The sequence below is a fragment of the Dermacentor andersoni genome, chromosome 8 (genome assembly GCF_023375885.2).
Source record: "Dermacentor andersoni chromosome 8, qqDerAnde1_hic_scaffold, whole genome shotgun sequence".
In the NCBI taxonomy this organism is placed as follows: domain Eukaryota; kingdom Metazoa; phylum Arthropoda; class Arachnida; order Ixodida; family Ixodidae; genus Dermacentor; species Dermacentor andersoni.
Genome location: NC_092821.1, coordinates 26,081,751 through 26,153,839, shown reverse-complemented (window position 1 = coordinate 26,153,839; position 72,089 = coordinate 26,081,751). Strand labels below are relative to the sequence as shown.

Here is a 72,089-nt window from a genome sequence, read left to right as displayed (position 1 = left end):
AACAGTGCCGCGAACCCATGATTTCAGGAACGGAAGACCACTGTCAAGACCACTGACCACTGTCTTTACACTTAACAACGATATGGATTCGAGCTAGTTGGTACGGCATCATTTTCCTGAAGGCAGGTGAAGCGCACAAAGATATCTACAGCGAAAAGAAGAGAAATAGAGCTTTACTTCGAACTGGTTGGACAAGCGTCCAAAAACACGGATTGCGAGAAGACAGAACGCTAGCTGCTTCCAACTTGTTGGAAGTAGCGCTCATTGCCTTTGTGCGCTTGTCCTACGGTAAAAGGCCCCTCACCAGGTCCCATACAAAATTTTGCTTATACGTTGGAAGTGGTTATGTGTCCTTTAGGGGGCGTTCTGTCGCAAAAACTTTCATATCGGCTCAATAATAGCCGAGATATAAATATTTCAATGCCGCGAACCCGTGATTTCAGCAGGCGGGCTCCACTGCATAGCGAGAATCCCTCTCCACTCACCCCGTCTAGCCTTCGCAAGCGAAATTCCTTCCCTATGTTCTCCCATGCCGGACCTCGAGGATCGGGTGACACTTACGTCACCGGACCCACCTCCACTTTATTTTTTATCCTTGCTTTCTTTTTGCCGGCGCTACGCATCTCCGCTGACCACGTCGCGCGCGAGCTGTTCTCGTTGGCGCAGTGCGCGATTTTGCGCGATGTAATTCCTCGCGGCGACGGGCACCTTGTTCGCCGCGCTCGAAGAGAACAGATAGATCTCGTTCTCGATCTCACCGAGGCGAGCCTGTGCCCGCCCGCCGAGGTCCCCGGCGAGCGCGGGAGACGCCACCGCGGTCCCCTGGGAGACCGAGGACATCACGTCTTCGTCGTCGCCCGCCGCAGCCAGCTCGGTCCGGTCCGTGGCCTCCTCCTGAACGCAATTGCCGTGAGGATTAACAAGCGCCGTGTTCTGAGGCTGAACAAGCGCATCGCAGAGCGTTATCACCCGTTGGAGCCCGGTAGAAAATGGCACAGTTTCGGTACCTATGCACGTGACCGCACGAATATGCAGACGAAGCGGAAGTAAATCTCTCTTGCTTCGGCGCGAAGTAAAACGAAAAACACGCAGACATTCGTTTCTATGTTATATTATTTCTCTAAACTTCAATTCTAATTTTCAAGCAACAGATCGCGCAGATAACAGATGTTGTCTTGAATAATTCTTGAGGTCACGTGTTACCACGAGCGACGTCACTATGCGGACTCGAGTACGTTGGCGCAGGGACGCGGCCACGTCATCTTCCGTCTTGGAGCGCGGCGGCCGCTAGGAGAGACAAACGGCGTTCGGTTTCAAATGTCAGATCTTTACGCGGCGTGTAGCGATGTGATAGTTTGCAGACACGATGGCTATCGCTCAATGTATGCTCTGCGCTTGTCAGCTCAATATGGCGAGAACAGGTGAGGGGCTCTTAAAGAAAATTTCTCCACTTGCCCCGTCTAGACTACGCAAGCCAAATTCCTTCCCTGCGTTATCCCATACCGGAGCTCGAGGAACGCGTGTCACATACCTCTCGGGCCCTGCCTTCATTTTTTTTCTCCCCGCTTCATTTTTTGTTCGGCTCCGCCCACTTCCTCTGACGGCGTCGCGTGCGAGCTGTAGCGATTGTCTCGTTTCGCGCAGCGCACGATTTTGTGCGCTGTGTAAGAGGACACCTTACTAGCGGTATAAGCCAGTGCTACACGAATACTGAGGCACACACGAGCCGATCACAGAGCATGATCGCGCGCTGGAACATTGCAGGAAACGACAGTTTCCTTGTCTGCGCGCGCAACGGCATGACGTGGGAACAAGCAGACGAAACGGAAGTACACTTGTCTTGCCTCGATGCGAAGTAACACAGAACAAAAAAGCACTGCAGTCATTCGGTTTGTGTGTTTTTGTTTTATTTATCTAAACTTTACTTCGTCTGCTGTGGCAGCGGATGACACGGATAACAGATGCTTTCTGGAATAATTCTCCAAATAACGTGCCACTACAAGCGACGTCACAGCACTGTCGTGTACGTAGGCGCACTTGTGCTATATGCGCCGACTCTCTGGCTGGGAGCGCGGCGGCCGCACGGCGACGGAAAAATGGCGATGGGTTCGAAATTCCAGCGCTTTCCGCGGCGCCTGGTGATGTAATACTTAGCAGACACGATTATTGGCGTGCATTGTATGCGCGGCCTTTGCCAGCTCACGATGGCCAGACCTCGTGATCTTTAACAGAAACAAATGCAGCGAGTGAGGCCGTGTGATAACCGCTCGACATCGATTTACAGAATAGGTGCGAAGAGAAGCGAAGCGTACTCGAAGACGGGTGAATATTACTTCGGGTGATAAAAGTAGGAAAGTTGCAGGGTCAAGTCGGAATCGGGTAGCGCAAGACAGAGGTAATTTCGAATTCCTGGGAGAGGGCTTCGTCCTGCAGTGAAAATAAAGATAGGCTGATGATGATAATGACGATGATAATGACCTACGTTCAATTCGCTACTATATTCATTGACGATGATCTAGTTCTAAATGTTCTTTATGTTATCGGCAATCTGCTTGTTGGTCAGAAAGTTCTTTGTGTGACTATTGCTAGTGTCTTCAAGAGCCCCTTTTACAGCTTGGTTCGAGAGAATGGTTAACCATAGCACCGATAGCGGCTATGGTTATCCGTTATACCAAACACTGATTTTACAAGTGTTTAAAAGGCAAATAGATACCCGCCATTGCGCGTGTCTTCAAATGAGAACTGCTTGAGACACACATGCTTGTACTTCAGGTTTTACACTGGGTAATTTGAACCTTGTTTTCACTTAACTTCCAATATTTTGCGTCGCATCGCTATTTACCAACACGTCATCCAAGCTTTTTTTTCTGTTTGCAGAAGATAGGCATTTACGCACAAAAAAAGAATGCGGCCCTGACGGCGACCGCCAAGAATGCCTTCAAGTTTCTCACCAAATACTTCCAGCACCCCGCGAAGGAACTGGTCACAAAGATTGGTGCGTATTGAAACTATTTTGCCGGAGTTTACTAGGTTAACCTCTGCTAGAATTGTTGTTACGGTAAAGTGTTTACTTCTACAGTGTGCATTACTGGGCAATGTGTAGTGTACAGTGCTCACGGATTGAAATAGGACACGGAGCGTTCAGTACAACCCTACATATGTGCAAAGTACGCGAGAGCACAATGTCATGTCGCTAGAAATTTGGGCACCAAAGGTGACGAGGGCTCTTATGTAAGTGTACGCGCCAGAATTACGTCGATGTGACACGAACTGCAGCCGGTTGAAGCGAAAGTATGCGCTTTACTTAGCTCTAAATTGACGCATTTCATTCCGTGAGCACTGTACATTGTGTACAGAACAGTAATTGCTTAGAAACGAAAGGGATGAGGCACTGAGTATCTGCGTTGGCGTTACGAACATAACACGAATACCTGAGTTGTACGGTAAATATGTTGTGAGTAAACGGCACTAAAAGAGGGAGGAAAACGTAATAAAACAACACGCTGCGCATGTTAAGACATACAATTTTGATTACAGGTGACGTGATTTATAAACCTTCAATTATAATGAAAAATAAATATGCAGATATAAACCATGTACACATAAAGCTCTTAAAAGAAGCAACAGAATTCATATCACGATGACTGTCAACAGTAATGCCTTTAGCATCGGATCAATATAGCGACCGAACGTATGCCACCGTCGAAACGAGCTATGTATGAGGCATGTGCTTCATCGGGATTCTTCTTTCTCGACACCTAGCGCTGCCGCCGCGAATCCTGCCTTGGAAACGAATGGCGCGCCGGTACGTGCGAGTGGTAAGAATCGCGTCATGCGGCGACCAATCTCCTCTCTTGCACTTCTTTCTGGACACGCTGCGCCATCTGGTGGTGATGCCGTGAAGTCCGTAGCGCACGGGTGCCGACGAACGCTACGCTCGCTGGCCGCACAGCCAGTGGCACATACTCGGTGACCCAAGTTGGCGATACGTTCATTGAGAAGCGGCACATGTCCCGTGCATTCATGGTGCAAGTCACCTAAAGCGTTGGAGGGAAAGGCGCTCATTGAAGAATGGGCATTTATCCAGGCAGTGCATTTGTGACGCAGGCTGCTAAAGCGTCCGGTTGCTTTCCTCGAGGAACCCTCGCGACGTGAGTTTGAGAACAACCAGCATCTGAGAAACCTGGAGGATCTTTTTCGTCATCGCAGAGCGGCACATTCCCAGTGGCACAATTTAGCTAAGTTGGCGTCAAAGACGTTCACTGTAGAGCGGCCCACACTTACTGACCCATGTTGGCGTCAGGGCTTCGCTGAACAGCGGCACCTGCCAAGTTCCGCATCTACAGTAAGCCATGTCGGTGTGAAAAATGTTCGTTGAAGAGCGGCAAACATGTACACAATGCCACGTGCTCATTGATTGAAGTTGGTCCGGCGGTTGATTTCACAACCGGTGTCCTAAGCACAGAAGCCTTATTTGCTATACCTATACTTCCGAATGACCTAGGTAGACGCGAAAATCTTAAATACAGACACATATATTACACAGATAACACCCGAAATGTGCACAAACTACCGTAAGGATGCTGACGGAGGTTTTCCCTATAGATCGCATCCCTTTAGGATTACTGTAGTTTCACTCATGTCACGTTCCCTCTCGCACGTATCTTGAATTGTACCGTCTTTTACATCCATCTGCGTATCTTTTTTGCCTCTTTTTAGGGGGTCTAACCACCTGACGGGCACAATAAAAGCTTGAATGCCTGTGGAGTCCATACATTTTCCCTGTGCCGTGCTTGCAGTGGTAGTTCTGCTCAGAATACGTCCAGTAAATAAGCGTGATTTGTTATTTCGTTAGCAAATAAATGCTTTTTGATGGATTCTCTTTCTCTAGCTTTAACATTCATTACGTGCATGTTGCAACACTATATCTTGGTATTCTTAAACCACGCAGCAGTTTCATTTTCATCTTCAGGCTTAGACGGCCTTAGTACGAGACAAAAATTGTACAGGCGTCGTAGTCACGATACATTTGCAGATTTTTTTTTCCATGCTTGCACATCATGTTCCCTAAGAGTTGTATCACACAGGGTTCTGTATATGAGAAACGTATTACCGCCACCTAGGAAATGTTAGGCCAGCTAAAGTAAAATAGGTTACGGCCCGAAAATGCATTGAAAGCGTTTCCAGAGCATTTTTTTTATACTTGTGCAGTTATTCACTTTGAATCACACATTTAACGAGCCGTATTTACTTATTGGCTTTGGCGTTCCGCTGCTAAGCACGAGGTCCCACGATCAAGTGCTGGTCACGGCGTCCGCACTTCCAAGGGGGCGAAGTGCGAAAACGCCCGTGCATGAATCCAGTACAATCCCGAAGAATGAAGTCCTCTACTATGGCGAGCCCCATAATCAGATTGTGGTGTCTGGCACGATAAACGCCTGAAAGTATTTTAACCTACATTTAGCTATATTGCCCCGGAAACCATTTCATTTTGCGCTATCAAGTTGCAAGGCCTCAACTCGTTCTTCCCATGGAAAAAGACGAGCAAGGGCATACCAATAGGAACACGTGCGTGATTTACAAATGAACGTTAAATTCTGGATCTATTTACACTCGAGCCTAGCGCTATCAGCGTGCCCTAAGTTCAGAGGTCGTGGGTGTAGCATGCGCATTGCTTTTCGTTGCGGCTACTTGAAGGTTTATTATTTTCTGGCTTGCTTTTTTCGAAACAATTCTTCCAGACCTGGTATTCCCGAATGCATCCGAGACACAGGAAAGCCTTGGATTCATTGTGCTCGAGGAGACAACCACGCCCGAGGGAATGTGCGCGAAAATCGCCAACCAGGTAAGCAGGATTTGTTCAAAGGGGCTGGTTGGTTCACCCTAGAATAAAAAACAGGAACAGCGCAACACAGGACGAGTGAGTAAAGAGCACAGGACAGAACACTGACTAGCAACCATATGCTTTATTTGCAGGATCAGCATATAAAGGCATCATTGGATGTGAGATAACGAAAAGAAAAAGGATAAGCGTCAGCCACGGAGATAAGCCAGTTTTATTGACAGCGTGAGGGACGCTGAACTGACGCACGCGTCGCCACTTGCCAATAACCAAAATGCCTCTAAGATATACCGCTGCGCTTTTCACTATATCTGCCAATTATTTCGCACTTCTTAAAGGTCAGGGTGCACTCACACGTGTTACAGTGGGCAGCCAGATGACGGTACGGGTTCCCTTTTTGTGAAGCAGCATGCTGGCGCAAGCGATCATTATTGCACCTCCACGTTCGCCCGATATAGCAACGTTTGGAATCAAGTTGTATTTCATAGGCGGCCTGCGTTGTAGAGTCAATGAAGCTGCGAACGTGATTCTTATAGCAACTTTTGCATGCGACAGTATCCACCCTGCTGACTATTTTGCACAACCCGCTCAGTTTATTAGAGATATTGCACACAACCCTCGCTCCTGCCTTGGCCGCAATCTTCTTAATGTTATGGGAAACATGGTGTACATAAGTGATGACGGCAAGCCTATATCTCGGAGGCGGTGATCGCTTCGTTTGTTTTCGGGCGTTCTTTACTTGATTCACAAGGTCACCAGCAACACTGCACAACACGCTCGTCGGGTAGCCTGTTATAATGGTGTGTTAACTTGTGCTGAAAAGCTGTGTTCAACAGAGTGCTCGCACGAACGCTTGAGAGCAGCTCGCAAACATGCTTAGCGATGCCTCGTTTTATGAGTTTGTAGTGTGCAGACAAAAGCGGGAGAAGCGCTTTCTTTGAGCGAGTCGAGTAGCTACAGCACGCGTGCTGAGGTTTAAAAGAAATTTCAGTGTCTAGAAACCTTATACTGTCATTGTTGGGCTCTTCCGTTATTAATGATAAATCTTTCATTATCTCAGTGAAGGCGTCTATAATTGTCTTGGAGGTTAACTCCGTGTGACAAGGATCAACTGGATAAAATACTAAAAAGTCGTCAACAAAGCGGAATAATATTATGGTTGTCAGCTGTAGGTGAGCGAGCAAGCCCCTGTCATAGCATGCCAACAAAATGTCGCTACGTGTACGGGTGCCAAACGTGAACCTATACACACTCTCTGCTTTTGAAATAAAAGCTAATTGTCGTGACAAATGACTGTGGATTTTAGGTAGTAGGTGAGCATTTCCATGACACTCGTTCCACAGGCATTTTGAAACTTAACTACCCCGTGCTTATCGATGCAATCACTAACTTCCACTAACATCACGTTACCTGGTAACGAGTAGTACAAGTCATTGACATCAAGGGAAAAGGCGTGGGAGTGCGGTGGGCACTCACTTTGCAAGAAAGTAGACACTTATTGTGGCTTCGGGATGAGGAAAGGGTCGTCGACTTCGAGATTTCCCAGAGATTTTTGCAAGAAAGCACCTACGAGTGGCTGCCCCAGGATCCCCGCTCCAACACAATCACACGAAAAGGGGTTTCCACCTTATGTGTTCTTGCCGAGATGAACACAGGGTACGTTAAGCCCTTTGAGGTCCTCACAGAGGATGCCAGCTAAGTCAAACTCGACAATTCGCACATATTGGCTGCTTCGGCCTTAACCTTTGCTGGCTTGACTTCCCTTGCGATGTTGAAGTGGCTGCTCATGGCTTGCTCAGCCTTGGGATGGTAGGTCACTGCAGGGCCGACTACGAAGTCACCTTCCTTGTCCGAACGGAGCATCTTCAGGCCCTCCTCCTGGAGCGAGGAAAAACAAAGCCTGCCTTTTCACGTTTCTTGCAGTGATTGGGTCGCCCTCGAGGAAGACAATCGACGCATCCCTTGATACAACGATCCGCTTCCTCGTCCTTAGCCCTAGAAGCTTCGTTTCTGACCAAGCAGGGCGTTTTAAGCTTGTCTATTTTCTGGTGTGGGTAGCACATCGGCCCCAGTTGAAGTACTGTTCTTTATTGTAAAGGTAAGCAGAAGACGCCCACGAAAGTGCATCCGGCAAGAAGTATCGCTTCTTCGGTGTGGCGCTTACAGACGACACCGCATATAACGGGCCAATTTCGTGCCCTATGTGGTGTGAAAAGTTCCTGAAATCCATTACAAACGTCGCGTGTCACACTTCCACCCACGATAAGAATGCCTACGTTATCTGACATTTGTACGTATGTTTACGTATGCGGTTATAACAATATAAGGAATGTAATCAATGTATATATAAACAAATGTTGAGGTTTTTATCTTGAATCTTTTGGGAGAGGTGAACGTTTGCTGTTAAAATAACGGTCCTACTGCACGTAAGAACAGGTGCACGTTAACGAAATATCGATTTTTTTTAGATTCGTATGAGGCCAGGATGAATAAGCTTCAAGACCAGCTGTGCCGGTCTTAGTTCCACTTAGTTGAATTGCGCACGAGATGGCTTGCTTTCACTTGATACTCCTTGAGAGAATTACGGTTGGCGCGCAATCGTTGCTCAACCACCGTGAGCCTAAATCCCCACAATTTTATATTTGCTTACCGATCAGCCTTGACAAGCCCAATATGCTCCCCTAGTTGCGTTTCACCATAGTTTATTTCAAATAGGGATCGTTTTGGTGCGTTCATTTTCCACCGAATGTTGTGGCAGTAACAAATCTTGGTGCCAAAAAAATTATTTAATTTCTTGTGATAAGAGGCACCTTTGCAAGTAGTTTCTTCTCGCGCAAGTGAGTTTTTCCGCATGCCCTTGCTGTCCATGTGTTTAAGGCGTTCGAATCCACTCATCCGAAAAGAAAGAATACCGGTATGTGCGTAATGAGTCCCTGTATGAATTCAGGTTATTGAAAACGGCTTAATAGCGCTTGCTGCTCTCTCGCCGGCGATTCCACTTATACAGCCCATTTACATGGCCAATTTGGCAGCCCAATCGGTTTGACTAGACTTCTATACTCGGCTGACACGCAACCCGGCAAATGTTCTCTGCATAATTACGAATGAATGAATGAACGGTGCTTAAATGTCTTCACTGTAAGAAATATAGCCCTGTACATTACAATGAGTTAGTAAAGAGACGCCTTGTTCAATTCCTCTGCAGATTATGGCCCATCTGGGTGTCAGTTTCTCGCACTGTAAAATGCGTCGACCCCGGAGACAGTTGTTAGATACGGGGCCGTTTCCTGAGCCTACTTCGAGTTCCCCAGACCACATCAAATCGCACCACAGCAAATTGAGGAGCGCAGAAACACGGATGCCACATTCCAGAGGCGCGCACGTGCAAACAAGTTGAAGGCCCCCACTTCGTACGCCGTCGGTGGAGCTATTCAATGCTTGACTCTTCCAGAAAGCGGGGGGATAGCACGGCACTGTTGCAAGTAAAGTGGGTCCCGAAGCAAGACGGCTGTGATGTACCGGGAAGGCCTGGCAGCGTAGCCCCCATACGCCCATTGTGCCGACGCCTTGCAAGCCAGCGAGGCAAGACCGCAGGGGGAAGTAAGACACCGTGAAATTCTGCCCGCCTTGGTCCGCCGCCGCCCCACCTGGCTATTGTGACGGCGAGTTGTAAGTCAGCAGGGCCAGACCGCAGGGGGACCAAGCGGCGACTCTCTTCGCCGGGTATGACACCATCGCACGGGCGCGTACCATTGGCCGAAAATGGCGTCATCTGAGCGGGCTCGCCCATTGGCCGAACGTCATTTTAAGCCAAGGCACCGAAGGGCTTAAGAGACGCAGACCGGGAGCAGCAGAGCATTCCTAGGATTCCTAGTGCATTCCGGGAATCATCTCTCTCGAACTTCTTGCGACGGGCCGCAGCGTCCGAGTTGCTGCCGGCCCGTAATGACTTTTACTACTGTTAATTGACGCTCACTGTAAATAATGTAAATAAACCTCCCAAGTGTTTCATCTCGAAGTCCTCCTCAACTCCTACACAGTGTAGTAGGCATGGGGGCCTAATATGGGTTATATAAAACCACCTGGGTAACGTGGTACGCGTGCTGGCGGCCGCGGCGACTTGTTGCCGAGTCGCTATGTTACGAAACGCGCTGCAGAACACGGAACATTTACGTGTGCGCAACCTCGACGCCAAATAATACAGTTCCCACATCTGGAGGAGAGCGCCAGCGGCTTTTTGCGCGCATTTACCAATAACATTGCACATTTTATTTGTTGTTTCGAGTAGCATTTTCATGAAATGTTTCACGGAAAGTTCCAGTAACTCTGACTGCAACAAGTCCGTTGGATGTGCGATAATTTTCGGTTTTTGCCCTTTTATTTCTCTTCATGCCACGCCCGTTGCGCTATGCTAATTCAGAACACGGTGGAAGCTGCGACGATACTTCGTTGTCAAAAGGAAGAATTGACAGGTATTCCTTCCGAAGTGTTGATTTCCAATGGCAATCCGCATTCTCTCCGACAGCCGTCATATCGAGTGGCCTACACATGTTCTTTTGAAGAGTTATAGCTTGAGAACATTTTTTTTTTGTCATACGGGTCCGGATTAATCTGAAGCTGTCGTAGCTGACACTCGCATGCGTTACTCTGCGTTCAGGCAACAGGAGGCTGAAACCCGTGGCGGAGGGCTGGGGCATTTCAAGAAAGGTGTAGGAGCATGTGATAAAATAATTATTTGAGATATCCATGTACATGTTGATAACCTACGATGGTGAAAACTACTGCCTATGTCTCAGTGGTGCTTGTTACATGTTAGAGCGCAAAATAGAATGAGTTAAATGAAAAAAGTGAAATCATTAGTGGCTCGGCGAATCTTAGTTCTTTGAAGGATATTGTTCTAGATATATGCATTAAGAAAAGGTACTTAGCTGCTGCAGCACGTGTCTGCCGGAATTGCAGGACGCTTGCTGTAAAAGAGTGGAGCGGTTTGCAAAGAACTTTAATAGAATTGGCATACGGTGGAGAGTTGGAGACAACCTTTAAAAACACAAATACTTCTACGTAAGAGGGTTGTAAGCTATGCTCAAGGCGCCATTCATAAATCGATCTGTTATTATAGACTGTCACGTGAATTTTCGAGTCTTATTTCGCTTGTTCATTGTGAGTCGTATAAAGCGTCATCACAAACAATTTACCGTTTCAAGAACAGGTATTCAATATTAAGAGAAAAATTTCAAAAGTTGCCCTTCTAACCACAATCCTAAGCAAGTCGGTATAGAGCTTGCGATTTCGCGCATTACGGTGACATTGCATCAGATGACCTCATTGATAAATAATTCGTAAGCATACCACTTTTGTAAGGAATGAAATAAGTCCATTTGATAAGTCTTGTTTTTCAGCTGTAGCGCTGTAATGCCCATCCCCACTCGTTGCGTTTGTTTGGCTGCTGATGAGAACTACAAGGAGGCACGCGTCGTCGGTAACAGTTGCAAGAGTTCTTAAATTGAATGTCTAGTCATACGTCTAGTATTGAGCCAAATTCACTTGCGGGTTATCGTTCACAACGGCGCGCTCATTGTGAAACCGGAAGTGCTTCTATGACACTGAGGTCAGCGCCGCTAGGGAGGAATGAGCTCTTCACAGCAGAGCCAAAACAAGTTGCAGACAGATCTGTTTAGTTTAGAGGAAAGTGAATTTTCGCGACTACTTGTATATGCACATTTCGCGTCGCTTTCGAGAGGGGGAACGTAACATGTCAGCAATGCTGTGGAACCTCTCGTGAAGGCTCGTAACGGCCCAGCTGAATCATTCGCAAGCGGAGTAACAAGCCTTGGCGATAATTTATTCGGAGCAGTTCGAAGCGCAAAGTACAGTGATATCGTGCGAACAAACGCATCCATTTTGGAAGTTTCCAAATCGTAAGTTTTCACTGCGTACATTGGGCTGAAGCTAGAATTACTAACTCAGAACTTTGCTTACTATTGCAGTGGACGCGCATCCTCATGAGTCAGCCAACAGGTCCCACATGGCTTGGATCAGCTGGTGTCTCCTACCTGTGCCGCCTGGCGGTGACGGAGGAGCACAAGCTTGTGAGTGTTTATCCGCGCGCCGTTTAACTTGGTATCTTAGTGCTCTATGCCTAGGAATTCCAGGTATATATGGGGTGTCCGAGATAACATGGAGCGATCCTTAGAAAATATGCATCAATTTGCGCAAAGTATATATCGTTAAGAAAGAAATGTGAGAAAGCGCCAGTGTGTTTTTCAGACCACAGATAATTGGGCTTAGTTACATACGATATTTGCTAATTGCTTTCCTGATCGCAACTCGTCACTTCGGAAGTCGTAGACGACTATGCGAAACATCGAGCTGTGATCTTTCTAGGAAACCAATATTGGAGTGATAAACAGAAAAACTGGTAACCCATCGCCCTGCTTTGCTTTCTGGCGTGCCTTGTGTGGGTAGATGCCTAGCGACACGGTATTATTAACATTAGCTCTTTATTTCGTGGGTATGTATAAATACTTCAATGTACCTTGCTGAAAACGTCCCAGTAATTGTAAAAGCGATAGGCGCAGCACTTGTTATTTCCTAGGGACGCAGTGCTGCGTGCACATCGTGCAGGCTTAGCCCGACGACTTCGTAAGCGTGCGTCGCGGCGAGCGTCTTTTAGGAGCCTTGTGAGACACTAAAATGAGGCGTGAGCGGCGGTCGTGCAAGGCGTTGACACCACTGGAATGTGGCACGGCGTGCTACGTTGCTTGAAATACGTCAGGAAAAACGCCGTTAACAGTTTGACCGTTACAGAATTGTGGAGCTTGCTTTGCAAGCTCCAGCATTTCAGATTGATGGCCTCAGCAGGATGAAGACTGCTTGCTTTTTAGTGCCACAGGAAGCTCGACTAGCAGCGTTTTTCTCACAGACAGTAAAAGTCTACTAGTACCATATGGGGTGGGGCGGCCCAGGAATTATCCTAGGTTTCGGCAGGAATCTGAGTCGCCTTGAGAACTGTTATGCATTTGAAATACCTTTACGCAAATAGCATGTCTTTGAGATTGTCAAGCAAAATATGTCGAGGAACGCAACAACTGGCTATTATTACGGAAACCATTATTACTGTATGCAGATAGGGTAGCGGAGAGATTGTCCATCACTAGTACTGGTCGCCACTTTTTACCTCTCACATGTCTGAATACTGGTACAACTGTCACTAGGAATTTAACCCATTAGCGCCTACTGTACTAGAACTTGTACACGTGGTTTCGGATCCCTACCTCTTAAACAGCAGAATATTTCCTTTGTATATTTCCATTTCTTGTACCCAAGGGGCACGCACATACACATTAACGTACTAGAACTTGTACACGTGGTTTCGGATCCCTACCTCTTAAACAGCAGAATATTTCCTTTGTATATTTCCATTTCTTGTACCCAAGGGGCACGCACATACACATTAACGAAGGGTAGAATGTACTGTTTCATCCATATGTGAAAATTTAGCGCCAATTTCAGCAGAACGGCGAACTCGTGACTAACTGAAATGTGTACTGGCTGTTCAAGTGTAATCTGCGGCTTCTCTTCAGAAAATGGAACACGCATTGAAAGTTTGGTGTATGTGATATAGCGCAATGGGCGTTTGGAGTTGAGAATCGGAGATATTTTTTACAAGAGTTTCGGTATGAATGCATAGTTTTTCTCCTGAAGGAAGCCGTTTTGTTGCTTGCGCGATGCTGTGGATACAGTTGAGAATTCACAAAACATAGCAGAGGGCATTGATATCTTCATTGAGTCGCCAGAACCAGCTGAAGATACGGATCAGGAGGAAAGTGACGGCGACTGCACCGATACTTTCGGCGTGAGCCACGTCTCCGCTTAATGTAGGTGCGCAAAGCCTGCAACGACTTTCCGCCAAAATGGTTTCATTGCCATAAAATTATTGAGGACACCTTAGTCGCACTTGTGATGCCGGCCTGGCTCTTGCTGTGCTTGCTGGGTGCCATTGAATATGAGTTCAGAAGCTGATGGCGGATGGTCAAGGTCACTACGCCAAAAAGTAGGAAAGCTGATGCGATGGCCATTTTGTCACAGCCAAGCATGCATCATCAAGAGATAGTGCGCGGCCACTTTCGGTCTCGAAAACTGCTGCTTCAATATATATCATAAAAAGACGTAGGAGCGCACTGACATTGCCTTAGCAAATAAAACTCCGTACACCCAGTGCACTAGATGTAGTACACTATTGTAAGTTGAGGGCCCATATATATTTCTTGATAATTCTTCGAAGATGTCATAGGTATGTTATTCTTTCACTATTTATAAAATTTTATGAAAATAGCATGGGCAATATTAAGATGGGTTATAATGGATTAACTGTGGAACATACTTTTTACACATTAGAAAGAGCAAGAGGTGCAAGACCTCAAACGTGAAGCCCGTGACTTATTGATTACCAATAAAAGATTGTTTTAGGGGGCTTTAGTTTTGAACAAATTACATCAAACTACGTGCTGATCGCTGTCTTGTGTAATTTGTTCTTGATATGCGCTGCGGTTAAGCAACGGCATGTGAGGCCATTGAGCAGGCCGCATGCTGAATGTTGTGCAGCCATAGCTGTGGCGGCCTGCGGAAGCTACCAGAACATAAGACATTTATTTTTATATTTTTCAGGGAATTGTTTCGTGGCTATAATGAGAAAAGCGGGTTTATTTACACAACGTACAATGGGCGAGCAACAATAAAGATGGCAGACGACAGACTTCACTTCGTCCTCCTCTTGTCCGCTCTACACTTTAGCATCGTTTCATATATCCGCAAAACAACTGTTTCATAATACTACCCTTCGGTGGCGAAAGCACCGACTCGGTGCACTTGAACAAATACTACATGAACAAGGTAACACACATTAAGGGGCATCCCGGGTACGATACGGCCCGAGACGGACAACGCGTGCAGTGCCAGTGCGGGGATCCACAGATGATTACGAAATCAGCAGAGGAGTGATTTAATAAGTGGCATCAGCCACTGGACGGCACACGCGATATGGACCGATGTACTGAAAGAATAGCTTTTCACACAGTCCGGCACATTGTGCTTGGGGAGCCGCGAACAGACTGGTCGCCTAGTTGGTACTGCATAACTTGGAGGCAAAGCACAAAAAGCATGTAGGACTACAGAAGGGAAAGAAGTAAGTAGTGATGTGTCTTCGTTCCCTTCTGTTGTCCTGCGTGCTATGTTGTGCTTTGGTTCAAGTTATGCAAGACCACAGGAGGATAAGCGATCCACGGAGAAAGTGGGTGGTCCTGCGGTGGCTGTTGTAGCGAGACTGGTGGTGGACATGGGACTCAGAGAAACGAGTGCGCTCAACTATACGGGCATGGCCGGCACGCGCAATAGTTTCTAGAGTATATTCCGTGGATGGGCCCTAAGAAGGCACCAGGATGTCCATGAGTAATTTCTGGTAGCGACTGTATAAGAGAAAGAACGGCGAATAACCAGCGTTATCATGCCTGGATCTGTTGTACGCAAATGTGAGAACGGGCAATGCAGCGGTCCAATGCTGGTAGTCGTGAGACACATACATGACAAACGTATCGTATGTGTTCGGTTCAAGCGTCCTGTCAAGTCATCGTCTGTAGATGGTAGGCCGTACTCAATTCATGTTGCATCGCGCACGATTTCAGAAGGTCATCTATCACCCTCGACAGGAACTGTTTGCCCGGTGAGTTAGCAGTTACCGACGAGCCCCGTGCTGGGGTATGACGTCATGCAGCAAGAAGTCTGCACCGTCAGTGGCACAGCTAGTGGGAAGTACATGCGTAATGGCAAACCGCGTCAAGTAATTTGTGGCAACGGCGACCCACTCGTTTTCAGAGGTGTATAGGAGAAACGGACCCAGTAAATCGAGGCCCAGAAGCTGAAGATGACCTGCAGGCGGCAGCGTCGACTTTTTGTGGCGCTGACAAAGGTGGCTCAAGACCACGTAAAGGTGCACTCAGCGGGATGTGCCATGCCAATACAAATACTGGCGCGCGCGGTCGTATGTGTATGACACGCCGTAACGTCCTGCCGTTGGTGTGTGGTGAAGATGGTCCAGGACACTCACTGTAACGGAGGTGAGCCAGGATCACGAGCAACAGGTCAGGACTGTCGGGGAGTAAACTGCGACAATATAACGCGTAGTTTTTGAGCACAAATGACAGAGGGAGGTATCATCAGCCTGGGAGTGCCAATTTTCTGTGATGCTCCATAGAGACACGACAATCAAGTAGTTATACGACAGTGGTCATGAAAAGTTGAGAGATGGAAAGAAACAAAGGCTTGAGTGCAAGCGGTCAGACTTTTAAATGAAGCTATAGAGTATTGAAGTCAAAATGTCCTACCACCAAGACGACCAGCGGACACTTTGAGGGAAGACAGGCAGCAGGGAGAATGGTGGTCAGTAATGGTGGTGAAAGGCTGACCGTAGAGGGAGAGAGACAACTCTATCTGGGATCGAGTAGTTTCTTTGAGCAGGTAAAACAAAGCGGCTAGCATAGGCATTAACACCTTTCTGACCATGCGGTCCTTGGGCTAGAAGAGTGCCGATTCGGTGGCTACTGGCGTCGGTACAAATTTCCGTGGCGGCAGACATGTCGAAGTGAGCCAACACTGGTGGCGATGTCAACAATACAATCTGCTGTAAGAAGGCGAACGACTCTTCAGGACCCCAGAAAAAGTCAGTCTTTATTAGGAAGGCAGGTTAGGGGCCATGCAACTTCTGCAAAATCTTTCACAAACTGTCGAAAATTAGAACAAAGGCGAAAAAAAGAACGGGCGTCCTGAGTACGAGGTGTCAGATAGTTGGTAACGGCGCCATATTTGGCCGGGTCACACTGCATACCTGCAGCCTTGATAAGATGGCCAAGTATAGTAACCTGTTGGCAACCGAAGCGGCATTTCAGAGAGTTTGGTTGGAGACGCATTGCGGAACACCAGCAGAATAGCCGAGTTTATGTAGATGTCTAGAGAACGTAGGCAAGAAAACGACGTCATCGAGGTAGCATAGGCAGGTCGACCACTTCAGACCGCGAAGAATTGATTACGTCATTCGTTCGAAAGTAGCTGGAGCATTCCACAACCCACATAACATAAATATGAACTTTTAGAGCTCATCGGGTGTTAAAAACTGTCTTCCTGCATTTTTTTCAATGGCGATTAGCTGACAGTGTGGCCAAAGGTTTATAGAAGAAAAGTACTGTGCGCCATGCAGAGAATCGAGGGCGTCGTCAAGTTACGGCTAAGCGTACGCGTCCTTCTTAGTAACCTTGCTTGCATGCCAATAGCCGACGCACAATCACGAGGTGTCGTCTTCAGCGAAGTTGCATACCTCTACTCTCCAAGAAAATATTCGTGTCGTTGGCGTGGTAAGCAAGAAACTACCCATACGTGTGCCGATACCAGAGATTGTGCAATGCTGGGCCCAGCAGCGGCGGAAGTAAAGAATGTGGGGGCCGATTCCGAAGATACTGCATTACCGGCTCAACCCGCCGCGGAGGTGAAGCAGGCGTTAAGCACTCCCCATACGTCGGCCGATACGAAGATTGTACTATGCCGCGCCTACCTGCGGTGGAGGTGAACTAGTCGTTAAGGACTCCGCATACGTGGGCCGATATCGACCGATCCCAAAGATAGGGGAATACCGGCCCAATCCGAGGCGGAGGTGAAGCAGGCGTTAAGCATTCCACATATGTCGGCCGATGCTGAAAATAGTGCAATGCCGGGCCCACCCGCGTCTGAGGTGAAGCAAGCGCTAAGCACTTGCCATACGTGCACCGATCCCGAAGATAATGCAATACCGGCCCGACCCGTGGCAGAGGTGAAGCAGGCGTTTAGCACTCCCCATACGTGGGCCGAGCCGAAGATAGTGCAATGCCGGGCCGACCTGCGGTGGAAGTGAATCCGGCGTTAAATACTCCGCATTCCTGGGCCGATCCCGACCGATACCAAAGATAGGGGAATACCGGCCCAACCCGAGGCTGAGGTGAAGCCGGCGTTAAGCATTCCACATATGTCATCATCATCATCAGCCTGGTTACGCCCACTGCATGGCGAAGGCATCTCCCATACTTCTCCAACAACCCCGGTTATGTACTAATTCTGGCCATGTCGTCCCTGCAAACTTCTTAATCTCTTCCGCCCACCTAACTTTCTGCCGCCCCCTGCTACGCTTCCCTTCCCTTGGAATCCAGTCCGTAACCCCTAATGACCATCGGTTATCTTCCCTCCTCATTACATGTCCTGTTCATGCCCATTTATTTTTCTTCATTTCAACTAAGATGTCATTAACTCGCGTTTGTACCCTCACCCAATCTGCTCTTTTCTTATCCCTTAACGTTACACCCATCATTCTTCTTTCCATAGCTCGTTGCGTCGTCCTCAAATTAAGTAGAACCCTTTTCGTAAGCCTCCAGGTTTCTGCCTCGTAGGTGAGTACTGGTAAGACACAGCTATTATACACTTTTCTCTTGACGGATAATGGCAACCTGCTGTTCATGATCTGAGAATGCCTGCCAAACGCACCCGAGTCCATTCTTATTCTTCTGATTATTTCCGTCTCACGATCCGCATCCGCCGTCACTACCTGCCCTAAGTAGATGTACTCCCTTACCACTTCCAGTGCCTCGCTGCCTATTGTAAATTCTCTTCCGAGACTGTTAAACATTACTTTAGTTTTCTGCAGATTAATATTTAGGCCCACTCTTCTGCTTTGCCCCTCCAAGTCAGTCAGCATGCATTGCATTTGTTCCCCTCATCATCAGCGAATCGCAAGTTACTAAGGTATTCTCCATTAACTTTTATCCCCAATTCTTCCCAACCCAGGTCTCTTAATATCTCCTGTAAACACGCTGTGAATAGCATTGGAGAGATCGTACCTCCCGGCCTGACGCCTTTCTTTATTGGGATTTTGTTGCTTTCTTTATGGTGGAATATGGTGGCTGTGGAGCCGCTATAGATATGTCTCAGTATTTTAACATATGGCTCGTCTACACCCTAATTCCGTAATGCCTTCATGACTGCTGAGGGTTGGACAGAATCAAACGCTTTCTCGTAATCAATGAAAGCTATATATAAGGGTTGGTTATATTCCACACATTTCTCTATCACCTGATTGATAGTGTGAATATGGTCTATTGTTGACTAGCCTTTACATGATCCTGCCTGGTCCTTTGCTTGACAGAAGTCTAAGGTGTTCCTGATTCTATTTGCGATTACCTTAGTAAATAGTTTGTAAATAACTGGCAGTAAGCGGATCGGTCTATAATTTTTCAAGTCTTTGGCGACCCCTTTCTTATGGATTAGGATTATGTTAGCGTTCTTCCAAGATTGCGGTACGCTCGAGGTCATGAGGCATTGCGTATACAGGGTGGCCAGTTTCTCTAGAACAATCTGCCCACCAGATTGTTCTAGAGAAACTGTCCACCCTGTCCACATATATGTACACAATCCGAGGCGGAGGTGAAGCAGGCGTTAAGCATTCCACATATGTCGGCCGATGCTGAAAATAGTGCAATGCCGGGTCGACCGGCGGCGGAGGTAAAGCAAGCGATAAGCACTTCCGATAGGTGGGCTGATACCGAAGATAATGCAATACCGGCCCCACCCGTGGCAGAGGTGAAGCAGGCGTTAAGCACTCCCCATACGTGGGCCGAGCCGAAGATAGTGCAATGCCGGGCCGACCCACGGCGGAGGAGTAGTTCGCCATAAGAGACCCACATACACAGCTTGGACGGTCGTCCTTCACAGAGTGGAACGGCACTGAGTTTTTTCAAACAGGTAGGACAGGGAATGCCCAGGGTCTGGTATATGGTATGATGATGTGCTTAGTGAGCATTTCATTCAGCTGCTTTTGGATTACGCGACCTTCAGTCGCAGATACTCGGCCACGACGCCTATAGATGGGGCTGGCATTCCCGGTGTCAATGCCATGCGTCACAAGTTTTATCTAGGTGAGGTGGGGGTGAAGCAAAATCGAAAGCTCTGTAAGCCGCTAGCAAGCATCGAAGGTCGCTAGACTGAGCAGCAGAAAGGTGTGGGGCAATCACTGCGTCAAAATGGGCATCAGATGAAGTGCTGGTATCAGGGATTCCACAAGAGAGCGGATCATCGATAGTAAGGGCTTGATGATTGTGTGCGTCTAAAGGTGCTATGCTGCTCAGTGTGATACCGTTGGTAAGCAATTGAGGTGTACATTCCTAGTTCAGAATAGCGATACATGGCCGGTTCCAGGAAAAATCAGAAGAGTGAGGGAGGGCTACGTGCCTTGTCCACAGTGGCGCTAGAGCAGGGGAGATCACGTAGTCGCGGCGACAAACCGCAGGATCTTAGTCAATGTGACATACGTCCATGTGGCTGGTCGAGGGCAAATTAACTCGGCGACATATAATAGCGGTGGTGTATCGGTGGTGAGATCGGGGAGAGAAGGGAGTTATAATAGAAGCACAGAAGAGCAGTCTGTGTGGGCAAAGTGTATACTCGGGAAGTCTTGGCCGATGATGGCTTTATGTAGGCACTAGTGCCGAACGGTGAATAGAACTGCCTTTTGGTGGAGGGCGACGCTCACGCGCGCAGTATACATGCGAACGACGCAAAATGTACTGCCGTCGCAAGCCGAATGAAAGGCGATGGGGTGGGCATCAGGACCTTGCGGAGACGACGAGAAGGGCGAGCGCACGTAAGCGATAATTGCGGCCCCGTGTTTATAAGCGCCTAATGAGGCACACCGTTACTTCTATGTCCAAAACATCGAGTGTCCGCGGTCCGTGTATGCGAGTTAATTAAAGGCGTCTTTGGCAATGTTTTTAAGGGCACGCCTCGATTTATCAGCTTCACGCATCTTGTCGACCTAACGAGAAACTGCTAATATATCGTGAATGTACACAACCTCCCATTCATAAGATATTTGGGCCCGCCACGAAATTTTCTTCTTGGCGGCTCGCTGGTGCTGACCTGACTTTCCAGAGAGTTCCCACAGTTTTAGCTTGCAAAAGTCCCAACTCCTCAATTCCTCCTGTTGTGTTTAGAACCAAACACGCGCCGTTCCCTTGAGGTATTAGATGATGTTAGCCAGCATTATGTCGGGTCCTACCGGTTGTTCTTGCAGGTTTGTTCATATCCGATTAGCCAGTCTTTTACGTTGTGGGAATCCCTTTGGTCTGCTGGGTGCAGTCGTTGCTGAGCCGCCTGCTCAGGACTCATTCGCAAGTGCGAAGAAACGTCCGAATGCGTGTCCTTTGACACCATGCTGTTTGCCCTGGGCGCCGCGGCCGCGTCCCCAGGCGTCATGTTACGCGGCTCTCCGATTTGGTCGTGGGGCGTGACGTGGGGAAGAATCCTTGACCGGGGAGCGTTGTCGCAGTGCGCGGGGCATCGATCAGCCGGAGGGACGAGGGCCTGTCACGGGAGGCAGGCGGCAAAGAACGTGAACGACCATCTAATTGTGTCTCCAATGCGCCCCGACCTATATAGGGACGTTCACATGGTTTGCCAGCTTGCGTAAGTTTGCCTTACTGAGTGGCTCTGCACTAAGCAGGTGCTCAGTGCATCACATTCTGCGTGTCCGAAGCATCGCTGTCAGATTCGGGGGCGGGAAGCGCTAGGTAGTGCCTGCGAACACGTCTTCGCCCGAGGACTCTTGCAAACCGAGGACTCTTGGGATCGGCTCGCCGTGCCGTGTTTTCCAGCTTCAAGGAGTCGTCCCTGCTGACGACCCTCGAGGATGTAGCTTTGTTCCATTACTGAGCTGATGATGGTGTTGGGCGAGGAACAGCTCCACTCCCTGAGCACGAAACAGGGAGTGCATACTTAGCTGGCGCAGACATTCTAGATACGCGTGATCTGTCTGCGCCATTCCGCGACGGGGGTATACCTCCCACTGCAGCGGTGAACAACGATGGCCTTGCCGCTATGGAAGAGGGAGGGGTGCCGCGAACCGGGCCCGCATTAAGGAGCTACGCGGCTGTAGATTGCACCGCCGACGGTGAGCGCGGAGAGAGTATGGAGTGGCCAGCTTCCACAAGTACCGTTGTGCGAGGTGGGGAGGTAGCCTCGAGTTGCGTTCTGTAGAGCGAAGTACTGGTAACCGAACTCAGTTCGGTTAGCGATAATTAGCTTTACTATTGGTGCTACGAGAAGGGTTGCGGATTCCCCAGCACGCTCGTGTGCGACCGGCAAGCGTCCCTAGTCGGTCGCGCACACTAGACGCGGAGGCGCTGCTAAGCGAAGCCATGTGATTAATTCAGTCGCTTTCTAGTGTCCTTCAGACTTCCTTGGAGGCACCAAGGTACTCGTGGGTGGTGATTAAACTGGCAGTGCCCACGTATCGCGGTTAGGCGGAAGCGGTTAGTGTCGCACACTTCCTCAAAAGTTTGGCGTACTATTTCACAGCTGTAGAGCTTGATGACCGCGAATAGCTCGTTCGTGTTGTGCCCATTGCTCTTATAGAGCAAGCCGCACATTGGTAACGGCTTTCCGGGAACCGTGCAAGGACGCCCGAATATTCAAGGCGTCTTTCTGCCATGAAGTTTACCTCTCTTCCAGGATGCGGCACAAGCTCGAGTTAAGAACAGAAGTCCCAGACGAATCGCTTCTCGAGTATGTGCGAGCGATGGAGGAGCTGTTTCGGATGGCTGAGCCGACCGCCTCAAACGACGAGAGCTGAGAGGGCCATCAGGCAGGCTCACCCCATGTTGGCGGCCGACCTGCGCGGCCTTCGTTCCGTGAAGTGGAGGAACTGTCCGCCGATGCCAAGCGCATATAAAGTTACATGCAGGCCCTGCGTGCCGAGCGCCCTCTACCCCTGCGAGCGAAGCATTGGAGACGTGCAGTGCGTGGACAGGAACTTTCATTCGCGCCAACACCAATCGACTGCGCAATCCATCTTTGCTACGGGCGTAGAAAATCGGCAAGTTTATGGAATCGGTGAACGCGCCTTGGATCCACATGCGTACGTGCCGTCCTTTAGCCAGTGCCGTGCACAGGCCCAATTCGCCCCCTAAAACACGCGTAATAATTTGCAGCAGCGCGCGCCATGCCGAAGACGCATTTTCTGAGTGGCCCGAGGGCAGCGCCGCGGGCGGAGGAAGGCGACAAGAACAAAGCGCTTTCATCCGCAGGAATGCACGTTGCAGAGTCGGCTGTTTCTAGCGCAGTGAGCTGAGCCATACTGCTCGTTACTGCACCAGAAGTCCCCACCGGCAGGGAAGCTGAGATGGGCGTCTTTCTTTTTCTTTCTTTCTTTTTTCTTTCTTTCTTTCTTTCTTTATTGCACAAACCTACATTTCATTATACAAAATACACACAATCTGTATGGTCCCATAGGCAATGACTAGTACGGGGCCCATTTCAACATGTACTCATACGAAACGGTTGCAAAATAATGCTAGTAAAGAGTTTCAAATATATTAACAACGAATATAAAAATACAACACCTTGCAATAAATACAGGAATATCGAGCAATAGTAGTACATGGATTCGCAATATGAAAACTCATTGTATAGGTATATTATTAGTCTTTTCGAAAAGTTAGCAAAGAGAGCAGGAAAATTGCAACACTTCGCAATAAACACACGAAATACTTTATGAAATAATAGTTGTACATGATTTAACAAAAAGAGAACACGAGAATCAGTTTAAGAAGCAGAGAGAATAATTTCGAAATAATACTTTTTCATTGCTCTCGGCAAGTTCTTGACTTTATGTAATGCAGAATACCATTCCATATCCTCGCTCCACTACACTGTAGCAGTCGTTGACCATAGGTGTTTTTTATTGGCGGGATATTTGAGTTGCCAGAAGTTTGGTTCCTAGTATGGCGTTGTGGGGTGCAGAGTAAAAAAATAGGGAATGGCTCGTTGTATCTTATAACGTTGTTAAAGGGAAGCTGAAAGGTTTTCCAGAAAAAAATGAGTGAACATCTGTACATAATGGTTTTCAACCCTCCGAATTCGAATATCGTATCGAAATTGAGCGAAAGAAAGCGCCAATATATTTTATTTCGACGAAAAGTGCAGCAGCGGACACGCCCAGCTCGCGCGTCTCGTTTCCGCCTGTGATTGGTCGGGTGCCTCGTGACGTCAACACTAGTAACCGACCGCTGTCGCTACACATGAAGCGTGGTGCCAGGTAGTTTGGCGCTGTTTTTCTGAGATGGTAATGGAAAATCTAGAGACGCTGCGTTTTTCTGAGCAGTTCGGCGTTACTCCCTACATGTGCGAGTCGATTGCGGAGAGCCGGCCTCTCGAAGAAGCAAACGATGCTGGTGCGAGCAGTGCTTTCGACGCGAACGAAAGCGAAGTCTTGGGATCTCCTCGTGTTGGAAATGCTCTTTGTTGAGTATGGGAGCTATAACGTAGAACTATTCCAAACTTTTCTATTCCAATTGTGCTATCAGCCCTCCACGATTGGTCAAAAACTTTTTTCGACCACCCCCACTTCACCTGTCTGTCACGTGACGTCACGAAAACCGCGACAGCTGCCCATCTGATATGTGTACATACTGATTATGCATGACTTGAAAGAAAAAAGAAAAACAGTTACTTCTGATTCGACCCCTCTTCGCCATTAGCCCTCAGCTATTGGTAAAAAGCTTTGGGGCTGCACCCACTTCACCTGCCTGTCACGCGACGTCACAAAACCGCACAAACTCACCGCGTCAAAGTGACGTGTACGCGATAAAGACGCATTAATATGCCGAACAAAACTGAATTTTCTTCGGAATAGCCACAGGCTGCCCCGTTCCGAAAGGAATAAAAGATAGCTGCCGCCGATCGCTGAGACGCTGGCCAGTCGCACCTGCCGGAGAGCATAGGTGTATTTGAGTATAATAAAACTTGTTTCGTGGCCGTGTAACGTTTTCGAGCACTTTCGGCACGTTTACCACCTCATTCTGCCAACTCTTCTTTGCTGAGGGTCCGTTTTAGCGTCATTCTTGAGCTTCCGTTGCATGCCGCCGCGATTTTCGACCAGCCACCGCAGGCTAAGTAAGGGAAAGCCGACCAATCGCAGACGCCGGCACCACCCTCTTCATCCGGTTATCGATTTTCAGTGCACTGGCTCTGCCCTAGCGGATCCCTCTCCACTTGAGCGTTCTCCTCGCCTCTTCTCAGCCAATTAGATACGACAAGCCGCTCAGTGTGGGCGATGTTATTCGTTTTTCAAACAAACAAAAGTGACCTCCTATGAACGAGGAGAGTGTTTGATTGGTCTGTACAGACAACCCTGTGGGTGACCGCCCGGTGCTTGCGTCGGTGGTTACGTAAATTTGACGTCAGGAGATTGGAATAGAAACATATTGGAATAGTTTTACGTTATAGGGCCCTATGTCATTTGCAAAGCGATCTAGTGATCTCGCCGATCTTTCGCCGATCTAGTGAGCTCGTTTCCGGTCAAACAACTGTAGTGTTGTGTTCCTGCATGCCCCCTCGTGGAACGTAAGCGGGGATGCGATCGTCGCCATTTGTGCGCTGTCCAAAGCTGTCGGCAATTTATAAAGACGGTTTAAACGCGTGAAAAGGGGTGCTATAAAGTAAAACTATTCCAAACTTTTCTATTCCAATTCTGCTATCAGCCCTCCACGATTGGTCAAAAACATTTTTCGACCACCCCCACTTCACCTGTCTGTCACGCGACGTCACGAAAACCGCGATACCTCCCCATCTGATATGATGTGTACACACTGATTATGCATGATTTGACAGAAGAAAGAAAAATAGTTATTTCTGATTCGACCCCTCTTCGCCATTAGCCCTGAGCTATTGGTAAAAAGTTTTCGGCCTGAACCCACTTCACCTGCCTGTCACGCGACGTCACAAAACCGCAAGAACTCACCGCGTCAAAGTGACGTGTACGCGACAAAGATGCATTAATATGCCGAACAAAACTGAATTTTCTTCGGAATAGCCGCAGGCTGCCCCATTCCGAAAGGAATAGAAGATGGCTGCCGCCGATCGCTCAGACGCTGGCTACTCGCACCTGCCGCGGAGCATGGGTGTATTTGCGTATAATAAAGCTTCTTGAGTGGCCGTGTAACGCTTTCGAGCACTTTCGGCACGTTTACCCCCTCATTCTGCCAACTCTTATTTGCTGAGGGTCCGTTTTAGCGTCATTCTTGAGCTTCCGTTGCATGCCGCCGCTACTTTCGACCAGCCACCGCAAGCTAAGTAAGGGAAAGCCGACCAATCGTAGACGCCGGCACCACCCTCTTCATTCGGTTATTCACTTTCAGTGCAGTGGCTCGGCCCCATCGAAACCCTCTCCACTTGAGCGTTCTCCTCGCCTCTTGTCAGCCAATTAGATACGACAAGCCGCTCAGTGTAGGCAATTTTATTCGTTTTTCAAGCAAACAAAAGTGACCTCCTATGAATGAGGAGAGCGTTTGATTGGTCTGTTCAGACAACCATGCGGGTGACCGCCCGGTGCTTGCGTTGGTGGTTACGCAAATTTGACGTCAGGAGATTGGAATAGAAACATACTGGAATAGTTTTACGTTATAGGGCCCAAGCTTCCCGGTTCATGCAGTACGTGTAGTGACCTTCATCTCTGCGCCATCCGCACACTACTCGTAACCGAAGTCGTAAAGGCGGCGAATTCCGTCGGGTACGTGAGACGGGCGGTTTCTCGCTGTGCGCGAGAGAAGGGGGGAGCGAAGCGTCCTGGCGTGCGCCGGCTTTCCAGCACATGCAAAGTCTACATTTGCACTGCGTTATGGTAGCTGCATGCAGGCTGTTTTACAACACACGTGCAAATAGAAAATTCGCGGCGCTTTGCGACGAAACCTGCGTCAAGGGCGGGAGATAAACATGCACCTTCCGTTCAGCGTGCTAACACGAAGGATCTCGCAGTAAATCAAAATCCAGGTTTGGGCGAGTTCGTGTATTCGTAAGGCCTTCCAACACCAGTTATCCGTCAGTCCGCACTCGTGCCGTCTTTGTTTTCGTTGCTCCGATCTTAGACGAGCCGACTTGACTCGCAAACCCAACGCACGTTTTAATGATAAATTCTGGTGATAATCGTCGTCACGGAAGTGGTTGTAGCACAGCACTGTTGTTCTTGAGGGCTTGAAATTCTTTCGCTTCACAGTAGCCTCCCACTTCGTTAAAAGCTTCTTGTCATGTGGGAAGTAATGGAAGACATCGTCGCGGCCGCTGGTGTTCGTGCAACCGTAGGCTGCACAGAAAGCCGGCATGATCGGCCCACCACTTCAGTTGATGCTGCGCACGTTGACTACCACTCTACATACACGAAGACGCACCAACAAAGGAATGCAGGGTCGATCGAAGCAGATTATGATGGCACGCACGCAGAAACAAGCACGGTCAGGCACGGTCGCGGAGGCTGCGAAGGAACGAAACACTAGTGTTGACGTCACAACACCGCGGTTTCCGGTCACAACACTAGTGTTGACGTCACACTAGTGTTGACGTCACAACACCGCGGTTTCCAGCGTCAGCAGCAGCGTGCGGCATTCGACGGGGGGCGGAGCTACAGCGCAATTTTAACCGACAATTACGTCGCTCCTAATTGAAAAAAAAAACCAAATTTTACCTACATGGTTTATAAGGTTCCCGCATCCGTATATGAGCCTCTTATTGAATTCGACAGACTCTTCAGCTTCCCTTGAATACATGTGGGTCCCGTCATTACTGTACGAAATCAAAAGGCAAAATTTTTAGCAAACGAAACAGGGCTTTGCTTGCTTCATAGTATCGCGAGAAGGTTATCGTACGTATAGCTCGTTCTTGCAACCGTCGTACTTGTTCAAGGTAGGAGTTACATGTCGAACCCCTAATTTATACACAGTACGAAAGGTGGCAGTCCACTAGAGTAAAGTAATAAATACGGAGTATTGAAACGTTAGTGTTCGCGACCTTGAACGAGGGCAAAACAACTAGAAGCTAATTTAGAGCAGACAGCATCTAGCTGAAGCTGCCAATTTAAGCAGCTGTATTGAAGGACACCAAGGTGGAGCAACGAGTCAGTAAGATAGAGGAAAAATTTATTAATACGCATTATTATTTCAATAATTGGAGCAGTATTATTTCGGGAGTGGAATACAATGCATTCAGTTTTACTAGGAATAATGGTAAGCTTGTTAGCAGTAAACTAACAAGCAATTTTGCCTAGTTCAGTATTAATTTTTTCTTCTATAGCTGAAATATTTTCACCAGTAATAATAAGGGCGGTGTCGTAAGCATGGTCTGGCGCGAAAACACGTCCGACCGAAGTAATTTGCGCCCCCTCTGTGTCGTGCGGGCTTACCCGCATATGTATTCGTACCGTTCATCTCTGCCACTATTGCCGGTCGTGAATCTGTCGCGCTCCTCGTCACGGGCCAGTGTCTCTTTGTTTGGCGACGACGTTTTGATCCTATTGTCGGAGCGCTTTGTTCGCTTGAGAGAATGCCGACGACTTTTAACCGAGCCAGCGGCTCCGTCTCTGCGGGCGGGGCAGCAAGGCTGACTGTTCGTTAGGATAAGGAAACGAGGCGCTATCGCTTGAATAATTAGCCCGGTTAGAGTGTGCCCATTATTTTGGATAGCGACTTCCTTCGTAAGACCCACCGCGGCCGACATTAAGAGTCCTCTCTCAGGCTTTTCGTTGACCCTCCTGCATGTGTTGGCATGGGGTGAGTGCCTGGCCCGCACGGCGCGCTAGATAAAGGCGCCGAGCCCTTTCTGCCGCAGACTGTAGCGTGGACTGTTGCGTCGTGCAGAGCTCAGGTAAGCGTGCCCGCGCGAGGTGGCATGTTCCATGTTAATCGGTCGTGCGGTAGGATTGCACCTCAAACGGAAATCTGACATGTTCGAAGTGCCGTTCAGCTATCGCGACCTGTTCATGGAAGACGCACGTTGCACTCCCCTTGTGCGCCACAAGATCGAGACTGCAGATACGCGTCCTTTGAAGTGTAACCCCAACTCTGTTAGCCTGTCCAAGAGACAGGCTATAGATGGTGTGCTTGACGAGGTGCTGGCCGCCGGTGTCGTAAGGCGTTGTTCATAGCCCCTGGGCATCCCCTTTCTGGCTCCGAAAAAAAGTGGTAGTTTCCGCCTTTGTGATCATTACCATTGACTGAACGCAATCACCCATAAAGATGCCTAACCATTAGCAATAATCGAGACAATTGTGGTCAGCCTAGGTTCAACGAAGTCTTTCACGACTCTGGTCGCTGCTAAGGGCTACTTACAAGTAGAGATGGAACCTGAGGGCCCAGGCAAAGGCCGCTTTCATGTGCCATCGTGTGCATTTTCAATTTGAGCGGAGGCTCGTTGCTCTGTGCAATGCTACAGCCACATTTCAGAGGCTAATATGTTCTGAGCGATGCCAAATGGCCCCATGCCATGTGCTACTTCGACGACATCGCGACCTACTCACGAACGTTTGAGGAGAGCATTCGTCACGCAGGAAACATACCTATGCGGGTCAGGTCAGCGGGCATGACGCTGAATCAGTCAAAGACGCATGTGGAGCCAACTCGAGTGCAGTAGTTTGGTTTCAATCTGGGGGGAGGCTCCATTGAGCCCATTTTAGAGGAGTTCCAGGCTCTTCTGAATTTTCTCGTTCCCAAAGACATACGCGGCCTCCGCCGCTTCATTGATATAGCGCATTTCTATTGGCCATTTATTCCATCTTGTGTGAGGCTAATAAAGCTGCTGGGGAAGTCTGCTGAGTGGGGAGGTACGGGAGCGACACAGGCGTGCCTTGATTTGTCCCGATCCATTGCCGAGACAGCGCGCCTCAGATTGCCTGATCTGACCGGGAAATTCGTCGTTCAGACTAACGCGAGTAACTTTGAATTGGGGGTTGACCTCCTTCAGGAATTCGATGGTGTCCCGCACCCTCGGACCTTTTGCAGTCGGGTGCTGCTTCCTGCAGAGAATTACTCCGTGGCGGAAAATGAGTGCTTAGCGACTGTGTTTGCACTGAGGAATCTTGACGTCTATATAGACGGCAAGAAATTTGTTATGCAGACGGATCACAACGCACTCAGCCGGCCCATGAGGCTTCGCATACATGCGGTTCACCTGGTGCACTGGACACTTCTAATACGCCACTTCGAGTTTTCAGTCCAGTACCGAAACGGCAGCATGAACGTCGTCGCAGACCCACTTTCGGGCGCGCCGGTTCCCTACCCGCTAGTGCCGGAAGCGAAAGACGGAAGCCGCCGCCTGTGCCAGCGGTAGGATACCCGAGGGAGAGAGGTAGGCCGTTTGACGACCGTCCTTGAAAGAGGAGACTACGGCGAAAGAGGTTTTCCGCTTTGTACTGCCAGGCGGTAACCAGAGTTTTCCCTCATTGGGGGCAATAGTTGTATACGAGACAAAAGTAGGCGTTGTGAAAAGATCGCCTGGCGCTAGCGGCAAGAACCGTTCACGGCTGTGCCGTTAGTGAATTCGTTGTCACCGCGCACGATGTTCTCGCTCGTGTGCAGACAGGGTTAGGCATCGAAGCGCAGCCAAGCACCGCGACACAGGAGAACGTCGTCGCAGACGCGCTTTCGCGTGCGCCGCTTTCCCACCTGGCTAGTGTCGGAGGCGAGCCTGGTGGAAGTAATGGAACCGGCTCGCCCTCCGATGAGACCGCGATTATAATACGCCGTGAAGAGCTTCTAGGAGCGCCGCATGAGGATTCATTTTGCAAGGAAATTACTGGTAGAGTAACAGAAACGGAGCACCATAACGTTGCTGGTCCAATGAGCGTAAAAGGGCCCGGGCTCATTTGTATTGTTGGCAGTTGCGAAGATTCCTACCTTCTGGAGCACGATGAGCTCGTACTAAGATATATGGCTACCAAGGATGAATCTATTCACCCGTTTAGGGTGGTGATAATAAAAAATCTGAGAAACCCACTTTTACGTTACGCTCACGATGGCTGGCTGGACCCGGCATGGACACTGTCTGGACACTTGGCTAGACACCTGAGTAGCTCAAAACTCTTTGCAGGACTCAGCCACACGCTCACCTCGCCCGGTATGAAATGGAACGTTTTGTGGTGTTGTCGGACTTGCCACCTTTGTCAGACGGTGAAATGTCGTGGTGGCCGTCCGCCGGGTTTAATGAAGCTGATTGACACTAAGCGGCGTTGGCAGTTTGCTGCCTGCAACTTAATGGGACATTTTCCAAAGTATATGCAAAGCTTTCAGTACCTCTTGGTAGTGGTCGAGCACTTTCAATTTCAATTCAGTTTAATTTTCATTGATAATAATTTGTACAAAGGAACTGTTGGGCCAGTAGCCGAAGGCTAGTGTAGTGTATATGTAGCAGCAGCCACGAAGTCAAGCGCATATCTAGGTATTAGTGATACAATCTAATACAGTTAAGTGGAAACATACAATTAAATACAATGCAAAAAGAAAACAGTGCGTATCAATCACTAGTAATAAAATAGAACTGTTAGGAGAACACATACAGAAGAAAAAAAAACAAAAAAAGAAATACCATAATATACTTAGAAGTAACCCATTTGTAATGGTCTGTGCTCAAGTGTGTAGGCTTTCTGAATAAATTCAAGAAGGATAATCTGGCACTGTATGAAAGAAGTGGAGAACCAGACTGACGGAAAATCGCGTACTTTTTGATAGGTATAACTTTTTTACAGCAGACACGACATGGTTGGCGATTGTTACCTCAGCAGGTACTGCATTCGAAATTTTGGCACCATGAAACTCAAGTAGTTGTCGACCATAAGTGTTACGAGTGATTGGTAGGTTTAAATTTATATTTGTGGCCCCCCTTCTATTACGGTTAGGTGAAATAAACAGGCTAAGTGATAATGAATGACTCCCACGTAAAATAGTGTTAATCAAAATGGGAACTTTCATTTCGCATTGCAGAGATAATGGGAATATACCGAGACGACCGAACAGCATGTCCCTATTATCATGTGGGCTTGTGTATGTTTTAATGCTCAAGGCCCTTCTCTGTAACCGAAAGACGGGATCTATGTTTGTTTTATATGCATCAGACCACGATTCGGAACAGTATATGATGTGACAGTGAAATATAGAAAAGTACACAACTTTGATTACGCTAAGGTCAAGATATTCTCTGCATTTTATTATTAAGTAGCAAGCCGAAGCTAATTTAGTGCATATACTAGATATACGTGGTCTCCAGTTCAAGTTGCAGTCCAATAATACCCCTAAATATTTTATGTGGTCGAGCTGTTCCACAGTTCCACGTAGAAGGTGAATTTGCATGCCTATTGTGTCACACTTGGAATAACGGCAGTTAAATACGTATTTTGTCTTATCTCTGTTTAGGGGTAATTTATTACATGCAAACCAAGTTGATATGTTTGATAACTCGCTGTTTATATTGTTCTGCAATACGCCAAGGGATTTACCTGAAAATAATAGCGTAGTATCGTCAGCGTACATAGCAACGTTTGATGACTTTAGTATTGATGGGAGGTCATTGACATATAGCGAGAACAATATGGGCCCCAAAACTGATCCTTGCGGAACTCCTGTAACCATACTAGTATACTGGGAAGCAAGGGAGCCAAATTTTACATATTGTTTTCGACCGTTTAGGTAGCTTGAAAAGAGGTCCATTGTAATTTCGTTCAAACCAGATGTTCGTGATTTTTTTAGAAGTATGGAATGACAGACCATGTCGAATGCTTTCTTTAAATCGAAAAATAGTCCTACGGCAAACTTGCTTTTATGTAGAGCTGTGTATATACTCTGGGTTAGTTCCAACACTGCTGATGACTTTGATCGATTGGCTCTGAAGCCATGTTGTAAATTTGTTAGAAGCTTCTTTTTGTTTAGGTAGTGCTTCAGTTGAGCCGCGATGACGTTTTCAAAAAAAGTATTTATTATGCTAAGCACAGAGATAGGCCGATAGCTTCCACGGTCATTGACGTCGCCGCTTAAGATATATACTTATATAATATAGTATATTCAGGTTATATGCCTCGGCTTATAGAGTTGTTCAGTATTTTAATGAGTACTGGCACAGTTAAATCCATATTGTCTTTCAATGCTTTTACGGTAGTGCTATCGTGGCCAGTAGCTTCGTAGCAAGGCATGCCTGATATAACTGAGGTTATGGTATGGTCGTCTACTTGGTCCAAGGAGAAACATTCATGGATGTTGGGGCAACCGTCATAGACCTCAGACACTGGCCAGGCGGCGCTGCGGAAAAACCCGTCACCATCGCAGCCTTGGCGCAAACTGAGTAGTGCAAGGAGAGCTGTCCGCAAGGGAAGGCGCATAGGCCACAATGGACCCTTCTCTTTCGCTTGTCTTGAGGCACGGTTTCCTAAAAATCAAGGACCTGGAAAGCTTCTTCCGCCCATCCACGCGTCGGAAAGGAAGCTCAGCAGGGCGAAGTACGTGTACAATATAAAATAAAGTCTCAAGTGTTGTTTGAGCGCACGTGCTACAACTCGCAAGTACAGAGAGCATCAGATTTGTCTATAGGCATATCACAATATAAGCATTTCAAATTGGTTCATATTGAATATGTCCTGAACATAATAAGTATCTCCTATATGTTTATGTATTTTATCGTAATGTTTTGTCTCGAAATTATTTACAGAGAGTAAATCCTTTCATAGCCTTTTCCAGGGCAGCAAACAGAAAACGTTTTCCAAGGCAGCAAACAGCGTGCGATCATCACGAAAGTAAGCTTCCTACAGTGCCTGCGCGCTCCATCTTTCTTTCTCGCAGGAGCTACAGCATCGCTCAGTACCTTTATTTGAACTTTTCGCAGACGCTTCGAGCAACAAGCGCGCACAAATAAATGTAAATAAACGCGACATTTTTTTCTTTACACACGTGTGTTACTTCGCAATTACTCATCCAGTGCTTCTACAGCAACTTTATTGCTCACATTTGAAAAACGCAGTCGAGCAGGCTCAGCACATTGCAAAGCGTGCTTGTTGTATCGGCCCAGGACATACAAAATACCGAAAGTAGAAATGAGCTCGCGATACAACGATGCTATAGAAAAGGATTTTGAATTCATAAATGAACCAAAATGTTTGGTTAAGCTGACCTGCCAAATCTCTCCGTTCCACTTGTTGAGTCAAGCGGAGGCGGACGTCTGTTAAAAGCTGTAGATATCGATGGCACATAAGCAGCATGGTTCGCAACGTAGTTTTTTTCTGTTACCAACGAAGTGGCGGCTGCAGATTCTTGAGTTTTCGCTTGGTTACCACGGTCCTCTATCATAGCTACACAACAAAATTACAGAAGAACAAAATTGTCGCACTTTCTCATGCGAGCCGCTGTGTTGTGGGGAATGCAAGTAACCCGATTACCCAACAGGTTGAACGGCCCGTATCCAGCGCTCTCGCCTTTCCCCTTCATACGATCGCGATGGAAGTCGGTAAAACTCAACGTTGTTATTCCGTCCTTAACGTTCATGGCAATTTACAACGCAACAGTAGCGTCGATTGCGGCGTTTCTTCGTAGCCCGCGGAGCTATCGCGGTTGCCGTCGTTTCCACCATCAGTCTGAAGAGTGCAAGCGCTTTATGGCAGTTCGGCGGCGCGTCCGACTAGCGTAGAAAATCATAACTCTCTGTCTGGGTGTTAAATGCGCAAAACACTCACAATATAGACCAAATTCTAGTTAAATCGTCCTTTCACAGTCGCTATCTGCATAGGCAACTTAGCAAGGGAGTCGGGCTTCGCACTACTCAATTACTGCCTCTTCGCACCGGCAGGTGTCGCTACGCGTCTTGCAAAACTCCAGAGTCTGAGATCCATTGCTTTCAGTAACTGGAATACGCTCAGCTAGCTTTGGACCAATGCTGGTAAAGTACGCATTAAAGGTGTCGGTGCACTTGGCATCGACATGTTCAGGGGTGATCGGTTTTGTATTTGGGTTATCAATTACTCCTTTTATCATTTCCCACATTTTTTTATTGCCTTGCGCTTGTTGTGTTCAGAAGGCGTTTTATTGTTTTTTCCGCCTTCGGATAGGAGCTACTCCGTGGTTAGGAGACATTCCAAAATTTTTCATATAATACGTGTTACCTCGCTGTTCTTTTTTCGATTTTTGGTACCACCACTCCTTTTCTTTTATTGCTGCAAGTATCGTGTTATTCATCCACGGGCACAAAGGTTCCTCGTATTTGTTTTGTTTACATGTGGCACACTGAGATATCATGTGTGCTAACGCATTTGCATAGTTTGCGCATTCGATATGAGTGTCACTGCTAAATTAATCTTGAAATTGCTTTTCCCAAATTTTTTGCCTAAGTATTTTGTAAATAATGCTGCGATTTGCCAAGATGGTCGTTTTTACAATGATATATTTTGCGCTGTGCAAAAGCGTCAAAATAGGGCACTGGTAGTGAGGCTTGTATCGTATACGCCAGAATGTGTGTTATTACTGTTGCACAATATATGGTCTATAGTTGTAGACGCACTTGGTGGCAACCTAGTAGGTTCATGGATTGTATTCTTAAAACTGTAGGACTCCAGTAGGTGCGAGTATTCACAATTCATGTATTTGCTAATATCAATGTTAAAGTCACCGACAACAATGATGGTACCATAGCTCTTAGTAATTAGGGTGGAAAGGATAGATTCCAACGATTGATAAAAAAGGGGTAGACTAGAGCTTGGTGGCCAGTATATTGTACCAACTATACGTGAATCTAAAAGAACAAAGACAGATTGAACCGTACTGCTACTAATTTCAGTATCGGCGATTATCCTAAATGGTACCGCCTGCTTGATTAGTAGAGATACTCCGCCACTACGCGATACTGCATTCCTGGGAAGTGGGTGGACGTTTTCCCGCTCCGCAAGGAGAGGGCCCAGGCAGTGTCGGAAGTCTTCAGGCGCTGATGGAAGTTTTCAGGCGCGTTGGATTTCCGAAGCGTTTGAATAATCACAGTGCGTGTTACTTCAGTTTCCAGCTGTTTCGCGTAACTCGTACAGTCCTTCAGATCGAGCAGCGCCAAAAATCGCCCTACCACCCCCAATCCTACCTCACGGAACGCTTTAATCGCACTGTGAAGTCAATCCTCACAGATTTTGCCAAGAGCCAGAAGGATTGAGCAGATCACGCGAACGTAAGATAAAGGACACGCAATATGAATTAAAGAACCTCAGAGAGGACCTTTCGCAAATATTAAAACGAAACGAGGAACTGAAAGTTGAAAATGCCAGAATATTGCGCAAGATCGCGGTGGTCGAGCAGTACCAGCGTTAACACAATTTGGAAATTAAAGGTGTTTCTCATAATAAAGAACCGCTTGAGGCTGTTAGGAAGATTGGTGTAATTGTGCACGAAGAGGTTTCTGAAGAAGGCACCGATATATGCCATAGAGCTGCCGCTAATCTACATGACGTAAGCAACATAATTTCTCGATTTGTACGAAGAATGAAGAGGAATGCCTTGTTGGAGCAAAGCAAAGAAACTCAGAATTCACAGTATGGCACTAGGTAGTCGGGGGTCCTCTCCAGCGTACGTGAATAAACACTTAAGATAGGGTAAACAATTGAAAGGGAAGCGAACTGGAAGTTTGCTTGGACAACAGGTGGAAGGTATTCGTTCGCCTAAATTAATGTTCGGTGGTGCTGAAAATAACCGCTGATTTTGATCGAGATAACATGACCATAGAGATGGAGTACATAAACCCAGCAATGCTGCCAGTAATGACACTGTAGTGTTGCTGTGTAAATGGATAACGGCTGTTACTGTGTGCTGTTTTTACCTGGCGCTGCGTTGCGTTCTATGGCGTCATGCTAAACTGCCCAGCGATTGGGTTGTGAGCCGTGACGTTGGGAAGAAGCCTTGACTGGAGAGCGTCGTCACGGTGCGCGGGGCGTCGAGCAGGGGGAGGGATGGACGCCGGTCACGAGAGGCAGGCGGCAAGTTACGTGAGCGACCATCTCTTTGAGTCCCCGCCCCCCTTTCCCAGCCTTGGAACACCCACGTGTTATGCCAGCTTGCGTAAGTGTGGTTTGCCGAGTGGCTCTGCGTTCCGCGAACACCCACGTGTTATGCCAGCTTGCGTAAGTGTGGTTTGCCGAGTGGCTCTGCGTTCCGCCGTTGCGGTAGTCGCAGGTTCTCGGAGCGCCACATTCTACGTGTCCGAACGATCGCTGAGCAGAGTTCGTGGCGGGAAGCGCTATAAGCATTGTCTGCGAACACATCTCGCCCCGCATGTGCGAACCATTGTTCGATGCGGCGTGGAACCTGCTGTCCACCGACATCGGGGGCGCCGAGTGTGCGCTGTGCGTTTAGGTGCAGTTTGTTATGTACTGGCGTAATGTTCTAACCAATAAATGCATGAACTGTCCTGGACGTCTCACGATCCTAGGAGAGAACTCTGTACGTACCGCCTAGCCGATCAGGCCTTTCTGCTTGGTGCTCGAACTTGCGGTGGGCTTATCGCAGTACGGCGTCGTGTCACGTCGTGAGGTCCCCCTTCCGAGGCCAATTACCCACGCCGTGGGGGAGGCGTAGAGTAAGCCCACAATGTCCACGGTGTCAGTGCCGGAGCAGGTGCCAGGGTCTCTGAGTTGGGTCCAGACAATTGGCATTGTGGTAGCTGAAGCCGAATGAGCGGACCTCTAAGTCAAATGGCCATAACATGTCCTCTGCGAAGCTTCGTTATAGGATAGTGATGTACGCCGCAACTACACCATGATGTTGCGGGGAGATCTACAGAAAAGGGGGTTTGTTTGTGGTATGTACAAAAAAGGCTAAACAACAAAGATGACGGATGATAGACCTCACTTGTCCTCATGTCCGCTCAGCTGTTTAGCATCCTCTTATATATCTGCAGAACTGGTTCATAATAATATAGAGAAATTAATAATTGTGCTTGTTTGCTTATAAGGTTCCTCTAATGCCCCTACTACGGACATTAGTGCCATCCGAACGTGCTGAGTGCAAAGTACTTCAATCCGTATATGCATGGTTGAATTTAAAACAGGTAAATTAGAAATGGGTTTTTCACAGCGCCACTGATTAAGGCATAAGGCACAAGATTACCTAGAGCAAATCACTATGCTTACATAGAATTTTGGAAAGAGCGAAACAGAAAAATAGACAGAACGCATTACTCACGATGCCAACAAATGGTACAGGACAAACTTTAGAAAAGTATCGCAGGTTTTCTGAAGAGCAATCTGAGGCACCATATACAATAGTTGCACCGTCGTTACTCGCTCGGCAGAAATCTCGGCCCCGAATATTCGTGGCTACACATTCAAGCATCGAACACGAGGCATGTTATCGTAAACACTGAAAATAGTTCCATAATTGCGGTTGCCTCGCGACGGACCTTTCCAGACGCAAGGCCTTTTGGGACAGGTCGCCCCCGTGGTCCAATGTGGACGCTTGCATTGCGTGGCAGGCATCTTTCACCATTCCTACGCTGTTAATATTTGGGGTGCGAAAAGAAAAAAAAGAAAACAGTGCATGTGGGAGCAAGCAAGCGAGCAAGCCGAAGGAAAAGTGTCGCAGCGCCCCATATGCTATACTGCTACAATAATGAAAGGCTAAGAGGGGGCCACAAAAAGAGGCTTACCAGAGTACGAAACAACTCGCGCTGCTGAAAGAGTCCAAGCGAACGTATAACTCAGGCCATTATTTTCGATTGATGTGCAAGAATTATTGCCGCATGTGGCAAAACGGGGGTCCAATGTCGAAATTATCGGCAGGCCACGGTAGTACAAGCGATGGAGAGCGGCAAAGCACAACTGCGGCATGCCTCATAATCGTATTGTCACGGCTGAGCGATGACGGCAACTGATGAACTGCGTATGAATGAACGCTCGAACTAGCTTGGGCCGGATAACCACAGAATTTAATTTCGGTTTAGCTTTAGCATTACCTTGAAGTGATTTGCATCATATGCGTGCAGACTGTGCACATTGCTGAAATTGTGTGGGGTGTCTGAGTTCTCCCAATTCAGTCTGACTGCTTTCCATCTCCTTCTTCTATCTCAAATACAGCCAGCCGCGTTCCTGGGTGACCTAAAGGAATGCAAGAAGGCTAAGCCGGCGCCGGGCACGAGGGTGAGTTTGCTGTTTTGCTCTATGCTTACATTATTGTCACGGTGGCCCGGCAAAGCTAATAATATTCTAGTTTTAAGTGGTCCACATAGAGGCGACAACGTCAATTCTCGTGCTTACCGAGCTTCTCGCGCAGTCGATGTCTTGCGGAGTTGCACGCTTTGTTCGGCGAAGTAACCATGCACCGAAGCGAGAGCTTTCTCAAAAGCAGGAATGGTTGGGCAAATTTTTACGGCTGATTCGTTGGCTATCTAAAGAGCGGAATAATAATGCTAATAATAATCACAACATTCACGAGGTAAGTGGTAGTACACAGAATGAGCGCTGAGCTGGTACGTAGCTTGTGATATCATCTCAGCGTCGGCCTTCGTGCGAAGTTGCGGGACTTGAAGCTGGCTGTTCACAAGTCATAAGCACTGACCTCTACTAAAATTGCTGGTGGCGCATCGCCGCTACCCAACACTCTAAGAAAAAAGAGAGTAAAAAGTGAGTCACGGCTACTTGACTCTCTTTTTTCTTATAAAGACCCATTTTCGCGTGGGTAGAGTCACAAAACAAGAGTCAACATTTGTGTATGGGTCGTTTGACTCTTAATAGCACGCGAAGAGTCATCGTGGAAGATCGCGGCTCCTCTGATATTCGAGAGGAGTCTGGCGAGAGAAAGATTAAAATGCTGGAGAACAAATACCAGATAACGTCTTCTGTTTTAGGCAGGCCCTCGGGTTCCTGTCCTGGTTGTAATGCGGTGTATCATTCTTTCGTCCTTGTCATGTTCAGCAATTACATCGAACTCTAAATATCGGTTTTGCTTGAACATGTTTGTTAATATCTCACACGCTTAAGCGATAGCTGGCTTCCTATGCTAAGGAAGATCCGGATTTGGCACACTGGATTCTGCCCATAAGTAAATCAGAAAAAAAAAGAATTGGCTACTAAAGAGATCACAGCAACGAGATAAGTTCATTAGGCGCACTCAACAGTGTCGATTGTAAATGTAATTGCGCTATGTAAAATTAAATGTTGAGGATTTAGGTTCCAAAATCAAGATCTTGTTATGAGGCGCACGGTAATGGAAAACTGCAGATTTATTTTCAGCAGCTCGAGTTATTTAACGTGATGCACACTATACGCGCGTTTTCGCATTCTGCCCCCATTGGAATGCGAGTGCTGCGGTTGTGAGATTGGACCCATGACCTCGAGCTCAGCAGCGCAACACCAAAGCCGCTGGGCTACCGCAGTGCGTTGCGTTCCGCGACCAGAAACAAATATTAGCGTACGCAGCACTGCTTTTGAACCCCCTAGAAATGTAAAAACAAAAATGTAGCAGTTTCCTCCCAATGCTGCATGAACCACTGCACGAACAACTGCACGAACCTAGGTTCGTAGTTTCATCGCCTGAATGAACTGTAGTAAACAATGGCTTACTCCGTAAATTAGCAAGCACGGGGTCGCGCGCGCACATGACAGCGCCGAACACTGTGACAGCGGTGAACACTCGCTGTCACAGCGTCGGCGTGATGAAGGGCGCGAACAGAGCGGACAGAACGCTTCTGCTGCCTCGGCCTTCAAAGCGTTTCCGAAACTTGAAATGGCGCTATAGAAGCGCCCTCCCTCTCTCCCCCACCCCCCCTTGCTTTGCACCCATCGGAAATTATCTCCTAGACAGAGCGAGAGTGACGCCAGACCGGGCTAGAGCAACGGCCAGAGGAGGAGCGTGCTAAACCAGCGCCTCCTTTCCCCGGCTAGCGCGCGTTTTATCACGTGACCACCTATAGCTAACACCCATCCAGGCACTATACGTCCCGGCTCACCCTCGCACACTTCCTTTAACGCGCACAGCTAACGGCGCAGGATAGGATCTTATCGCACTTGACTATATAAGTAAGCTCACGGCAACACCGACAGATATATTTCGGCGGTTGTGTCCATATAGTTGCTATCGCAAAATTCGCAATAAATAGAAAACTTTACTAAGCACCAACCACGCTGCTTCTCCATACGTCGTGATAGAGCGGTGAACTGTAGTTCTAGAAAATGTGTTGGTAAATCTCCGTCAAATGATTAGGCTCGCATTTGGTGACAGCGGCACACAGTCGCAAGAACTTGTGGAGGAAATACCGGATTCTGGCAGCTTCAGGTGCACTAGATCGTTCAGTAACATGGGCGGCTTTGTAGTTCTACCTTACATCAGAGCAAACTGCACTCGACAGAAATCAAGGGCAGCCGCACCGTTATATCTAAGCAAATTAAGGACAATTACGACGCGTCTTCACACTTCGAGCACGCTCCGACAGCCCAACGATAGATACTTCAAACGCAACCACACTCGGACGAGCAAATCTTGCTTCTGCCAAGTGAACGTAGCGGGTATTTCAAGACGCTTGTTAAATTCATGGCTGTTTCATTCGTGAGCATTACTTAAGTGACGTAAAATTATCAGTGCGCAAACAGTTTTTATCTCAACGCGAGGAAACAAAACCGAAACTAGCGAACTGTTTTGCGCAGTTGTGCAGATACAAAATGATCCAAAGCCGAAGCCGTCAATAGCATGACGCCATTTTACAGTTGCGCTGCATCACGCGAGTACGTTGTCGTTGAGCGTGCGTCTATTTGTCGTACAAAAATCCCTCACGTGACCTGATCCTAGGTGCCTAGGGACAGCATGGTTTAGGGATTTTTGAGAAGGCGCGATGCTGGCGCCGAGCGACGCCTTGGCGTGTTCGACCTCGGCGTGATCGTTCTCTCGACCACGCATTGTTCAAAATTGCTCATGAGATTGTACGTGCGTTGCTTGTGTGTTGGTTGTAGGTTCTGTGTTACTTGGCGGAAAGCCGTGAGTAGTGGCGGTGCGACAGTGCGTCTTTGGCCTCGGTGAGCTCTGGCAGTACAGAATCTGCGTTGTGTGTGCCGTGCTTTCTTGAGAATCCAGCGGTGGTGACAATTGAAATATTGAAGTGGCATAGCGCCTCGGCAGCAAAGTTCTGCGAACCGCGATGTGGCGTCGCCGTGTCCGACTTTGCTTAACGGTCATCGATGGATGTGCTGCTCGCTGCAAGTCATGTAAATGCAACTGCGTCGACCGCCCACTGTTCAGCGCTGAATATGTGTTTGGTGTGCTGTGCTTGAAACGAGTGGTGCAGCCGTGCAGCGGAGGAGCAGAGTGGGTTAGGGGCTCCGTTTGCGCGTTCACAGACATTTGTTCCCGTCTTGGTCTCATTAGCGGCTGTCGCGGGATTGTGGTGTGCTAGCTCCTTGCCTGGTATGAAGTTTACGACGCTAACACACAGCATGTTCACGTTGTTTCGCGCTATATGTCATTTGCATGACGGCCGAGTTGAAAACGAGACTTGTCTGTGTTCTTTGCGTTTTGTGTGTTGTAAATTACTTTCTATTGTGGAAGTTCTGGGAGTCTTATTACGCAAGGAGTGCGAACGTAAACATAAACACATGTGTGTCTGAAATTTTGAATTACCCATAATACCTTTTACAACTGATAAGTGGGCTACACGGCCTGTGTGAATCAGCTACCATATGTTGCGACGCTCTTGCGTGTGGTAGACTGGTGCATGGTGCGCGTTTATTTCTGTACTGTTGTGAAAACCATTTGTTTATTCACTCAATACAAATGTACGGCTTCTTTGCCGCAGTACATTTTAGTTAGGCGGTGAAGTATACTAAAAGTGGGAGGGGGCCGCTATCAGCCAGCATAGTATGTCCACTTAGGCGACCTGAGAGACGGCGGGTGCGCGAGTGTATATTTAAATAACTCTTATTGTGTCCAGTGACAGTGGCCCCTTTTCACTTTTAGTACGCTTTACCGCGAAATATTAGTGTTTTGCGAGAAAAATAATCGTAAAAAGCCTGATTTTGCAACGTTTCTTTTGTAGCTTGCTACACCGCAATACAGGGGTCTAAATAAGCATCGTGCAGTAAAGCATATTAAGAGTGTAAAGGACACATAGGTTTACACTGTGCTCATTATTTTCAATTGCGACATAATTTGCAAGTGCATCTGTGCTTGTGGTAAGCTTCATTGACAATCCTTTGTACATTACAAATTCATATTGCAGGGAAGCTTACTAAAGCACATTCACCATTTTGTAACATTATTCACCTTCAATGGAGGAGCACAATGTGGTTTCATGCCCATGATTTGGCTCGACTGCACATTCTCTTTGAGAATTGATTAGTTGTTCATAAGTGCACTAGTACTTTACTGTAAACTGGAGGGCTCAAGTTGATATGGAAGCACAATTTTTATTAAGGGGACAAGATGTTGCCGAGATGGTTGCAGCACATCTTTTTTTTTCTTCCAGGCACCTTTGCTGCTTGAAGCTTCCATTGCAGTGTTTCGAGCCTCTTTGAACCAGCACATAGTGTATATATAAAAATTGGACACTGATTGGGGACATCACCTAAGTTCATGCCTATCTATAGTAAAAGGATGTAGCACGACCAGACAAAATAAAAGAAGGGGGTGGGCTGCAGCAATACTAAGTGTTAAATGGTGCTTTATCCTTTCCCTTGAGTTTTGTTTTTGTGCTTTTTATGGATCCTCCGCGCTAACTACGCGAGTGCCGAACTTGAGCTTGTTGGTTCAAGTCTCATGGTTGTTACTAACAGAGCTGTGCGATAAAGAAACAAGGGCTTGGACGCATCCGTTCACCTTGCTTGCCTCGTGGTGCTGCTTCATAAGCACCGTGAGCATCCAGGCCGACTAGGAAGGGCAGTTTGTTGCAATTGCTTCTGAACTTTATTGCCACCAAACCAACAGTGCTCTCAATGACAGCTTTTGGACAGTAGAATGCTTGCACCCAGCAAAGTCTTAAGAAGGAAGCATTCAGGATGTGCAAAATAGGCTTTTGAAGCTGGCAGCATTACTGAAGGGGCTTTGCCCATCTGCCCTCTTTACGGATACACAAAGATGATTTCCTCTTTAAGAGGGATTGTTTCAGAGGTCATTACATGGCAAGAGTGTTGGGTGTTTAGTAGCTTGTCTTTGCCCACTGTTAATAATCTGTTCCTTCTCCAGTGCCAATGTGAAGTGCCTACTTTTTGGGCAAAATGTGCTCTCCATGCATGCATTCTTAGCTTGTAAAGACGTCTATTACCCCTTGCCTCAAGCTGGTCCTTGCTGATGTCACCCAAGAAGGCATTGGGGAGTATGGTAATGTACACTTACAAAACACTGTTGATACCAGTGAAACCAAATTAATGGAGCTGCTGTTCTTTTTTGTCCACTCCATCCTGGTTAGTTACAATAAGCAATGCAATAAGCAATGTCCGAACAGAAGGCATATGTAGTTGGTCGTGCACAGCCTGCGCACTAAGACTTGTTGGCATGTTATGTCCTTAGCACAGTGTTTATATGTAAAAACCTTCTGATGTGTTGATGACTTCCTTCTCTTTATCATACTTTGCCTGATGGAGCCAGCAAGTGGGTCAACCATATTTTCAACAGGCTTCCCACTAGTTTTCCCAGAGTCTCCTTTACCAGGGTGCTGCTCATAGATATTTGTTTTCATGACTTTGCACTGCACTTCAACCATGGCCACACCTGCTAAACCTATAGCATGCGATCAAAAAAGTGCTATACATCATGTTGCTCCAAACTCGTGACATATGCTACAAGGCCTTGAGGAACACCCTCATTTATTTACGCCCTCATCATACTGTACGAAGCTTCGCATGATAAGTGCAATGATTAACATCTGCTGGTTTTTCAGTGTTATTCCTGTCCAATTTGCTGAAAGCTATGCCGAGTGTTTCAAATGCAAAAGACTGCTGGCGGACAAGAAGTGCATAAAACAAGGGTCGCTATAACCACATATGTCTCACAAAATGAAAGAAGGGCACTGAGTGTACAGGCGGTTTACATCATATCCAACAAGCTTGGTTCTCCCTCTGCAGGTAGGTCAACTCAACTTGCCCCGAAGACATGGCCTGTGACAAACTATGTGCCAGATGTTGTGTCCCCTGCAAAGCTCAAGATGTGTACAAGATCCTGACACCCTGCAGCAGCTTCTATACTGGGCAAACAGGTCACTATAAAAACGACTGCCTTTACTAACATGCAAATAACATGAAAACAGGCAGAAATTTGGCTATTCATTGGCCCCAACTGCAGGTGCAAGCTACTCTTCCACCAGGTGTGTGTTGTTCACAAGAACTGGAGCTATACAAATGCAGATAACAATGATGTTTGAAAGTAGTAGAGTTGCACTATATTCTGCACAAGCAGTGCTACCTGCACCGCAGGTACCTTATAGCCACAATTTATGGCTGCACCACCATGCAAAGGCACTATTCTTGAATTAACTTCTATTTATTATATTTATGGTGGCCATATATTGCAAATGTCACATATGTCATGCCACCAGCAGTGGGTAGCAATCTTTCAAGCTTGGGTGACAGAGGCAAAACAGCAAAATGCTACAATCACACTCAAATGTAAAACAGCCTTGGACACAAAAAACCGACATCATATTGTACAGAATGAAAGGGCAAGACTCCATCTAAGAACAATCTATGGCACCACATACTTGACATGGTGTAAAAAATGTTGACATGCCCTACCCATAAAGAAAAAGCAACAAACACAGAAAACACGCCTTAAAATGCAATGTGCAGAATCTGAAAACAAGAAAAAACAACCCGAAAAAGGTTTCGCTAAGTCTTTCAACGATTAAAATTGTCAAACTGTCTCATCACTTCTTAATGAACCTGCAGAGCTGAAAAGGAAGGAAGGAAAGCCCAATAGCAGGGCTGCAGAAAATGTCACCGAATAAATATACTTTGCTTACCAACGACACCTGTGGTTTAGTTGTGGTCTGTGTATAAAATAATTGTGTATAAGCTTTTCTTGTTTAGAATGGTTTAGCGGATAGGGCAAAAATGACCATCAGAGCACCAGGTGTATGCATAGTGTACGCACAAAAAGCCACTACTATCTTACTTTTATTTTTTTTCTCTCTACTACTATTCATGAGTATATAAGTGCCTTAATAGCACTGCTAACATCCTACTGCAAAACGCAATATTGGGCAAGTTGTGGCATAAGGAAAAATGCAGTTTCACTCATAATGTGAAACAATGATGCAGTAGCTGGTGAAATATGCGCGGGAAGCTTGCTTAATGCAGTGTTTGTTGAAGTAAACACTTGCCAATGCAAGTCGGTAATCTCCTTAAAAAAGTCAAATAAGTAAGAGTCGTAATTATTTGTACGAGTTGTGCTTCCCAGTGTTGAAGTGGAAAGACTCGGATTTTCTTCCTCCTCTTTCATATCCGGACTTGGCCACTGGTCTACACCAAAACAGCCTTTTAGCTTCTTACTGCTGAATTCATTTTGGTTTTCTCAAATCTCTATTTGGGCTACCCATTGCAAGGTCTCGCGCTTAATCAAAGAATGAATCAATAAAATGAATCAATTCTCAAAGAGCATGTGCAGTCCAGCCAAAAGCAGGGGCAAGAATCCGCATTGTGCTCCTGCATTGAAGGTGAATAACATGTACCATAATGGCGAATGAGCTTTAGTAAGCTTCCCTGCAATATGAATTTGTAATGTACAAAGAATTGTCAATGAAGCTTACCGCGAGCACAGATGCACTTGCAAATTATGTCACAATTGAAAACAATGAGCACAGTGTAAACCTATGTGCCGTATGCTTTACTGCACGATGCTTATTCACACCCCTGTATTGCGGCGTAGCAAGCTACAAAAGAGACGTTGCATAATCAGGCTTTTTACGATTATCTTTCTCGCAAAACACTAATATTTCGCGGTGAAGCCTAAGCAATGTACTGCGGTGAAGCATACTAAAAGTGAAAAGGGGCCACTGTCACTGGACATAATAAGAGTTCTTTAATTATACACTCGCGCACCCGCCGCCTCTCAGGTCGCCTAAGTGGACATACTATGCTGGCTGATAGCGGCCCCCTCCCACTTTTAGTATACTTCACCGCCTAACTAAAGTGTACTGCGGTGAAGAAGCCGTACATTTGTATTGAGTGAATAAACAAATGGTTTTTACAACAGTACAGAAATAAAAGCGCACCGTGCATCAGTCTACCGCACGGAAGACCGTCGCAACATACGGTAGCTGATTCACACAGGCCGTGTAGCCCATTTATCAGTCGTAAAAGGTATTATGGGTAATTCAACATTTCAGACAGGCACATGTGTTTATGTTTACGTTCGCACTCCTTGCGTAATAAGACTCCCAGAACTTCCACAATAGAAAGTAATTTACAACACACAAAACGCAAATAACACAGACATACGTCTCGTTTTCAACTCGGCCGTAATGCAACTGACATATAGCGCGGAAAAACGTGAACATGCTGTGTGTTAGCGTCGTAAACTTCATACCAGGCAAGGAGCTAGCACACCACAATCCCGCGACAGCCGCTAATGAGACCAAGACGGGAGCACATGTCTGTGAACGCGCAAACGGAGCCCCTAAACCACTCTGCTCCTCCGCTGCACGGCTGCACCACTCGTTTCAAGCACAGCACACCAAACACACATTCAGCGCTGAGCAGTGGGCGGTCGACGCAGTTTGCATTTACATGACTTGCAGCGAGCAGCACATCCATCGATGTCCGTTAAGCAAAGTCGGACACGGCGACGCCACATCGAGGTTCGCAGAACTTTGCTGCCGAGGCGCTATGCCACTTCGATATTTCAATTGTCACCACCGCCGGATTCTCAAGAAAGCACGGGTCACACAACGCAGATTCTGTATTGTCAGAGCTCACCGAGGCCAAATCCGCATTGCCGCACCGCCGCTACTCACGGCTTTCCGCCAAGTAACACAGAACCTACAACCAACACACAAGCAACGCACGCACAATCACATGAGCAATGTTGGACAACGCGCCATGAATGCGCGGTCCAGAGAACGATCACGCCGAGTACGAACACGCCACGGCTCCGCTTGGCGGCTCGGCGCCAGTTTCGCGCCTTCTCAAAAATCCCTAAACGATGCTGTCCCTAAGCACCTAGGATCAGGTCACGTGAGGGATTTTTGTACGACAAATAGACGCACGCTGTCGTTGAGTGGTTCTGAAATCGCTGCGTTAGGGGCGACTGCAACCAGGCGTTGCGGCAAGTTACGGTGGGAGCTTCTGTCCGTGCTGTGTGAGTGCGACGAGGGGGACAGCCGCCAGCAGCAGCGTGTCGCCGATTTCGTCTTTGCCGACATCGAGCAAGTGCAGCTCGCCGGACCGTCACAAGCGCCCGAAGTGCTGCGGTTTGCACTGCATCTTTCATTGTGATATGGGAGATCGCAACGGACAGAGACGACCAGATGCATACGAACGACTACCAGCGGGTCGTGACCTGTGCCATATTTCTCTTAACGTCTCAGGTAAGCTTATCAGCTTTTCTTCCGAGTTTACAAACGGCGCGTACTCGGCCCTTCCGGTATGGCGACATTTTGCGCCACGTTTCTCTTGGCAGTTCACAGACGTTTCTTAGGCATGCGTGCGCTTATGTATGCGAAAATGCTACTGGCAGACGGAAGCCTCAGGAGAGCATCTGAAATTATTGCAAAGCTGTACTGCCAGGAGAAACACCGTTCTTAACGACTCTAGTGACGAGTGGCCTGTCGCATCGAAAAATCCGTAGAATATCAAGTACTGCGTAACTTGAAGTGTAGATACAATACTCGCACCAATGTGACTTTCGCTGGCGAACACAGGTAGTGGACAAGACAGCTTGTGTATTCTGAAGATTTACTAGCGCTTTAGGTATATTACGGCGAATAATAAAAGCACTACAACGCTGTATGGCAGTGTCAGGCGATGTGGGAGCAGATATTTTTAAGAGCGGTAAAGCGGCTTCCTGCTCAAGCGAACAGACAGCGTTTTAAAAGCGCTGAAACAGAACAAATTTTATGTGCATTTGGCTGTAAGTAGAAAACACATTAGCTCACAATCTAAGCCTATATATAATGTATTATTTTTACGTAATCCTTATTTTCCCGGTTGTAAATATTTAAAAGCATGAACTTGCTGCAACACTTATATAGCAAATCCTACTAGGCTTACAAAACCTGGCTGTGTTATGTGATTAAATTGTAATATTGCTACTGGATTCTTTATATTGTGTCCGGTGTTTTATGAAAAAAAAGGATCCTTTTATTTGTAGTTTTATGTTAGTGCGCATATTTGCCAAGCAGAAATGAGTTGACTGCAAAGTTGTACCTTCCAGTCAGCTGCATATGAACCCAAGTTTATCCTGTCTTGGCTATTCTAATGTGCATACAACAATTTTAAGTATATACAGCTGTAGTTGGCTTAGTCGCTGCAACATATTTTGTAAAAGTAGAAGGCCATTTATTATTTTGCTGCTTCCATGCAGAAATACCTTTTTTTCTTGTGCCAACAAATGCTGACAGTATTGAATGAAATGAAGTGTGGTGTATTTTTCTGCTAACTTAATAAAGGAAATTTCGTCTGCCGTGTATCAGAGATTAGTTTACCTTCTTGTACTAAACAATGCATTATGTCCTCGGCTACTGCTGTTGTCCTGTGTATTTTTATAATTTTGATATGTATTTTATTTTAGGTATTCAAGAATGGCAACAGCCAGAAGTCACCATCTTATCCAGCACGTTATGGGTGAGACAAATTGTAGCAGGCACTTTTGCATATCTCATTAGCATATGATGCTATCTGTTGTAATTTTTGTGTCCACTTTCCTGTCTTTATGCATTTTAGTATTGTGCAAAGGGTAATAGTTTTACATTGAGACAGAGTAATCGCCCAAAGGGGAGACATGGTTGGAGAAGACAACACACACAAGCCTCCTTTGTCCGTATCTCTATCTTGCGCAGTTACTCTGTCGTTATCTACCAACGAGCCCAAATTCCTCATCAGCTACATTTACTAATGATCTGTTATTACAATTTCATTGACATAACATTGAAAGTACAGAGGTACACAGGAAGACAGAGACTTGACATGATGAAGAACAAGGAGCATCGCTGGAGCCATTGTTTCGACAAAGAGGAGATTTTTCTCAAAACGTTGGCTCCAGTGAATTTTCTTGTTCTATCACTATTTGCGGTTAAAAGAAAGCAGTATTGCTCTTGCTCAAGTATTATGCATTATAGAATAGAAATTAGCAGGGTGAAATATCAGGAATGTCAAAATTCTTGTATATTCCAACGCTAGAGCAAAAGCCAGAAAAACAAGATGTAGAGAACCACATTGTTATTTTTCACTGCCCAGTTTGGCCAGCTTCATTCCGAGCTTGCACTTTGTTGCATTAACTTCCACTGGAATTCGTTAATTGAATTAGCTTGGTGATTTACTTATGTTAAGAGATTTTGAACTTGTATTAATGCAGCTTACATAATGCATGTAAAGAAATTTACAATGACATTTTAAGGTGGCAGGCTTGCAGTTGACTAGCAGATCACTTGATGGTATGAGCTCAGGTTTCAACCGAGCTTCCATGCACAAATCGGTTGAACATTTGTTTCTTCATTGTTTGGACTTTCATAAACTTAAAGGGACACTAAAGTGAAAGATGATTTCTTCTGCATCAGTAAATTGCCATTCTACAACACCAAAAACACCACTCTTACAACGATAAGACGTTTGGCAAGCGACGAAAAGCGCAGGAACGAAATACGGATGGCGACGCCTACTTAAGTACCGCACCTGGGGGCTGTGATGTCTTGGATTTTGATGGCATCTTCTAGGGCCTACTAATTATATGTACCGGTACAGATTGACTACATTGTCTTCTAAAGGAACCAAATAATAAACATGCGAAGTTTCGGGAACCGTTATTCAGCCAACACAGCCCAAATGCGAAAACACTTTAGAATCCCTGATGTCACGCTGACGTACCGGCGCTGGGGTTTCAGCGCGAAATTCAAATTACTGATACTTGGACCTTCATTTTCTCATCTAATAATCAAACTATTTTGTTGAAATGACTGCCTGCAGGGTTCTCAAACAATGCTTCATTAGTCTAAACTGATTTATTGTTTCACTTTAGTGTCCCTTTAAGTACCGTTTCTTTTTTGTCAGGGTTATAGTTGTGTAGTAGGACCTAACTGTTTGCCTTTATTTGTATTGGTAGCCATGTTACACAGACAGCTCAATTTTTATTGTAAATCGTGACGTGATAGAACTAAGAACATTTGTCCAAATTTGTTGCAGGTACACTCTGGCGGCTCCTACCCCTGCATCCTACCACCACTCTCTCCCGACTACGTCCACTAGAGAGTTGGGAGCCTTTGGCGGCTTCTGCCACTGCATCCTGCCACCACTATATCCCGACCACGTCCACTAGGGAGTTGACAGCCTTAGTGATGACGCCAAGCAGGCTTAGAGCCGGCAGAAATATTCAGGTAAATACCTGTAATTAAGCGGCGTCTTTTTGAGTGAAGTGGCTTGTAGCCACTCAGCAATGAAAGAAGTAACTTCGAAGCAGTTTATACTCCCTTCTGTCTGTGCAGGGATGCTCAAGTCAATGCATTTTGTCTTAGCTTCCAAGAGGCTGTGTGTATTAGACGAAACGCGATGCAGATTTTGAAACTACAAGAGACCAATTGTAAGATTGTTTTCTTGCGTAACACAAAAACTACTTTGATAAAGCTTTACCAATATAAGAACAATACAGTGTTCTCTCATACATGGTATTTGGCATAAATTTACTAGGGCTGCCTGATTGGTAAGTAGGCCGATAAACGTACACCAAAACTGACTTCTTTTTCAAGTTCATCCTCCTCTCTCTGCTCTGCTGCATAATGTATCTTTCTGAAAGCAGTTCTTGCACACAGCACAAGTCCTAAACACATGGATTACATAAATTTACAGCTTTTGCTGTAGGTCACTTTTGTGAAAATAAAGTTAATAAGCCATTTGGTCCATTTTTAATCGGCCATAATAAAGTGAGCAGTGGCTAATAAGCAGTTAAGTTTTTGGTGTAAGGCCTCTTCATTGTCGTTAAAAATTTGGCCCTCTTAATGAAGGAACCAATTTTTTTGGCTGTGCCATTCTATGATGCATAGTTTGGTGCATTACACAAAATGTGACATGGTGTTTACGCGAGTAAAATTTTTTTTTGCTTTAAGTATTGCGTGAAATTGAGATTTGTTCTATATTGAAGGGCCCCCAGTTTTCAAAAAGAAATTCCAAGTGGTCATGTGCCAGGTTGGAACAGCTGGCATGGAATAGCCTACTGACACAAATAGGAAGGGTCGTGTACACTTGACTTTATGCTAAGATACTATTATTGATCTAGAAAAGACAAAATGGATTCGATCTTACAAGCAGCTCTTCACATTCATTTACACTTTTGCACATTTATATACCTTGAGTCTGGTGACTTGAGTCCGTTTTTATCATCTGCTATGTGCAGATGGTAAACTTCAGATTTGCCCTATGGTGCAGAATATTTTGGTGCTTATATATTTGGACCTGTGTTTTTCAGGTTTCCTTGAAATTTTACCCAAGCCATGCCACATACTCGGGCCAGGCCTCTTGCGAACTACGTATGACCAGGCTCAACGCATCAGTGTCAACTGAGTCCGGAGATCAAGGAAACCTGCTGTGCAACCAGCGCGCAACACTTGGTGACCCCTCTACGTGTTCCATCTATTTCACAGCTGTACCTTAGTTTCCATCTATCCAAACAGCATCACCAGCTGTTTCTTATCTTATCGATCACTTATCGAACCATGGATGAATGTTGGGGTGGAGTGATTTGAACAGACATTCTATTTGTCTCTTCAAATTCCTTGCAAATATTTCTATTATTATAATTCCTATGTTTTTTTAGTACCTAGTTTTTAATAGTTCCTTTCTCGTAAAGTTCTTACCATCAACTCCTGCTATTATAATGTATACCTGTCTTTATGTCCCGTTACTCATAGTTCTTTTGTACATGTGGATGTAATTGATAGGTTCTTAATTCTTGTTGTACAGAAGGCTAAAATGCAAACTTACGGTATTTTGTCTTCCTTTGATAACCTAGAGCACTGCAATGTGTTCAAGAAATTTAACACAACACGGGCTCTGGTGCAGGATAAATTTAAGAGCAATATAGAGTACTTATTTCAAGCACCCGTTATTTTTGAAAAACTCGAGGATATAAGAGCACAAGAAAGAAAATATTAAACTAGAGAAACATGGGTTCCCCTCATAAGCCTGGTAATAATGTGACTTTTTTTTTGCTGCAAAGATACCAGTGGTACTCGCATACAAGGTTTGAGACATAAAAGCTATGATACCCTTGGCATTTCTCAGTGCTTATTTGCCACACTGACGAATGTAAAAGGCAGCATAGGTTTCATGCACACATTGGTTGTATTACACCTTTTGAGTATTGCATTCCTCAAACACTCAGGTTTGCAGCAGTGCTTTAAATAGCAGATGTATTCGTTAGTGCAAGAGTAACGCTACAGATCATGTAAAAATAATTTTACAGACTATATGTCCATGGTTGCATGCTTCTGATGACGTAGCAGTGCCATGTGGTTGGGGGATGAATGTCTATTTCAGATTTAAATATTGGCTTCCAGGCCTGGGTTAGTCTCCTACACTGAGTATTCTAGGTCAGAGCCTAGTTACTGGAGGAAAGTGAATTAAACTAGGAATTATAAACATCAAAGGTCTTGTTCGGGACACTAATGTAACAATCAGCAAGGTTCTTTGTGCATTAATTTCCAGATTTGCGAGATTATATTTTGACTGGTTTCATTAATGCAAGAACAAATATTTGTTTATTCTCATGCTAGAGTTGGCTGCCCCCATTCGCATACAACCCCTTTACAGGCTAAAAATTCAGTGTATTAATAGGCTGTTTTTTGGCTTTGCGCCGTCAGTGTTAAGGGATGCAAACGGTGACATACAACAGAATGCAAAAAAATGTCTAAGAAATGCAAGCAGGGCATAGGGCTTTTTAGGCAGATGCGTGCATGTGCTATTTATAAAACTCCCTATGGTATGCCTCAAGGCATTTTTAACCCTTTAGTGAAACACTGACGCCCACTTATTAAGGGGAAATGCTCCTCGAAACAACTTTTTTTAATTATTTGTACTAGAGATTTGAATGTGCCGCCATTAATAGGGAGTTTTATGTAGATTTGAATTGCCATTGGTTTTTGTGTAGCTGGTGTTCTTTAGTTATGTCCTACATAGTGGCAATATATTTTTATGGGCACTTTAGTGTGTAAAAAGTTCCGCAAATAGTTTCATGCTGTATCTTATTTAGCTAGTTGTATACCGCAAAGTGGCGATACCTATCCAAACAGCCTGTACAATTACTGGAACTATGCAAAAATAGATTAGGCCACTTTAAATAATTTTTTCAGATTGCAATTTCAATTAGATATCGGTATTCTGCATATTTTAAAGACTATGTATGCCAAATTTCATTTCTATAGAACAATTATAAGTGCACAAGGTCATTCTCATGCTATTATGAGAAAAAAAATTATTGAAGTATTCTCAATATGGTATGCAAAATTAGTAGGCAGGCCTTCCTGCCTGCCTACTATCTTGTATACTTCTAGTAACTTTACATGCTGTTTGAATAGATATCGGCACCTTGCAGTCTACAGGGAGCTGAGTTAGCTGCAGCACACTGCTTTTTGTGAAAATTTAATAAACAAAAAAATGCCCGCAAATATCACTATGTATTTTGCCGTTGTGTACTGCCTGCCTACTATCTTGCATACTTCTAGTAACTTTACATGCTGTTTGAATAGATATCGGCACCTTGCAGTCTACAGGGAGCTGAGTTAGCTGCAGCACACTGCTTTTTGTGAAAATTTAATACGCAAAAAAATGCCCGCAAATATCACTATGTATTTTGCCGTTGTGTACTGCCTGCCTACTATCTTGCATACTTCTAGTAACTTTACATGCTGTTTGAATAGATATCGGCACCTTGCAGTCTACAGGGAGCTGAGTTAGCTGCAGCACACTGCTTTTTGTGAAAATTTAATACGCAAAAAAATGCCCGCAAATATCACTATGTATTTTGCCGTTGTGTACTGCCTGCCTACTATCTTGCATACTTCTAGTAACTTTACATGCTGTTTGAATAGATATCGGCACCTTGCAGTCTACAGGGAGCTGAGTTAGCTGCAGCACACTGCTTTTTGTGAAAATTTAATACGCAAAAAAATGCCCGCAAATATCACTATGTATTTTGCCGTTGTGTACTGCCTGCCTACTATCTTGCATACTTCTAGTAACTTTACATGCTGTTTGAATAGATATCGGCACCTTGCAGTCTACAGCGAGCTGAGTTAGCTGCAGCACACTGCTTTTTGTGAAAATTTAATACGCAAAAAAATGCCCGCAAATATCACTATGTATTTTGCCGTTGTGTATTGCCTGCCTACTATCTTGCATACTTCTAGTAACTTTACATGCTGTTTGAATAGATATCGGCACCTTGCAGTCTACAGGGAGCTGAGTTAGCTGCAGCACACTGCTTTTTGTGAAAATTTAATACGCAAAAAAATGCCCGCAAATATCACTATGTATTTTGCCGTTGTGTACTGCCTGCCTACTATCTTGCATACTTCTAGTAACTTTACATGCTGTTTGAATAGATATCGGCACCTTGCAGTCTACAGGGAGCTGAGTTAGCTGCAGCACACTGCTTTTTGTGAAAATTTAATACGCAAAAAAATGCCCGCAAATATCACTATGTATTTTGCCGTTGTGTACTGCCTGCCTACTATCTTGCATACTTCTAGTAACTTTACATGCTGTTTGAATAGATATCGGCACCTTGCAGTCTACAGGGAGCTGAGTTAGCTGCAGCACACTGCTTTTTGTGAAAATTTAATACGCAAAAAAATGCCCGCAAATATCACTATGTATTTTGCCGTTGTGTACTGCCTGCCTACTATCTTGCATACTTCTAGTAACTTTACATACTGTTTGAATAGATATCGGCACCTTGCAGTCTACAGGGAGCTGAGTTAGCTGCAGCACACTGCTTTTTGTGAAAATTTAATACACAAAAAAATGTCCGCAAATATCACTATGTATTTTGCCGTTGTGTACTGCCTGCCTACTATCTTGCATACTTCTAGTAACTTTACATGCTGTTTGAATAGATATCGGCACCTTGCAGTCTACAGGGAGCTGAGTTAGCTGCAGCACACTGCTTTTTGTGAAAATTTAATACGCAAAAAAATGCCCGCAAATATCACTATGTATTTTGCCATTGTGTACTGCCTGCCTACTATCTTGCATACTTCTAGTAACTTTACATGCTGTTTGAATAGATATCGGCACCTTGCAGTCTACAGGGAGCTGAGTTAGCTGCAGCAAACTACTTTTTGTGAAAATTTAATACACAAGAAAATGCCTGCAAATATCACTATGTATTTTGCCGTTGTGTAGGGCATAACTCAAGAAGCAGCTAAACAAAAATTAATGGAATATATGAAATCTGCATGAAGAACTCTACAATTGGCTCTCTTTTCAAACCTCTAGTACGAATAATAAAAATATTTCGAGTAATATTCAATCAGCAAAATGTTCCCCTTGCTACAGTGACCTACAACATAGCGACGCAAAGTTTAAGGCAAGTCCTTTTGTTGAAGCGAATCTGGGCTGTCTTCCCAAGAGCTTCTGTTAAAGACGGTGAATTTTACTGCATTTGCCAGAAGTGCAATACTAAAATGTTTGTGAATGTGCAATTGGTATTGGCACGCTAACAGAAAAAAAGACAATTCTATGAAATGTAGACTTGATTATAACTTTGTTGGACATTTAAATTTTGACTCTATATATTTATTTTGTGTTTTGTACTGAGTGTTTCAGCGGTGACTGCCACTAATTATTGAACATAACTGCTTCATGACAGTGCAACAATTTTCACTAACAGAAATTTATAGCAGTGGCAGGCATTAGAATTACAGTACTCAATAACGTCTACTTTGTAAGAACTCAGACTAGCACCAGTTCTGAGATACACATACCCAAAAAGTAATGATCAAATAGATTTCTCTTCCACACAGAATTGTCCCACAAGGCTTACAGGAGGCTTTTTGGCGAAGTAATATCTGAAAGAGCAAAGCATGTTCCACCAAGTATGGTGACAATTTTTATTTCAGAGCTGTCAGTCTGAGGACTCCTACAAGCTAACAATACCTTCAGCACTGACTAGCTTCAATAATGGGATGTCAGCATTTTGCTGAAATTAATGAAACTTCAATTATCGTGATCTTGTTTAAGAAGACATTTGAAATTAACATGCAGTTCTAATCTCTGTCACTTTTGTAAATATTTCCCAATTATTTTTTCAGGCTACAGTTTTTGGTAATAATGGTATTCATTGCATAAAGAGCTAGTACATGGCATTTAATAAAAAAAAGGTACTGGTCATTGTAGATTTTGTGTCTTGAGCATTTGTTCTGTTCCACCGCTATTTCTTGAAATCTGAAATGATGTACCCATCTCTTTGTTAGCGATAAACAGGGAAATCTGTCAGTATGTTTTGTTTAAAATGGAGCTGATCAACCCAATAGTTAGGCTATTTGCTAATTTTAAATTACAACAATAATAGTACAGGACCATAAAAACAGATTGATGCTGAATAACATCTGTGCCCAGCTACATCCACGCAGCTGTGCCACACAATGTGCATGTGTTCAGAAGAGCCAAATGCCCCAGAGAAAAAGCAACAGTAACTTATTGTTCGTCATCTTGTACAAGGAGATTATGCACCAGATGTAATTTATACTCAGTAAATACATAAATCAGTCATGTGAGGTGTCTCGCTTTAGGTTGCAAATTCGAACTTCTTGTAATCTTGCTTGTTTTTATTTTGTTTTCTTTGAGAGCATGAGTGACTTGATTGCCTTGGCACATATTGTCAAAACTGTTTCATCACTGGGAATCACGAAAGTTCATGTACACATAAAATTCCCAGTAACTGATATGGTAGGCTTCGACCTTAATTCTCTTGTCTTTCATATGTTTATCTACCAAGCAGTTGTATCGTTCATTGAGACGTATCCACGCAATGCACAGTGGGAACCCAAATTATAAATATCTGTTCTTGCTTTCTACCCTGCTCTACAACATAATGAAGATACAAAGCAAAACTATAAGTTTGCAATTGTCCCCCATAACCAGAGTTTCGCTTAGAATTTGAAAAACAAAATTGACATCCTGCTATGGTGTGAGAGTTGCTTTGGGCACCAAGTGAACTGCGTAGCACCTGTGCTAGAGTACACAACAAAGCAGAAAATCGAACCAGATTGGAATGGCAGTGGTAAGTTAAGAACAGATGTTTTATTTCACGCACCATTAATGTGGCATATCATCTGCTCCTGTTTTGTGGGAACGCATACATTGGGAAGACAATTTTTTGCACCAATCTTACCTTAGCGGGACACCAGAGAAAGGTAGAAATCAAGAACAGGTATTCACACTTTGTTGCCCACAGCGTATTATCTGGATGTGTTTCGCTCTACAAAAGACTGCTGTGGTAGATAATCATAAAGACAAAAGAATTAAAAGAGATATGTGTCAGTCATCCTTCCATGACATCCAGTGTTTATAGAAACACTTCTTTCTGTATACATATGTGCCAAGCCGTAGGAAGGCTTTACGTAAATCAATCATGCTTTCCAAGTTAAAAATCGGAATGAGGACAATCACAAGAACATTGTATGAGTGATTTGTAAATGTGGCACCTAATGTAACTTATTTACGTATGCGCTGAGGGTAGATTACAGCCAGTGCATAATCTGCTCTTGCAGGATAACTTGTGATGAGTAAAAGAAACTTTCCTCACATCTTCCTCTTTGTTTATTTTGGATGTTGGTGCACCATGTATATTGTTACAGCTGCATGCATGCAGCTGGGTATAGTTTGTGTTCTGCTCCCTCCCTTGTCCTCATTATTCATGTGCTATCTTTGCTGTAACAAAATACAGCTACCTGTGCTACATATTTTGTCAGCGTGTTTGCGTTACGGCAAGTTTTGTATTAGTGGTTATTCAATCTGTGAAATTGTCTGTGTCAGCTACTATACTTTGTCTTGGAAAAGTACATTTGTCAACATAAATAAACAATTAGTATAAATGTTGCTGTATTTATTTTTGTAATATTATCTGTTGTGGAGCTTTTATACACTGTTGCATGTTGTTTGACAGAATAAAATTGATGCACAACTTTTTAATGTGGTATTTTTCAGATGAATTTTCAACTGACGCTAACATGCACAAGTTGTGAGGGAAAAGTGCCAACAAGAGTACCATAAGGTAAGACAGCTGTTTTTACTGTTAGATTGGATTATCAATTGCCAACCAGTTGTTTTTAGCAAGCATAGTATAACGCATAGATTATGTAATATAAGTTGGAATATTGTTTTTCTTGCACTTGATTATCTGGGTCTTCTCTGTACATAAGTGCAGCCTTTTTTATTTGTTATGTGTAGCTTACTTGCTTAAAATGTTAAATCGTAAGTTCTAAATAAAAACATGTCTCGAAGAACAGTGAAGTAGGTTTAACTTAGAAATGTTTTGACATTAGAGACTTGTGCAGCGCTGAATTGAACTTCTACATGAGTTACATAATATTTTGGGGTCTCGTTATGATTCCGAGTTGCATTGCAGTGTCATGCATATGCACCTGCAGGCTACATATATTTAAAACTGTTTTGCTTGGTTGGCTATTGATTCCAGTTTAATAGTAATGAGAACTGTCTTGCTTTCATGGCGATTCTGTGCTGACTAATACATTTGAATTTTCCAGAAGACAACAAAGGGTGATGAAATGTTAACTTTTTGTTGCTAACCTGCCATGTCCTTTTTGGCAAGCTTGCTATGGGTTTTTTCGTATATGTTGTCTTTTCACAGTAGTCATCTTGAGAACTAGCCGTAGTCGTGCGTACTTACAGCAAAAGTTGGTGACACATTTTGAAAATCGGCTCGACACTGCCATCCGAGAGTCAAACGACTTACATGGATTAGTTATTTTACTCTATTTACAAGAGTCCTGCACCACGCACTATGGGTAACTTGACACACACTGCTGGAGTCATCAGACTAGTCAAGAATAGTTACCCGAATCCTTCCGCAGTGGCCATGTGACCCTTTATGTTGAGTCGTCTGACTCATGCAGAATAGTTAACGGACTCCCTCAGCACTAGTCGTGTAACTCTTTTGAGAGGGTTAGCAGACTACTACAAGAGAGTAGCATGACTGTTGTGTGTGGAGTCACGTAACCACCTTTTATCGAGCACAGATAGTCTCGGGACTCTCTGCCGAAAGAGAGTTCGGGTGTCCCCCACAAAGTGTGTCGTATACGTGGCGAGTCCAGACTCTTCGAAAAGAGTAAGCGGTACTCTTTTTTTTCTTAGTGTGAAGGCGGGAGCTTGTGAAGCCGCTTGTCCCGAAAGCTGGCGTCTGCTGCGCTTTGTAATGCATACGAATGAAAAAAAACCTATTTTTAATGGACATCACTTGCTCGAGGTGCCAAGGGACATGGGGCAGCCAAAGATGCAAATATATTTTGTCTCAATTCACCTTATCACCGGAAAAGGTATAAAAATCACCGCCGCAGCATTCCTCACAGATACTTAAGCAGTGGAGTTGATACGTGCGGCCCCGGTGTTTATCACTCGGTTGATCGCGAAGGTTCATTAAACAATGGCTTGGAAGACTGCCCATAGAGAAACATACGCGTAAAGAGCGGACACTCCTGTAGGGCGCTCCGGCCGAGCTACTGCACTGCCGCCAGTGGCCTGAGCGGCTGGTCAGATTGCAAATTTTGTCTTCCGATATATTATACGTGGGATCTAGCTCTGTTTCGGTTTCTGTTTTGATAACAATGCTTTCGAGTCTAAGTTAACTTTCGCTGCAAAAATGTCGAATACGTCGTCTGTAGTGGAGCGCAGGAGCTTTAATACTTCATTTTAAAGCATGCCATGCAAATGCACGTAATAAACTCGCGGATTGCAAACGTTTTCCAGGAAAAGCACCCAAGCTTCTGTAAGAACCAGCCAGGCTGAATCAGCTCATGCAGATTGGAAAAATATTGCGATAAGAGCTCTTTTTACTACAATTCACTTAACGTTTCTGAGCAGCTTTTCGCAGTTGCACACAATAGGAAGCAGTGGTTCCATACAAAAAAGTTTTTATTTTTGTCTTGTTTACAAACGGAATAGCAAGAAAGTACTCGACCACAAACTTGATAAATACGCAAACCACAGGAAGAATGCCTTAGCAATGACAAGCAACGCGTGAAGTTAAAGTGGCACTTACGAACCGGGCTAGGCACATGCCTCCTGCAGTGAGCTTAACATATTTTACAAAATTATACCAAATGCGCATATCTGTGCTAGAGCCGCGTCAAATGGAACGTTTGTGTGGTGCTACGGGTTAGCCACATATAACAAGTTCTGTTCTTTAAACCGAAGGTCTTGAGAGTGTTTTTTTTTTGGAAAAGATGGGTGCTAAAGGAAACGGGTGGTTTGATGGTAAACGGTTGCCAAGGCTCTATTTCTATGCTGCACGTCCAAAATACCCTCACCCAGCATAACAAACGTCTTGCTGACAATGTTCCTAGTGCAAGAAACAGCAAAATTATCTCTGCAGACAAAAGGAAACATATTACCATGCGAGCGAGGCTGCGCGTGGAAAAGCGCGGTTAGGTGGGCGTAACCAGCCGCACATGACCGGTGCAGCATCAACGTCTCTATGGAAACGAGACGCGTGGCTGTAAACCCGTAGACGTATGATAAGCTGTCTACCTTTGAGCTAAAGTGGAAGCGCAAATCTCTACGCCACCTGGCGGGTGGTCAGATCCTTACTTGCTCGGCCACGAAATGGCCGGAACGTCCACTCCTTATGTACGTATGTTTCTTTATGACCGCCATATCCTCGGTAGGCAGCTGCTGCTTACGCGTGGCTGCACCAGCCTGTTCTTCTGCCTGGGCTGCAGCATCGGCACAGCGTAGACGAGCTCGTTCCCGGTTCTGCTCGGGGCGTTGCTGATGGAAAGCTGCCTGTTCCATAGGAGTATGTTTGATGCGTGGCCTTCATTTCAGAGCCGGAGAGAAACTAATACGCGCACGCTTGATGGCGACGGAAAGCAATGACGTCACTACTGGCACAGACAATCGCGTTCCTCTTTCCCTTTTCCATTTTTTCCACATGCGCATGGGTTTACGCCGGAGGAGTCTTCAGCGTACAGTTAACAGACGGACAAACGGATGAATCAGGCAGCTAGCCATACATAGCTTCGCTGTAGAACAAGAGCTTGACGTCTTTCTTGAAGTGCGCTTTGCTACAACCTTTGCGCAGCGAACGCTTATTTCTTTTTCACACTATGCACCTTCGTCGCATGTTTATAACGACTACATCTGTTTATTGCTGCTGTTTAACCTGTCTAGCAGTATGCACCATTTTAGTCTTGCTTACGGGGAAAAGGTTTCCAAAATGCCACCTTGTGAGTACCAAAGTTCACAGGCAAAAAAAAAATTGTCAGAGTCGTTTTGCCAGTAATACGGGGCTAAAAAGCGCCTGCATGCTCGGAATCTTTTGGAATTACTGTGCACAAAATTCATAATGGCGCAGCAACTTTATGGCGCGAAAGCAAAAAAACTGCGCATACTTCATTTTTATAAAGCGGCAGCTAAATATGTGTACAAGGAGTTTGATGTAATCGTTCTACGGAGGCCCGCAAGGTGCAGAGAAGTAATTAAACGGAAAATGAGACATCCACCGAAACGTAGCTATGTGCTACAAAGGAAACCCATACGAGTTACCCGAAAGGAAAGCGTCGCAGTTGAAGGAAAATTTTCTTGGTCCAGGAATCCGTAAGGGTTTCCTTTGTAGCACTTAGCTACGTTCGCGCGGATGTCGCATTTTCTTTTTATTCTACAAGGCGCTGCATTTAAAGCACTATCACGTTGTAGTTTCTGGCACTTCCCTCTGATCCCAGTGGAGATCACAGAAATCGCCAGTGAGCGTTATAAACGATGCTATGTGCAACATGCCTTGGACTCTAACGGGTCCGATGAAAACAATCTGTAGTAATTGAAGCAATATAGAAAATACCAAAGCTTAGAGCTCTATTTTGTGTCCAATAATATAAATACCAGTATTTATGTTATGTTACCCTACAGCCTGGAACAAATAGATTTGGAAATGCAAGTTGTTGATTTAAATATGTGGTAAGGGTTCAATTGGAACCTCAGCGACAAAATAGCTCATAATATGCTATCCACCGTGCGTATAACTCAGAACGAGCCTCTTCCCTGCCAGCTAATAATTACTGTTCCACTTCGTATCAAGAGGTGCGTAGACGTTGAGCCATAAAAGTATGCTAGAACTGCGCATGAAATCGGAAAAAGTTTGCGCAACACAATATATAATTTGTTCACATAGTAGCCATTTCAGGTCGCTGAAAAGGATCCCTTTCCTCAACAGCTTGCCAATGTTTGAACTGTTAATTTAGTCAGCCGCAGTCTCGTAATTAGTCAGCCGCAGTATTTTCCTAATGGCCTAACTTTATTAAAAAAAGAAGAAAAAGAAAGGAAAAAATAGGCCATGATTTTCCATAACCAAATTTTCTGAAACCATATTGTGAACGTCGTTTTGCCCGCCTCCGTTGTTTGTCGTTTCCTACATTTCTTACAACAATATTCCAATAGCCGCTTTCTAATCTTCACTGCGGGCACGTTAACTTTCCCCCTGCTCTCGCTAAACCCAAGGGCTTCGAGTAGGCGAGAGATGCCTGCATCAGCCGCTGGGCAGATAGCTTCACATTCTAATAAAACATGCCCCATCGTTTACCTAGATTTACTGCAGCCGTGCTTCTACTTCCATTTTATATCTCGTCTTATAACTGTGTTCTGCGGCATTCTGATCTCGTTTGAAAAAGTAATGAGGTTCTCTTTGAGTTACCATAAATCGTTTCTTTCCTGATTTCGCTTTTTCGTAGTTATTCATAACACGTTCCTTTTCCATTGCTGCCACCCATGAGATTATCGCAGCCTCTCTGCCTTTCCGCTGTATGTTCTTTGTTTCCATGTTGCTCACCATACAGGTTGCATAGTTGCTGGTAAGCTTCCTAGTTTTTTTCCTCCACTGTGAGTCAATGTTTTTCCTTTACAAGTACCTGAACACACTCCCAACACATTTTCTTTCTGTCATATTCCTCAGCCTTCAAAGCGCGGAGATCAGTGGTCATGATATTTTATAATCCGTCATAAGATTCTGTAAGGAAAAAAATTCTCTATCTTTATCCAGGGGTGAGAAAATAAAAATAAAGTATAAATTGCACAAGATTCAAGGAAGCAGCGCTTTGCAATTTTGTTGTGGAAACGTCCAGATACTTCAGAAATAATCACGTGCCGCGTATCATTGTTTAATTCTCCTATATATTGTGGTCGTTCTTAGTATCCTTCTAGCCAGAATATGAACTTGGAGGTCGCTACGTTCCATCTGTGATTCCATCTGTTTCTGCCAATGCTGTTTCTGACTAGTCAGCTCAATGCAAAAGGTTTAAATGCACGTCTGCTGTTCGTTTATCGGCTGTATTGCTTTACAACTGTAGGACATATATTTACATTTTTAATGGTTCAAGTAGCATTCGTTTCACGATGTAATCCATCAGAAGAGATTTATTTGCGTTTCTATTGAATAAATCAATATGTGCTTGGTTTTTGAAGTAAATTACATTTATTCGTGCGTCGTTCCCACTACTGTGCCATCGCGCGACACACCGCAGTCTTGAGTGCAACTTGTGAGCCAGCACTAGTTCACGTAGTCGGTTACACATAGCGTGAAGAGCCGGTTAAGCTGTGCTCGGTTTCATAAATAGCAGACAACGTTACGCGAAAGCAAGGGTAACTAATCTGAGGGCAGACACTCCTTCCAAAGAAACAGTGCGTCAAGCATTGAAGATTCGATGTGCGTCATGTAATTTCATGCAAGAAATGCTATGTATTCCATGGAAGCCCTGTCAGATACCCAACTATTTACCACAGAAAGGGTGGAGTGACACGTTTCTACAGCGAAGCTGTATATGGTGAGCCGACTCGTCCGTCTGTTGCCTGCCCGCCGAAAACTCCTTCGGCGCAACTCCTTGTGCATGTGAGAAAAAGAAAGTACCTGCGCCATTAGTGACGTCGTTGCTCTCCATCGCAGCCGAGCGCGTGCGCAGCGGTTTCTGTCCGGCTCGGAAACATGTAGGCCACGCGTCATACGTACTCCTGAGGAGCAGGCAGCTTTCAATCAGCAACGCCGCGAGGGGAACCCGGAACGAGCTACCTCTACGCCGTGCTGATGCTGCAGCCCGGGCACAAGAACAGGATCGTGCAGCCGAGCGCAAGCAGCAAGCGTACCGAGGATACGGTAGCCTACTAAGCCGTCGTTTAAGGAACCGCAGGGATTAGCCCAGTGATAAACACCGGGGACGATCGTTTCAACTTCGCTAGTTTACCACCTGTACGAAGTGCTTGGGAGGTGAGTTTTTGTAAAGTTTATTTATTTTATACGAATACCTACAGGATCCTAACTGGGCTATGATTAGGTGGTATTATTGAGGCGCTATAGCGTAAAACTATTCTAAACTTTTCTATTCCAATTCTGCAATCAGCCAACCGCAAATGGTCAAGAACTTTTTTGACCACCCCCACTTCACCTGTCTGTCACGCGACGACACGAAATCCGCGATAGCTCCCCATATGATAGGACGTGTATACACAGAGTATGCATAATTGGGCCGAACAAAAGAAAAATAGTTATTTCTGATTCGATGCCTTTGCACCATTAGACATCGGCTATTGGTCAAAAGTATTTGGGCTGCAGCCACTTCACAGGCCTGTCCACCACCACCACAACCACCACTACTACTACAACAACTACTACTACTACTACTACTACTACTGCTGCTGCCAATTGCGTGAGGCATGCAGTTGAGTTAGCAGGATCTTTTCCTCGCGTAAATTCGGGCTATTTTTGCTTCAATACCTCGCAAAAAATAAATGATAACCTGCTTTTGGTTGCTACACGATGCGCTCGATGCAAGTGGCAACGAATTTAAAACAATTGATTCAACAACTGTAGCTGTCTTCTCCGCAGGACTTACTGGTGTTCCGCATGGCTCACTTCATACTGGGTGACCCAGCGACCCAGAAGGCCCTACAGGTATGCTAACGCTCATTTTTGATGTCGTGGCCTCGAACTAACAAAAGGGCATCTCGTTATACTCGCAGAACTACGTGGCCGTGCGCGTCTTTAGCAGCACGACAACTGACGAAGAACTGAGCGCCTTCGGACCTGTAAGTGCAAGGAACTTGCACGGAAGTTTTTTTTTCCCTCTTTGTCATAACTTCCAACAGAAATCCCTCGAGTGTCTATGGAAGCGGCAAGCAGGGCGCTTAAGCCAGCACGCGGATGACGAGCAGTGCACGCATGGGCCTAAACTTTGCACTTCTCGTTGGCCTCATAGGGCTTGGCGACTTCGCAAACTAAACTTACGTCACCAAAATATTGCATTGTAAGTACAGCAATTCGCAATTATTGTGTGTGCGTAAAGACTGTCAGGTATTGGGCTTTTGGTTTTTCAAAGCGCCTTCGTCCTTGTGACGCCGTACCCCCGCCCAGCCATCAGAACGTCAGGACAGCAGAGGATATAAACATGTCTACTACGTGGACACTTAGAGAAAAACCCCGAGCCCCCTTCAAGTTGTGGAACACCATAAGACAGTCTGCTTACATGATTAATAGATAAGGATGGGCTAGTTGGTGATCGAGGGTATTGATGTAGCCCACTTAAATCGGAGATGTTCACGGACACATGTAAAAGGACATACGCAGGTGCTGGACTGCAACTGCTGCTTCTTTGCTCCAAGACCCGCCTTCTGGTTAAATGAACCTGAAGAAAGTGAAACGAGGTGCTCGATATTTCTTAGTCATAACTACGAGAAGTACACACAATGAAGGCAACGAAAAATTATCCCTACCGCTGTTTACACCCTCAAGTGTGTAACCTCATGTGTAAGGCGATAAAATTTGTATTGCAAAGAACAGCGATATCGAACTGCAATCGCCAATGCGGAAAGCGTAGTAGAAAAGCGTACAATAATTGTGACAATTGAAGAGCTTCACTGTAATGGCTAGTTCTTTTTGATTGATGCAATTTTCGTATCGTTGGTGGTAGCTATCCCGTTCAGTTGCCCCAAGAAGTTTACAGAACATTTGTCCCTGTCGACGATTCCATCTTACCCTTTAATGACGAGATTATCTCCAAAAAAACCGCCCAACCGCTTTTTATATACATTCAAACACGTGTTAAGATTCACATTGTGTAAGCTACTTAACAGCTGTGTTAACGGAAAGGTTGAAATAAGGAAAAGAGAAACAAAAGGGAATGACAGACTATCTACCTGCGGAGCTTCGGCAATGCTTGTGCGATCGATGCTCTCCGAATTGAGCTACTGCGGCGGCTAGCCTTCCGTGCACTTTCTTGGATATTTATCGAAGTGTGCTTGATCTGGATCCCAGAGTGACGCTCGCATACACGCAGGACGTCTCCAAGGAGCGTCTCGTAGCATGGCGCAAGGAATCGTACGAGACAAAGGAGCTGGCCAGGACGCTTGGGAAGACCAAGATTATCACCTGGAAAAATGGGTAAGAGACGCCTAGACAATCTGCAAAAGCGGATGCACGCATCGTTTTTTTCCCTGTTTCTAGCTGGTTCAGTGATGTACGTGCGTCCGACGCGTTATCTATTGCGTAAACTCTCCGCTGTCAAAGTGCTTTGTTCCGCAACCTTGCTTCAGCCATAGTCTGCCGTTCTGGGTGTGTCGCATCAGCACTAGTGCATAACATGCTGTAGGCCCTAAACGCGACGCATATCTGTGAATTGGTCGTCGTTTTTTGACTATCATCCTCGGCCTAGCTAGGACCGACGCAGACATTTAACCCTTCACTCATGAATTACGATCGACTGTTGATAGATGTGTGAAATTTACACAATTTTATGCCAAGGTGCTGGAGACTCCATAGGAAGTAAGTCATAGTGAAATAATAATTACATAGTAATTCATAGTAATTAATTACAATTACTAGTAATTAGTACATAATTACATAGTAATTAAATATTCATTTCATTGTACAGTGAGTCATGCTACCATTCTTCATCAAGGATGTTGAATCACCCGCCCGCTTAAATTGCATGCACAGGTTAATTATTGGGTGCAAGCATTACAATGAGAAAAAAAAAGATCTCGCAATTACTACCAAAACGCCACACTACAAACGTCCCGTGAAACACGGCAGTGCCTTCATCAAAGCGGTCGTCTCAAGTGGTACATCTCACTCAGAAGTGAAATGCTTGTATTATAGGAAAGCAGAATGTTCAACTTATTGAAAGGTTAATGTTTGTTGTCTATTTATTGCAACCACTTCACCGAAATGGCAAAAACAAGTCACGTTCACAAATGTGTACGCCGTGACTGAAGGGGTTAAGGGACACGCATGAGAGGCATTCAATACATTTAGACTGGTAATTATTTTGCAATCTTTCTTTTTCTTATCTTGGCAGTAAGGGGCCTTACCACGCGAAGCAGAAGTGAAGCGCAAGCTTGTATTAACAATTGTATTGTATTCACGTAACAATCCGAGCCCCAGGATGTACATGGGAGGCCCTTGACTTCATTAGGTGCAAAGTACATTCTCGTATTATCGCCGTTGTCGTGGCAACCTGGCGTGGAACTTCCAAACGAAGTCCCCGCCTGCGATTGGCTTTTTCGTGTCTCCTGACTCATAAAGACGCCTCAAATGTTAATAGTGCCTTTTCTGGTGCTGCCGAAGTGTAATGCCAAGCGTAACGCTGACATTCTTTAACGCGCCAGCGTTATGGGCCCAAGCCGCTGAAAGACCGGGGCCTGCATCTGGCGCCGGCATCCCCGTGAGCGAAAATTACCGTATATCTTTCATCATCATCATCATCATCATATTCATCATCATCATAATCATCATCATAATCATCATCAACAACAACAACAATAACAACAACAGCCTGTTTTATTTCCACTGCAGGACGAAGGCTTCTCACTGCAATCTACAATTACCCTTGCCCTGCGCCAACCAATCCTAACTAACGCTCTCAAATTTCTTAATTTCAACGCCCCTCCTAGTGTTCTGCCGTCCTCGATTGCTCTTCTCTTGGTACCTGTTATATCACCCTAAAATTCAACCGGTTACCTAACCTATGCCTTACATTACCTGAACAGCTCCATTTTCTTTCTCTTGATGGCAATTAGAATCTCGGCTATCCCCATTTGCTATCTGATCCAAACCGCTCTCTTTCCTTCTCTTAACACAGGGCTAGTTCGTTAGCATGCATGGTAGTGTGTAGAAGCGCGACTGAACGAGGACGCACAAAGAAACAAATACACAGACAAGCGCTGCGTTTGTGTATTTGTTTCTTTCTACGTCCTCGTTCAGTCGCGCTATTACGTCTCTTAACGTTATGCCTAGCAATCTTTGTTGCATCGCGCTTTACGCGGTCCTTAACTTGTTCTTAAGCTTCTTTTTCAATCTCCAAGTCTCTGCTCCATATGTCAGCACTGATAAAATGCACTGATCCTTCACCTTCGTTTTCAATGATAATGGGAATCTTCCAGTCAGGAGCTGACAGTGTCTTCCGTATGCGCTCCAACCATTTTCTTCTGTAAATTTCCTTCTCAAAATCAGGGTTCCCTGTGAGTTCTCGGCCCAGGTAAACGTACTCCTTCATATACTCCAGAGGCTCACTGGTAATCCTGAACTCTTGTTACCTTGTCCGGCAACTCTTTCAGTCTTTGTCTTCTGCATATTAATTTGTTAACCCCAATCTTACACTCTCTCTGTTAAGGTTCTCAGTCATATGTAGTAACTCGTCTCCAGTGTTGCTGAACAAGACAACGTCATCTAAAAACTGAAGGTTGCCGAGGTGTTTCGCCGTTGACCCTTACTCCTAGGCCTTCCCACTTCAATTGCTTGAATATTCAAAGCATGCAGTGTATAGAACTGGAGAGGTTGTGTCTCCTTGTTTGACGCCTTTCTTTATAGATAATCATCATCATCATCGGCAGCAGCAGCAGCAGCAGCCTGTTTTATGTCCACTGCAGGACGAATGCCTCTCCCTGCGATCTCCAGTTATCCCTGACCTGCGCCAACCGATTCCAGCTACAGCCCACGCATTTCCTTATTTGTTCACCCCACTAAGTCTTCTGTTGTCCTCGGCTGCGTTTCCCTTCTCTTGGTATATATTAATCATCATCATGATCATCATGACGCCCACTGCAGAGCAAAGGCCTCTCCCATACTTCTCCAACTACCCCGGTCATGTACTAATTGTGGCCATGTTGTTCCTGCAAACTTAATCTCATCCGCCCACCTAACTTTCGGCCGCCCCATGCTACGCTTCCCTTGGAATCCACTCCGTAACCCTTAATGACCGTCGGTTATCTTCCTTCCTCATTACATGACCTGCCCATGCCCATTTCTTTTTCTTGATTTCAACTAAGATGTCATTTACCCGCGTTTGTTGCCTCACCCAATCATCTCTTTTCTTATCCCTTAACGTTACACCCATCATTCTTCTTCCCATAGCTCGTTGCGTCGTCCTCACTTTAAGTAGAACCCTTTTCGCAAGCCTCCAGGTTTCTGCCCCATACGTGGGTACTGGTACAACACAGATGTTATATACTTTTCTATGGAGCGATAATAGCAGCCTGCTGTTCATGATCGGTGAATGCCTGCCAAACGCACCCCAGCCCATTCTTATTCGTCTGATAATTAAGAATGGGCTAGGGTGCGTTTCGCAGGCATTGACAGGCATATATAATATTACCCTAATGGTCCAACAGTTATCTAACCGGCGCATTACATGACCTGCCCAGCTCCAATTTTTTCTCTTGATGGCAATTAGGATACCGTCTATACCCGTTTGCTCTCTGATCCAAACCGCTTCCTTCCTGCCTCTTAACGTTATGCCGAGCAATGTTCATTCCAGCTCTCCTTGCACGTCCCTAAGTTGTCGTCAAGCATCTTTGTCTGTCACCAAGTATCTGCCCCATATGTCAGCACTGGTAAAATTCACTGATTGTTCACTTTTCTTTTCAATGATAATGGTAAGCTGCCATCGCATACGACTGACAATGTCTGTCGTATGCGATCCAACCTATTTTTATTCTTCTATGAATTTTCTTCTCATGATTAGGGTTCCCTGTGATTAATTGACGTAGGTAAACGTATTCTTTCACATTCTACAGGCTGACTGGCGATCCTGACCTCTCCTTCCTGTGCGCGGCTATTCATTATTATCTTTGTCTTCTGCATACTAATCTTCAACCCCACATTTACTCTCTTTCTATTAAGGTCCTCAATCATTTGTCGCAAGTCGTCTGCATTGTTGCTGAACAGAACAATGTCATCGGCAAACCGAAGGTTGCTGAGATATCCACCGTCGATCCTTACTCGTATGCCTTACCAGTTTAATAGCTTGAATACTTCTTCCAAACACACAGTGAATAGATTGTGTCTCTCTGTCTGAGACCATTCTTTATAGGTATATTCCTGCTTTTCTGGTGTAGAATAAAGGTAGCTGTATAACCTATGTAGATATTTTCTAGGTACCTACCTACTTTTCATGTGGAGAATAACGGTAGCTGTGGAATCTCTGTAGATATTTTCCAGTATGTTTACGTAAGCGTTCTGTACTCCTTGATTACGTAATGCCTCTGACTGCTGGTATCTCTACTGAATCAAACCCGTTTCATTACAGGTGCCTTCCTACATTTCTTTTATGGTATGAAGGTTAGAAACAGGGATAAAATGACTCAGAAAGACAGGCCAACGTTTCGATAGGAGGACCTATCTTCGTCAAAGGCGGCCTCGTCCTCCTGGCCTTGTTAGTTTTAAAGGGTTAGTAGAGTGACGTCTCGTGCGGTTGTTGTCGGTGGCGGATGGTAGTAAAGGGAGAGACTACCAAAGAGAATGAGTGCTGTCGCTTGACGTCTGTAAGCGTAGTTCCTAAGAAGATGGGACAAGAGCGTGAGAGTGGGAAGGCAGGGAGAAAATAAAAGAAACCAAAAGCAAAAAAGAGGACCTCTATTGAAAAAGAACGAGAAAAAAAAGAAGGGCGTGGGAGGGTGTTGGGGAAGCGAGAGGTTAGGGTTATACAGGGTTGTCGTTGGCGGCATGTTTTTGTGGCATTAGAA

General features: G+C 45.6%; 1 long non-coding RNA gene across 1 annotated transcript; it reads left to right on the top strand.

Annotated features, from left to right (window-relative positions):
• Positions 1-11,836: 11,836 nt before the first annotated feature.
• On the top strand, positions 11,837-66,007 carry LOC126526283 (uncharacterized). The gene is made up of 3 exons (XR_007598486.3): positions 11,837-11,931; positions 38,808-38,870; positions 65,959-66,007. It is a non-coding gene; the product is annotated as an uncharacterized lncRNA (long non-coding RNA).
• The last annotated feature ends 6,082 nt before the right edge of the window (positions 66,008-72,089 follow it).